The sequence below is a fragment of the Chenopodium album genome, chromosome 27, assembly GCF_948465745.1.
Source record: "Chenopodium album chromosome 27, dcCheAlbu1.1, whole genome shotgun sequence".
NCBI lineage: Eukaryota > Viridiplantae > Streptophyta > Magnoliopsida > Caryophyllales > Amaranthaceae > Chenopodium > Chenopodium album.
In genome coordinates, this window is record NC_137860.1 from 24,515,591 (window position 1) to 24,587,679 (window position 72,089).

Genomic DNA, 72,089 nt, shown 5'->3' on the forward strand with positions numbered 1-72,089 from the left:
TCCTTTTAGAACATCTTCAACCACTCTGTGGTCAACTTCATTTTTGCTTTTATATCTTTGCTCTTTCAAAGTTATAATAAAATGCCTTTTTCATCATTTCAAATAGACCCAAACATCTATATGAATCATCAAAGGTAGACATTGTCATGCAGAGCTATTTTGTAATACGTAGGGCTTCCCTCTTTTATTGAGAGTCCGCGAGTCTCCTTATCATTCTACAGACAATATTCAAACTTGCTGAGATATATTCTGTTTTATGACTTTTATCCACATACTTGTTTTATCCATGCTATTTGCCCACTAATGCATATATTTAAAGGTAATTAAATCACTATGTATATAGTTCCAACCTATGTAGGACTCGAATTTACATACATGTGTAATGGCACATTGTTCTACCATTTGAGCTAATAGGCAATAGACTTTTTAAAAACTTTAATAGACTCAACATAAATTATACCATAATACGACAGTGAATCATAGCAGAAATTTGAAAATTGAAAAATAAAACATTAAAACCTAATGCTAAGGTGAAGTCTAAGAATCATATTATAGAATTAATTACCGAAAATGAGTTAAATATGGCTTCATCCATCCACTCTTGTTGCTATGCACTATCACTCACACCCCCTTGTCATCTAACAACACAAGCCCAGCTCGCTACTACCGCCGCATTACAGCCCACCACAAAGCAGACACATGAATACATAGAAGCAACATCTATCTAGTCCACACACACAACATACTCTCACCTTTGCCGTACTAATTGTGGCAAAACACAAACCTCATGAACAAACACCAATCAAACCAAGTACATTACGAGGCAATATAATAGTAGGCTTCACATACACGAGATCACACACAACATGATAAGATAATTATTCTACGGCACAATCAATAGACATTAAAAACCAACTAAATAACATAATGGAGTACAATATAAGAAATATACTGAAGTGTTAGGATATTATTATAGAATATGCATCAGCATTGGCTTTTTGTTTCTATATCATTCTAAAAAGAGAAACATGCTTTGGGCTTAAAGGGTATTGCTACAGTAGTTTGTTTTCATATAATTCCCTCCATGTCCCAATTCTCATACTCTGTTTCCTTATTTTCTTTTTTAAAACTTTTTTTGCACTTTTTGTTTGATTTGGTGGGTGAGAAATAGAGACCACACACCGGCACATAGGGCTGTTCATCTGTCCAAGACCAGACCGAAAATCGAAAACTAGAATTTAAGAACCAAAGATCGGACCGATTAAGTTGGGCCGAACCCGGACCGGATCCAAAGAATCGGTCCAAAACCCGGATCGGACCGCTTTAGACCGATTTAAGATTTTTTTTTAAAAGAATTCTAAATTTTAACAAGAAAAAAGTAAGGAACAATTGAAAACAATACTCCCGCTTTTATCAATTCTGCTCGAAATAATCCCACCTTTGAATAATCTGGAAATAATCCCGCCTTTGAATAATCTGGAAATAATCCCACCTTTATACCCCATCTGCTCAAAACAATTCCGTTTACCTATTACCTGTTTATCAGGTCACTTTTTTTTTTTTTTTTTTGTTTCTCAAAAAAAAAAGGTCACTTTTTTTTTCACTTTCATCCTCCTCCATATCCACCACCTCATACAATAACCGCACCACCTCCTCCTCGAAACCATTGGAATTTTCATCAAATCTTCTTAGAACCTTGGATCATCCCTTGAATTAGCGGGAGTAGATCAACCTAGAAAGTACTCAGTCTCTCCATGCCTGAGTAAATAACTTATGAGTTCGAATTCTGCTCGATTAGACTCGCAGTCCAACACTTCAACCTGACAAAGGCTTGACAATAAACAGGCAGGCACATTGCTAGGTTGAGTCCATAAATATTAAAACCTTGCTGAATTCAGAATCTTTGCCCTTGAAATATAAACTCATATCAGGCAATCAGATCAATTATAAACTCTAATTAAATACTAGTATATAAAATTAAGATTAATAAACATATTCTTTCTCCACTGTCGATGATGTGAAATAAAAGATGAATATGAATGCATCACAACATTAATAAGTTATCAAACATAATGATGTCAGTTAAAAATTATTAGGCCATATGATATGATATGTATAGCTAATGGGCCGATGATAGGTTACGAGCCCTAATCTTTCTAGGTTGTATATATACTTGTGCATATGCTAATACAAACGACACACTATTCTCTCTAAACACTCTATTATTGACATGGTATCGGAGCCGAAACAACGCTAAAACCCTAAAATTCTAAAAAAAAAAATTCTCATCTTCTCTATTTTTTTTCTGACCTTTTCTCTTCTAATCAACAATGGTGGATGACACGAAAATTGACCCTACATCTCCCTATTACCTCGGTGCTGGTGACCAGTCGGGGAATCAGATCACTAATTAATGTTATCCTCAAGGGTGAAAACTTCCTTGCCTGGTCTCGTGCTATCTCCCTGTCATTGAAATTAAGGCGCAAGTTTGGGTTCATTGACGGTACTATCGCTAAACCTTCTGATTCTACTAAATTACTTGATTGGGACACTGTGAATTCTATGCTCATCTCTTGGATTATGCACACTATCGACCCCAAAATTGCGACTTCCGTCCCTTACTTTGAGGAGGTCAGGAAGTTGTGGGTCTATTTGGAGAAGAGGTATTGCGAGGCTAGTGGTCCTCGTCTCCAACAATTGCGAACATCCATTGCTAATTGCAAGCAATCGAAGGCTATGTCGGTTGAGGATTATTATACAACATTGATGGGTTATTTTGATGATTTGTTGCGTCTCAAGCCCCCTCATGGTTGTGAATGCGGAAAGTGTACGTGTAACGTTGCCGAGAAATATAAATCGGACAGGGAGGAAGAAAAATTACACCAATTCTTGATTGGTATTGATGATGATAAGTATGCTCTTGTCCGTACGAACCTCCTTTCTCAACAGCCCCCGACGACCTTAGACCGTGCTTATCAAGCGTTCCTTCAAGAGGAACGTTCTCGTGGGATTGCTCAAGGGAAGGCAACAATGGAGAGGGCCGAGACTCATGTATTTGCTCTTCAAGGGGATGGTCGTCGCTCCTTCCAACCTTCTCCACGCACTGACAAATCAAAGCTCTTTTGTACTCACTACAAGCGCTCGGGTCATGAAACTTCTGGTTGCTTTCTCCTCCACGGCTTCCCTGATTGGTGGCTCGAAAAATACGCCAAGAAGGGTGCTACTGCCCCTGCTTCACATGGCAGCAAACCTGCCCCTGCTTCCTATACTGTTACTGCCTCTGCTTCGCCACAAGGGGATGCTGCCGTGGAGTCCCCCAAGCCACGACCTCGAGCTAACTCCGTGGGCAGTATACTTGGGGCTTCTTTCGGGCCTTCCCAAGACACTCTCGCTTCTTTATCTGATCTCCAACCCGAACATGTTCGAATGCTCTTGAATATGGTGAATAACCAACAACAAGATAAGATGATCGGTGAGCCTCTTTCTTTGTCTTGGATAGTGGATACCGGAGCCTCTCATCATGTTACCGGTGATGATTCTTGTTTGATGGATGTGCAATCTATCTCTCCTTGTCCTTTGGGTCTCCCGGATGGTGCCCATGCTATGGCTACGAAGGAGGGGCGAGTATACTTGACGGATGGAATAATTCTTGAAAATGTTTTATTTGTGCCAACATTAACTTGCAATTTAATATCGGTGTCTAAATTGATTGATGATTCCCATTGTTTTGTCCAATTCACTGACTCTTTATGTGCTATACAGGACCAACACTCGGGGAGCCTGATTGGAGCCGGTGAATGGATAGATGTACTATACTACTTCCGGCGCATTCCAAAAGCATGTGCGGTGACAAATCAAGAGGTTTCTACGTTTGAGTTGTGGCATCGTCGTATGGGACATCCGTCGGACAACATTGTCAAGTTAGTGCCCGCTATTAGCGGTAGTTCTAGTAATTCTTTGAATAAAGCTTGTACTGTTTGCCCGCAAGCTAAACAATCACGGGATAGTTTTCCTATTAGTGATAGTAGAGCTACTCGTATTTTTGAATTGATACATTGTGATTTATGGGGGTCGTATAAGACACCTTCTACCTGTGGTGCACACTATTTTTTTTACTATTGTGGATGATTATTCGAGAGGTGTTTGGGTTTATTTATTGAATGCCAAAACTGAAGTTTATTCTTCTTTTTGCTCTTTCTTTGCTATGATTAAAAATCAATTTGATGTTTATGTGAAATGTGTGCGGAGTGATAATGGTACAAAATTCAAACCCATGTGTGAATATGCTTGACACTCATAGGAAGTGGGAAATTACATATACGATAAGGGACACGATTAGGGACAAAACAAAGTAGGGAGCCGCCAACAAGTTTTTTTAAGGAACTTGTAAACCGTTCACGGATCATAAAAGGCAACCACGAATAAGGGACAACGATAGGCAACAACGATTGACCCGTGAAGGTTACACCCCATTCATAATCCATGAGATTACTAACTCCATATGGTTCGGAACCACGAAAGGAGGATCGGGGATGATGGTACGAAGCGAGTCATGGAGTCACATTCGCCCGTATTGGCCTCTACTCGATTCTTATAGTGAAAAGTGATTCCTGCTATCTCAAAGGCATGCAAACAAAGATTCAATTTGCTCCAAACTATTATTATGCTAAATTGGTTTAATATTAATGCAACAAATAAATCTAAAACATCGTGATCAATTGATTAAACAACAAGATTAAAAGGATCCTAACCGGTTGTCCAAATTATCTTATTAGGAGTCATTTTCAATTACATATTCCCTTTAAACATGCAATATAGTGATCATAAAAATAAACATTAATATTGGAAGCAATTTAACCATAATTCCAACAATATAGAATCGTTAGAAAAACAATAGAAATAAAAGGAATATAATCCTTACTTTGATTCTGTTTGTTTGCAACTACAAAATAATAAACGAGTTAGTAACTTCAAGGGAACAATAATGAAACAACAATTAAATTAAATTAAATAAAGTAGAGTTGATTTGGGGCCAAACCCTCAAACAGTTCTACCTTTCACGCCTTGGCTTAAGGACAGAACCACGAGTAAAGTACGGACTCCTTTGAGCACTTGAAGATGGAATTTTGAAAAGAGAAGGGTAGGCTAGTGTTTAGGTTAAAGCATAGAAGAGAGAAAATCAACTAGAGAATTAATTCCTGCCCCGTACATCAGAAACGAGGGGGTATTTATAGAGAAAATGTGCTGAGGGAACACACGGAACCCTAAAATGATAAAAACCCTAAAAACATATCCCGCGACACGGCAAACTATACCGTGACACGGGAAATCCCACCGTCAGACGGGACGGATTCCCGTGACACGGTGGGTACCTGCCGTGGCGCGGGAAATTTTTCAGCAAACGGGGAATAAAACGCGTTAAGGGTTTACGCGGAACAGACACAGAAATTCCCGTGTCACGGCAGATTTCTCGTGTCACGGGAAATCCCACCGTCAGACGAGAAGGATTCCCGTGACACGGTGGGTTTGCCGTGTCGCGGGAACTCCCAGCCTGCTTTTCCGTCTAAATACATTTTAAACCCTAATTTCGTCCAGCATTTTAAGTGCCGATTGATAATTTCGGGCCATTTTCTGATTTATTATTTTTTGGGCTAAAATTAAAAATAAATAAATAAAATAAAAGGTTTGGGCCAAAAATAAATAATAAAACAATAAAATAAAAAGGTTTGGGCTAAAATTAAAACTATGCTTTTCCAAACATTAGGACTAATCCATGGACTGTTCAAAATATGAATTTAATCAAATACGATTTTTTAAGCACTCTCGGGATTAAATACTGAACCCGACCAATAGTGGCGGTGAAAGGTTGTTCATCATCAGGTTTGGTTTTGGGGAGACATTTTTAGGTGTCCACAGAAGCCCCCACTTTGACAGAGTTTGTAGAAACGTCAGTTTCGAAAACGATAGTCAAAGTAGTCGATAGGGACGGAGAATGATTTAAGACGTTCTGCGATCCTAAATCACTCTGTATACGCCGATACCTGCAGAAAAATGTTAATTCCAAAGATAAAAGAGTAAAAGGATAGAATATGTATCCGACACCAGTGTATCGGTGACAAACGAATTTGGAAGCTTCCTATGCTTGAAGGAATCCACCGGGTGACATTTGTTGAAACGCTTTCCATGCATGAGGAAAGCCGATTGAAGAGTTTGGTAGTTTTCTAAGCCTGAAGAAACCTACCGGATAATACTTTCCATGCTTGAGGAAAGTCGACGTATGAATTTGGTGTCATTCTATGCTTGAAGAAATCCACCGATAATGCCTTCCACGCTTGAGGAAAGCCGACTTGGCGGTTTGCTATACTTGAAGAAAAATCCACCGATAACGCTTTCCATGCTTGAGGAAAGCCGACTTGGCGGTTTTCTATACTTGAAGAAAAATCCACCGATAATGCTTTCCATGCTTGAGGAAAGTCGACTTGGCGGTTTTCTATACTTGAAGAAAAATCCACCGAATAACACTTTCCATACTTGAGGAAAGTTGACAGATGATATAATCGCTAATTTCTTCGCTTTGAGAGGTAGCAACGACCGACAATTTTCCATGCTTGAGGAAAAACTTGTCTGATAATGAAATTGCAAGTCTCTGTGTATCGAGAACCTTGCGTCGTGAATCGTCTTCGCTTGGGAGATGATCACTAAAATGATGATGGTTCGATTGTCCCCGAACGTGGGTTGTAGAGAGTTCGCTTGTCCCCGAACGTGGGTTGTAAATGGTCCGCTTGTCCCCGGACGTGGGCTGTAAATGGTCCGCTTGTCCCCGGACGTGGGCTGTAGATGGTTCGCTTGTCCCCGAACGTGGGCTGTAAATGGTCCGCTTGTCCCCGGACGTGGGCTGTAGATGGTTCGCTTGTCCCCGAACGTGGGCTGTAAATGAGACCTGCAAAATGAAATTTGCCAAAGGACCCGTATAGACTACGATTGACTTGACCAATTGACTTGACCAAGCTTGACTTGACTTGACATGACATGACATGTGTAAAACTTGTGGTTGTGTGTGTATATGTGTTGAGTGAGTATGTGCACAGTCACAAGCAACCGAAAATGCAAAAGCAAAAAATTTCCGTCATTTTTGTCATGAGATGACTGGAGGGTACCGACTTTCTCCCGGAAAAGAAAGACGTGAAAACTGAAGTTTTATTTTTGAACTTCTCTCGAAGAAAAAGTTTTCGAACTTCCTCAAAAGAAAAGACATGAAAAAAAAGGGAAGAAGTTTTGAACTTCCGCGTTGAGCAAGACGAAATGAAATCGCATAGATTGAATTGCTTTTCTTGAAGATAATGTATGCATGATACATGTTCTTAGGCCAGGAGGCTAAGCACAATTACATCATGTGACACGATAGATGAATGAACTTAGGTCATGGAGCTAAGCACCATATATGGTGTAAAGAAATGATCTTGAACGTCGCTTAGGTCTGGAAGCTAAGCATCATATATGGATGAAGTGGTTATTGCATAATGCACGTTGCTTAAGTCAAGGAGCTAAGCACGATATGCTTTGTATGATTACAGATCTTTGATAAATATCACTTAGGTTAGGAAGCTAAGCACAACATGCGATGCGTGAAACAAGGAATATTGCTCAGGTCAGGAAGCTAAGCAAGTATACCATGTTTTAACAAGATTTCATGATAAGGGGTTCCTAAAGGAAGGATGATATGGCTAGGTATGTGTGAGTGAAGTGTGTGAAAGTGACACTAAGGTTGGCAGCAAGGGTTGTGGTGATGGAAATAGATGTGAGAAGAGTCAAAGATGATGACTCTCATTAGGCTAGGTAAGCTAAGTGATGTAGGTTCAAGCCCCCAAGTCTAGCTCTATATGGGTAAGGATAAGCATTGGATCGATATGACTTGATCATGCATGGATATCAATATGGATGTGGTCGCACCTCGATGTGAGGTTGCCTACATATCCGTTAGGAATTAGGCCGAACGTAGCTCTAATCGAACTTTGCACAAGTGTATGTACACCTCAAAGAGGTCTTTCAAGGGTTATAATGTGGTTAAGCTGAAGAGTTAAAAAAAGAAGGGGATAAAAGGCTCAAGACCGGAGCGAAGCCCCAGAGATATGCAATTGTGTATTTGAAAATTTGGACTTTGCAAGTTTTATTTTTCATATATATTTTTTCGTTTTGAATTTTTTTTCTCTCTTTTATTTTTATTCTTTTGAATCAATGTAGACAATCTCGGATCATGCGGTCCATCACTCACTTAGCATTCATGTTTCTCAGGCACGGTACCCAGCACTCAATGAGAGACGCAATTTGAGACGTGTTCATATCGAAGACATAGGAACACTTGCCTTTAGACATTGTTTTTTTTTTTTTTTTTTTTTTGAACTTGTTTTCTGAAATGTTACACAAATTGTACATCTTCCCATCCCAAGGTTAGGTGAATGTGGGTTGAATAAATGAGGCCAAGCGTTAAACGAGGCTCAAAGTGCTTGATGAAGAAATGGATATGTGATTGAAAATGGTTAATAGGGAATGACAGGGTTGCAAAGGTGCCTCACGTCATTGGTGTACCTTGTGTTATTTTTTATTTTTTTTTTATTTTTTTTTTAATGAGTGAATGAAAAATGCTATGATGGAGATGTAAAGGAAATATGCTCATTTTATTAATGGAGAAGGTGAACGAAACACATGAAACGTATAGAAATCCGAGATGGAAAACCTATGCTAGACATGAATGGGGGAATGGAGATGAATGATAAAAAAAAAAAGAAATCATGAAATCTTGCACGAAGGATCTGTTGTGCGCCTTGTGTTCATTACTTCTTGCCGCCTGGAGGGACAGGAAGTTTGTTTGCATCCACCAAGTCTTGAATGACGTCCTTCAAATTCCAACATTGCTCGTTAGTGTGGCCCCTTCCTTGATGGTACTTGCAATGGGCATTGGGATTCCATTTGGCGCTCCTTTCTTTAGGTATTGGTTCTGGAAATGGCCCAATAGGTTTGATCAAGCCTTGACCATAAAGGCGATCAAAGGCCGCATCGTAAGTCATTCCTAAAGGAGTGTAAGTTCTCCTTTTCTTGGGCAATGGAGCATCAAGAGCTAACACTTCATTGAGATCAACTTGGCTTATATTGTTGGTAGTATTTTCGTGCTTAGAAGACGAAGAAGAAGGAAGGTCGTTCTTCTTGTTTTTCCAAGTGTTATTATTGTTATTACCAGCAATCTTTATTAGTTCGTCCTCGATATTGATGCCAATGTCATATACAGCTTCAAAAGTGTTCAAAGGCAAGAACCTAAGGTGTTGCTTGTACTTGTAAGTTAGGTTCTGGATAAAGAGGCGAACCATCTCTCTTTCTTTGGGAGGATCTACCAAGAGTGAAGCCGTTTCCCTCCACCTGTTCAGATAATCAGTGAAGCCTTCATTCTCTTTCTGTTTGAGAATGGAGAGTTCGCGTTCAGAAGTTTTAGTTTGAATGTTACACTTGTAACGATTCATGAAACTTTCGGTGACATCTTGCCAAGTCGTAGTACGTTTGGCATCTAAGGAATAAAACCATTGTTGGCATGCATGTTCTAAGGAGAGAGGGAACACCGTAGGGAAGAGTGTTACGTCCAATCCCTTAAGAGCCATAGTTGCAGAGAACGCCTTCAAATGGAATATTGGATTGTCAGTAGGCTTGAATTTGGGAATATCAGCAGTGGAAAACTTCTCAGGAAGCTTGTCCCTTATGGACAAAGAGGTGACGGGTTGTTCCACATAAGTGAATTCTTCAGAAATCTTGCTCATCTGTTCCTTCAATTTGTCAAGGGTAGCAACAGTGACCTTGTTTTGTTCCATGGCGGTGACCTTTGTAGTGAGGGTTTGCATCATGGCTGACAGTGCCTCGATGGATTTGTTGTTGTTCTCAATATCTTCCCTAGTGGCCATTGGAACGAACAAAAAGTAGTTTGAAGGTGATATGTGGTGTAGAGATGGCAAAGTTTTCTTTGAACGCCTCTTAGATCTGAGGGGTTGTTGCAGTAACTCAAACCGTTTTAATCTACCCTTGCTCCTTGACCAAGTACTGTGAAATAAAACAATTCACTTAATTGTTTGACTCATTGAATACACGTGAGAAAAAACAACTCCGCTCATTTTTTATTATAACGAAAAAGGGGGTGCATGAACCTAGTATACGATCATAAACGACATGGTGCTTGACTCGAGTCGGGAAATAAAGAAGGTATGTGGACTATACATGACTCGTGAGTGATTAAGTGAGGTTATGGACGCGTGTTTTGACCGTATAGCTAGACATGACACCAAACCGGACACAACATCCGCACAAAAATCAAAAAAAGACTGACAGGACGTTTTTCCTGGGCACCGTGTCACAGTGCTGACTGTCGTGACACGGTGCAGTATACCGTCAGACGGTAGAAAGCCCCGTGTCACGGCACTGTTCACCGTGACGCGGCAGAACATGCCGTGACACGGTGCACAGTTCCAGGTCATTTTTGTGATTTTTTCAGATTTTAATCGATTTTAAAGTTTGCGCTAATTACTTAGTGAGTACGGTCCATTGGAAATTGTTAGTTATAAAATAATCCACCATAGACAAAGAAAGATCGTTAAGGTTATGATCAAAACGATCAAATATACACACATAGGACACATAGGCACAATGATGCAAAGAAAAGTTCGCAACCTAAGGTCAAGTTCTATGTTCTACTATGGTTAGGTTTATTTTGGTGTCAAAAGGGTACCATGGTTAAGAGTTTGGACGCGTTAGCAAGGCAGCCTCCCTTGAGGGTGTATGCCAACACTACTAGAAAATCCGTGTTTTATGGACGCTTTTAAAGCCTATTTTCGACGCTAAAAAGCGTCGAAAATTTATTTCTCGACGCTTTTATAAAGCGTCCAAAATACGTGAGTCGATAAATTTAGGTGACATAAAAACGCGTCGCGAATCTCGACGCTATATTTTGTCCAGATTTTTCTTCGAAGCGTCAAAAATTTTGATAATTGGTACACTTTCTTTGTTTTAGCGACGCTTTTAGGTGCCCAAAATCTTAAAATTAGCGACGCTTTTCAATGTCCAAAGTTTTGTTTATTTGATGTTTAATATTTTCGTGATGCTTTTTTCCATCTATATTTTTATCAGTTAGGGACGCTTTTTCTTGTCCATTTTCATTAAAAAAAATATACTTTGTATATACAATACATTTACCCATGTAAACATTTCATTTACTACAAAATAATATTAGTACACTAGTTTTACCAAAATATAAATATACAGCAACTTAAAATTATGCCAAAATTTTTTTATTGCACATACTTAAATATATTATAGTACATGTACAATATGAGTTTTCTTTTACAACATATATAATTCTAGCTTGCACTTAATTCGTGACTAGTAGTGGAACAAATTTGAGACACCAATAGTTTATCTTTACATAGCTTAAAAATATCTTTCTTCCATCCTTGTAATCTTGCATTGCTCTGCAATCCAGGGAGAAATAAAAAATTAACAGTATAGCCATTAAACTTTAGTTCATATAGATCAACAAAAAAAAAAATTAACTCGAATAATAGCTTTACCATTTCTTCTACTATATATGATATAAAGAACCATTAACCTGAGACCAAATTTGAGTGAAGAACAACAATCTTCTCATATAGGACGAAAAAAACTGTTAAACTAGCCTTTCATATAAATATTCACCAAAATCTAATAATAGCATTTACAATCATGTCTAGAAATTATATAGTATTGGATAATCAGACTAAATAAAAGCAAGACTGCTCTATTTGATAACCAATATTGGAGATTAAAGTTTTAAAAATCAACGCTACTTGATTATTAGAAATCAATGAGACAAGCCAGGATGATATCCGGTGTAAAACAATAATCTACCTCGTAGTCGTGGATCTGTTGCATGCCGATTCTAGATACACGGTTTATAGCTGCTCCTAATCCAATACCAATAGTTGTTGTTCTGTACTCAAATCTAAGCTAACAGTATAGGATTTTAATTCAAGATCAATTGTAAACAAAGAAACTCAATCATGAATATTACTAGCAATGTATAAAAGCTAATAATGAATATTCAATAATGGAAGCAACAAGATACATTTGAAGCTAAATAGCTAATTGTCACATAAGCCAAAATTAAATAAACATGGTATATAATACCATGCCACGAATAAAAAACGAGATAATTGGCACAAGACTTGTAGGGTGGGAGCTCCAAAATTGAGCTCCTACTTAAATCACACCTTTTGGTACATATCCTTGACCTTCAATACACTAATAATTGAGGATTATTACTCCATATCTTATAATAACTCAAATGAAGAAAGTTTAGTTGTTGCTCATACTTTGCATATCTTTGTTTTACTATTAAATAACAGCCTTGCAGTTATACTTTCTGTTTTATCACTCTTATCAATCATATGCTATATTAGACAAGGACAAACCGTATACATGATTAATGACACACTAATAGTTTGATCCAATGAAAACATGGAAAGGTGATCAGAAAAAGGGTATTGTCGGTTCAAATTATGCAACAAAAGCAAGACATCACAACCATGATACATGTAGCCCATTTGTTTCATAGTGCACCTTTGCTTTTAATTAAAACAACTAGAAAAAAGGGTCATCAGCTTCATGGTGTTTTTGCAGTTTGTAAAACAAATAAAGCTTTATATAATTAACTTGAAAGTCTGAACAATATGTTTTTCACTGTGCATTTCAAACACAAATAGAAGTTAGAAACAAAGAATTAGTATATTTTAATTGCACGAGGGTAATAAATCTCATAAGGTTTTTATGCAAGTTAATCGCTAAGACGAACATGACAAATATTGCACCATTAGTTTAAGAGTCATTGTTTTAGACAAGACATATAAAATCAGTTAATTCCAATATAATACCCCATTTGTTCTAATATACCACTAAAAAATCATGTAAAATGGTACAGTAGTTCAATTCCACTTGATCAGTTAAATCCCATAAAATTCAAGCCTAATTTACACAATTTCAGATTAAATAATTAAGAAAATAGATTGATTCAGGTATGAAGGGTAAGTTTGTACCTGAATACTATCGGTAAAGACAGGGACGACATCAAATACAATTGGAGTGAGTAGAGAAATTATATCAATGTATGTTAAGATCATAGACCATAGTGTGAGAGGCCACCTGTGCCAGAGATACCATTTACGTTACAGAACAAAAAAAAATTAAAAAAATGTAGATTATTCCCCCAAAAAAACGCATTACATACAGAACCAAATATAAATTAACAAAATCAAAACTTAATCGAAAAAAGGCTATCAATCAACTCTAAACTCATAATAAACGTGCTTCAATTGCAGAACAAAAGGCCGATTTTGAAAAATTGAACTAAAATAGAAGCAGAATGAAACATAATAATACTTTGTATACAAACCTTGAAACATCTACTGTCTTATGAATCAAATATTTAAACATGCATAATTTTGTACCATTATTGAAAAATAAAAGTTAAAAACAATTTACAAGATTCAATTCGGAAAAAAAAAATCATAAGGAAAGGATGTACCTTGGTACTACCGATCGACACTAAGAAAGGCGACATAGATTAAAATTTTGGATCAAGATCTAGAAATTGATTTCTAAGATCTTAATTTTGAATTGATGTACCTAAATTCGAAATTGAATCAAAGAAAAACAAAGATATGAATTTAAACTGATGTTCCTCAATGCGACATAAATTCAAAGAGGGGCAAAAATCTGAATATGAAATTGATATACCTTACTTTGAAACTTGGAGAGAAATGAAGATATGAGTTTGGAATCAATGGTTCCATAAGTTTTTGTAGAATTCTGATGGAAAGACAGAAGAATAATTAGGGTTGATAAACTGAGTAGCAGAAACTTTTGTGTTTGTGTTCGGCGGTTTTGTTTTTCCCTAAATTCTGCACTAGGGGTATTTGCAGTCAAGTGTGGGGCACGTGCTCCAGTTTCTCGACGCTTTTTTATGCCGAAAACTAATTTCGAACAAAAAAGCGTCGAAAAAATGCGGATAGTATATTTGATGGCGGACACTCCCTGCCCAGCGTCGAGGGCCCTGCGTCGAGAAAAGACTCTTTTTGTAGTAGTGCAACGGGCGGCTCCGCAAGTTCATGATGAAATCGAACTCGACTCCATGGTTTGGGTGAATTTAATAACTCGGATGAACCCTTATTGCCATGAGCGTTTTTGGGTTGAAAGAGCTTAAATTCCCCGGGGCTAAGACGTATGTAGAACACATACGTTTTTTTTCAGAAAAATCGAAGGAAGTTGACTGTGAGAAGAGAAAATAAGCCACCGGACTGATTTTAGGACTGCCGTGACACGGCAAAAATTCCCGTGCCACGGTACTGTGCACCGTCAGACGGTGCACTGTACCGTGACACGACAGATTTTGCCGTGGCACGGCAGTCAGAAGATCTGACTGGTTCCCTGTTTTCCTTCGTGCGCAACCAAGTTATTCAATGTTAAAACGTCTATGCAGATGCAAAAAATGCCAAATTAATCACAGGAATATTTTTTCAAGAATCTTTCAAGTCTCATCCACTCATCTTAATTAAATACCGATCACTCAAATCGATAAATAATCAAGAATCCTCCCCAGCGGAGTCGCCAAATTGTAGGCGTCGCCCGAAGTGCGCCTAGTTAAAAGCATGTGTGAATATGCTTGACACTCATAGGAAGTGGGAAATTACATATACGATAAGGGACACGATTAGGGACAAAACAAAGTAGGGAGCCGCCAACAAGTTTTTTTAAGGAACTTGTAAACCGTTCACGGATCATAAAAGGCAACCACGAATAAGGGACAACGATAGGCAACAACGATTGACCCGTGAAGGTTACACCCCATTCATAATCCATGAGATTACTAACTCCATATGGTTCGGAACCACGAAAGGAGGATCGGGGATGATGGTACAAAGCGAGTCATGGAGTCACATTCGCCCGTATTGGCCTCTACTCGATTCTTATAGTGAAAAGTGATTCCTGCGATCTCAAAGGTATGCAAACAAAGATTCAATTTGCTCCAAACTATTATTATGCTAAATTGGTTTAATATTAATGCAACAAATAACTCTAAAACATCGTGATCACTTGATTAAACAACAAGATTAAAAGGATCCTAAACCGGTTGTCCAAATTATCTTATTAGGCATGATTTTCAATTACATATTCCCTTTAAACATGCAATATAGTGATCATAAAAATAAACATTAATATTGGAAGCAATTTAACCATAATTCCAACAATATAGAATCGTTAGAAAAACAATATAAATAAAAGGAACATAATCCTTACTTTGATTCTGTTTGTTTGCAACTACAAAATAATAAACGAGTTAGTAACTTCAAGGGTACAATAATGAAACAACAATTAAATTAAATTAAATAAAGTAGAGTTGATTTGGGGCCAAACCCTCAAACAGCTCTACCTTTCACGCCTTGGCTTAAGGACAGAACCACGAATAAAGTACGGACTCCTTTGAGCACTTGAAGACGGAATTTTGAAAAGAGAAGGGTAGGCTAGTGTTTAGGTTAAAGCATAGAAGAGAGAAAAATCAACTAGAGAATTAATTCCTGCCCCGTACATTAGAAACAAGGGGGTATTTATAGAGAAAATGTGCTGAGGGAACACACGGAACCCTAAAATGATAAAAACCCTAAAAACATATCCCATGACACGGCAAACTGTACCGTGACACGGGAAATCCTACCGTCAGACGGGACGGATTCCCGTGACACGGTGGGTACCTGCCGTGGCGCGGGAAATTTTTCAGCAAACGGGGAATAAAACGCGTTAAGGGTTTACGCGGAACAGACACAGAAATTCCTGTGTCACGGCAGATTTCCCGTGTCACGGGAAATCCCACCGTCAGACGGGAAGGATTCCCGTGACACGGTGGGTTTGCCGTGTCGCGGGAACTCCCAGCCTGCTTTTCCGTCTAAATACATTTTAAACCCTAATTTCGTCCAGCATTTTAAGTGCCGATTGATAATTTCGGGCCATATTCTGATTTACTATTTTTTGGGCCAAAAATAAATAATAAAACAATAAAATAAAAAGGTTTGGGCTAAAATTAAAACTATGCTTTTCCAAACATTAGGACTAATCCATGGACTGTTCAAAATATGAATTTAATCAAATACGATTTTTTAAGCACTCTCGGGATTAAATACTGAACCCGACCAATAGTGGCGGTGAAAGGTTGTTCATCATCAGGTTTGGTTTTGGGGAGACATTTTTAGGTGTCTACACATGGCATACTCTTTCAAACCTCTTGTGTTGGTACTCCACAACAAAATGGGAGGGTAGAGCGCAAACACCAACATATCCTAAATGTTAGCCGGGCTTTGATGTTTCAAGGTAATTTGCCAATATCTTTTTGGGGAGAGTGTGTTCTTGGGGCGGTTTATTTAATTAACCGTACTCCATCCTGTTTGTTACATAATACAATCCCATATGAACTTTTTTTTGGTAAACAACCTAACTTTGATGTTTTAAAGGTGTTTGGTTGTCTTTGTTTTGCTCACAATAAAAAAGCCAAAGGTGATAAATTTGCACCTATGAGTAGACGGTGTGTTTTCTTGGGATATCCTCATGGGAAAAAGGGTTGGAAGGTGTATGATTTAGAGACGGGTGAAATTTTTGTGTCACGCGATGTTAAGTTTCATGAAAATGAATTCCCATTTATGCTTAATGACGCCTCGAATGATTCTCATGTTGGTACCGAAAGAGATTTTGCCTTTTTGGATGATCTTGAGCATGTTCTCGCACTTGGTGACACATCGCTTCAGCATGGCACGCACGACAGCAGCCCCGAGCAGCCTTCTACCACTGCTCCAGCTGCCTCGGGGACTGCCACTTCTGGTATGGCTGCTGCCAGCAGCAGCGTGGGCTCTTCTGCTGCCTCGGGGTCTGCTGGCAGTGAGGTCCGCAACCCCCCACCCCCCTCCCCCCCCCCCCCCCCCCCCCCCCCCCGCGGCTGGCAGTGAAGACCACAGCCACACCGTGGAGAATTTTGTCGAGGGGGGCAGTCCTTTGGCAACTACGGATTCTTCTCCTCTTGATTTAGGACGTGATCAACTCCTAGGCATCTTCCGAATTGGCACAAGAATTATGTCGCACATGCTATTTCTAGTCCATCTATCTCCTCCCGTTCATCGCCTACTCCATGCTCCTCAGGTACTCCCTATCCTTTAGCACATTTTGTGAATTGTGATAAATTTTCTATGCGACATCGTGTTTTAATTGCAGCTGTGGATACTGTGGTAGAGCCACGTAATTTCAAGGAGGCTATGAAGGATGTAGGGTAGAAAGAGGCAATGCAAAAAGAAATATCTGCGTTAGAAAATAATCAAACATCGGTAATGGAGAAACTACCTCCGGGAAAGAAAGCTCTTGGGTGCCGATGGGTTTACAAGGTCAAGCTCAATTTTGATGGATCTATTGAGAGGTTAAAAGCTTGTCTTGTTATTTTTGGTAACCATCAGGTCGAGGGTATTGATTATAATGAGACGTTTGCTCTCGTTGCTAAAATGACCACTGTTCGGGTTGTTCTTGCTGTTGCTGCTGCGAAAAATTGGGAATTACACCAAATGGATGTTCACAATGCTTTCCTCCACGGTGATCTTGATGAGGAGGTCTATATGACACCCCCGCCCGGTTTTCATGGTTCTCAACCAGGTTTGGTGTGTCGTCTTTGCAAGTCTTTGTATGGTCTTCGGCAGGCACCTTGTTGTTGGTTCTCTAAATTGGCTACCTCTCTGAAAAGGTACGGTTCTGTACAATCGTACTCTGATTACTCTCTATTTACTCTGCACTCTAGGTCTATTCAACTTACTGTTCTGGTGTATGTTGATGATTTGATAATTTCTGGAAATAATTCTTCTGCAATTTCTTCATTCAAGTCATATTTGAGTGACTACTTTCACATGAAAGATCTGGGTGTTTTGAAGTATTTTCTTAGTATTGAGGTTGCACGAAGTCCGGAGGGCATATTCTTATGCCAACGGAAATATACACTTGATATTATTGCAGAGTCTGGTCTACTTGGGGCACGCCCGACAGGTACTCCAATTGAGCAGAATCATACTCTGGCAAAATAAGCATCTCCTTTTATCTCTGATCCAGAAATGTATCAGCGGCTTGTGGGTCGTTTGATTTATTTGGCTTTTACTAGACCTGATCTGGCTTATGCGGTGCATATTTTATCTCAATTTATGCAACAACCGCGACAGGACCATTGGGAGGCGTCTCTTTGTACAGTGCGATACTTGAAGGGATGTCCGGGTCAGGGAATCCTTTTGAGTTCCGATTGTGATTTGCATATTACAGGCTGGTGTGATTCGGACTGGGTAGGTTGTCCCCTGTCGCGCCGATCAATCTCTGGCTGGTTGGTGTTTCTTGGTGCTTCTCCCATATCTTGGAAGATCAAGAAGTAGGACACTGTGGCCAATTCTTCTTCAGAGGCCGAATTCCGCTCAATGTCTAAAACTACTGATGAGTTGAAATGGTTGAAAGCTCTTCTTCTGAGTTTGGGTGTCTCACATCCCCACGCAATGAGTTTGTTTTGTGATAATCAATCTGCTTTGTATATTGCGCAGAATCCGGTTTTCCATGAGCGTACCAAGCATATTGAGGTGGATTGTTATTATCTTCGTGATGCGATTTAGGACGGTATCATTAGTCCGTCTTATGTGAAGACAACGGACCAATTAGCGGATATATTCACCAAGGCTTTGAGTAAAAGTCAATTCATGTATTTACTTGGCAAGTTGGGCATTTGTGATTTGCATGCTCCAACTTGAGGGGGGGTATTAGGCCATATGATATGATATGTATAGCTAATGGGCTAATGATAGGTTACGAGCCCCAATCTTTCTAGGTTGTATATATACTTGTGCATATGCTAATACAAACGACACACTATTCTCTCTAAACACTGAGTAAATAACTTATGAGTTCGAATTTTGCTCGATTAGACTCGCAGTCCAACACTTCAACCTGACAAAGGCTTGACAATAAACAGGCAGGCACATTGCTAGGTTGAATCCATAAATATTAAAACCTTGCTGAATTCAGAATCTTTGCCCTTGAAATATAAACTCACATCAGGCAATCAGATCAATTATAAACTCCAATTAAATACTAGTATATAAAATTAAGATTAATAAACATATTCTTGCTCCACTGTCGATGGTGTGAAATAAAAGATGAATATGAATGCATCACAACATTAATAAGTTATCAAACATAATGATGTCAGTTAACAATCCACAACATTACGCAAATGATTTAATTTAAACACCATTAAGAATGATGTCTTGATTGTTGTTAACTTGCTGTTGTAGGTGGGGCTGCTCCGGGATGGGTGGGACGGTGGGTGAGCTCCGTTAGTCCATTCGGGTGGGAGATCGGGAAGAGGAAAGGGAAACTGAGACGCTGCTCTTTTTTTAATTAATTTTTTTTGGTTTTTTTAATATTTAAAAAATTAAAATTAGACCAATTAGAAGGTGACACATGGCAAGTCACCTTCTTTAACAGGTTACCAAATAAACAAACCAGTCAAAGGACTGTTTTGAGCAAATGGGAGTAAAGGTGGAATAATTTTCAGAATATTCGAAAGTGAGATTATTTTGAGCAGAAGTGACAAAGGTGAGATTATTCTTTTCAATGTTTCCAAAAAGTAAAGGAAAAACTATATTTTAAGTTTTTAATGTCTTTTTTTATGTTTAGTACAAAAAAGCTTATAAAATTAAAGTTTTCTAATCTTATTAACGATAATCTTAACAATTATTTAAGGTTACACGCATATTTTTAATCAAAAAATCGGTCTGATCCAAGACCGATTTTATAGGGTTTTGGACCAGACTGAAAATCGAAAAAATTAATTTAAGACCCGAAGACCAGACCGATTAATTCGGTCCGGTTCGTTTCGGGGTGGTCCTGTCCATTTTTTCGGTCCAGACCGATTTATGAACACCCCTACCGACACACCCCATGTCAATTATGCTTTGTTTTGGATTTTTATTTACGTAGTATTTTAACTACATCAACTCAAGAAGGTTCATACTTTCTCTCTCTAGTGAACCCTCACCGCTTTCCACCGCTTCCCTTTCTCAAATCCCTGCTCACCGGCGATCAGCACATTGTTCATAGCCATCGCCGGCGAGCCGAGCCCTTCAGTTTCTATTAGTTTTTTTCCTTTTTACAATGGTCGTTTTGTGAAGAAACATGGGAATTTTGCTAAATCGTTTGTTCCTCTTCCTCTTCGATGGTTGTCTTTTTTTGTGTATCGTCTAGTACAGTGATTTCTGATCAACGAAACAAGGATCGCAGCTATTTTTAACGCCGCCGTCGAAAGGAATTTCGTTAATTATTTTCCGACGGTAAAGGTGAAGTTAAAGCTAGGGTTTCTCGCTTGGTCCAATGTTGTGTTCAAGAACGCGGTTCTTGCGTTGGCCGTGACGATAGTTCTGGGTTTTGGGATGGTTCTGCTGGTGAGGTTTATTTCGGATTCTCGCTTCTTCCGGTTGTTTCACGTTTCTTTTTTGTGTGCTTTTGTTCTAGTTAGAAGTGGTTCGTTGTTGGTCTTGGTCATTCTTAGTTTTTATGTTGCTCTTATGTAGGTTTCTTATTTTGTTGTTTTGGTTGTTGTTTTTTATTCTCTTTCTCTGCTTGGTCTTGAGTTAGAGTTCTATAGGATAGTCCTAGTTATGGAGGTCTTCGAAGAGTTATCTTTATCTTTGTCCCCTGGTTGGTCAGTTTTAGGGGTTGTATGGTTAAGCAACCCCTTGCTAGTTAGTTTGGTGGTCCTTTGGGTTGTCTATTGGGGGTGTGACTATGTTTCCCTCGGAGTAATAAGGTTTTGGGTGAAGGGGAGTTTTCAATTTGGTTTTGCGTTCCCCTTTTTCGGGAGTATGGGTGGTTTTCCTTGCTCTGTAGTCCAGGGGGTTGAGTTATATTTGCAGTTGGATGGTTTACCCTGCATTTGGAGTTTACAGGATAATAGTGGTGATGAGGGAAGAACTTTGTTTGTTGTTCTTGTTGCTAGGTTGTGGGATGATATGGGAATTCATACAATTGCTATCATCCCTTTGTTGTTGGTATTGGTGATGACAAAGTCCGTTATTGCTGTTAATTAAAATCTTGAAGGAGGCTCCCTATCTTTAGAGTTTGGGGTAAACAAAGTACTCCATTTTCTTGCACTCTTTGTTGGTAGAGTAGCAAGAAGAGAACCTACATTTGGATGCACGATTTCTCATGGTAGAGTTGTTAAAGTATACAACTTTATTGGGTTTGTTCCTAGACTCCTACGATCCTGCTTTGCTTTTCATGTCCTGGGAGTGGAATGGTGTCAATGATCCTTTTTCAGCAACAAGGTGCAATTAATTCTCGATTTTTTTGTCTCTCAACTACTATCATCTTGATCGAAGGTCCATCTGTGTCAGTTCCAAGGCCAGTTTCAGGTCTCTTTACTGGGTTTACTCTGTGCTCTCTGTCCATCTCAAATATTTCAGACAGTTTGACTTCTCTTGGTTCACTTCTTGGTTGTGGTACGATTCTCTTTGTTTACCAGGCTTTGCAGTAATAGGTTTGCTGCAAGACTTTTCAGGTATTTTTTGTTAGTTCGATTGTCCTCCAATGGTAAGTGGAAGGCCCTGTGCAGGGCTTGGTTTAAGTGTGTTTTTAGCATGCTTCCACAAGGCTGTCCTTTTGTTGTGTTGTTTTTCTAGTTTTTTAGCTCTCTTAGGTTGTAATATTGCTTTATTTATATAGTTCTCTTTGTAAAAAAAATACCTACATTAACTTATTTTTACTTTTTTTTTTTTACTTTATCCTTTTTGCCATTTTTTATATATTAACCTTTTGTTTTTTAGTAAGGCTACCAAAAATTTGTGACATGTTGTATTTGGTCTCGTGTCAATTTCGTAGTGCTCTCTAATTTTATCAAAAACTACGTAATTTTTTTAATATTTTTTATGAGAAAAAAATTAACCTTTTTCTTTTGAGTACGAGACAAAAAATTGTGTCATGTTCTCGTTTAGTCTCATGTCGATCAATTTCTTGTTGGCCACTAAATCTATAAAAACTAAGTACATACGTAGTATAAGATAAGCATAAGTTGACTACTTTATCTAAATAAGTCGCTTTCTGATTAGTTTCGTGTCGCCGCTTTTGACTGATAGAAAGCATCTCTCTTTTGTCCCTTCTGACCAAACCCGAAAATAGTCGTGTCTACTCACAATTATTTTCCCATTTACATTTATTGATGTAAATATCTTTAATTTCACAGCAACAAACATAATAAAAATTGGATATAGATAGGGAGATAAATACTACTTCCCTTATTTCATAATTATTTTGTCATTTACGTTTAATGGATGCAAATATCTTTTATTTAACATCAGAAAAATTATATTACCATTTTTAATTTATCAATATCAATTATACATGTTGTCGAAAGTATATTCCGTGTTTAAAATTGGATGTGTGCAACATCTTAGGATAATATCTTTCTTCCATATCCTTTCCTTTTTTTTTTTACTCTTCATCTCTATCTTTTAAAAAAAAAATTCCAAAAATTTTAATTTGTGACCATGTCCTCCCCCATCTTAGTACAATGATATGTATTGCGTAATATTTTATAAAATAGATCGAAGTTAGTGATACACGTTTTCTTATATATGTATGTATGAGGTAAGAAAGTTTTGTACTTTCTCTGCTCTCTTTGATGCGATTTTAGATACTAAGTATTTCACACATGGTAATTAATATTTTATACTGTTTATGTTCTACTTCCCCCGTTTCTTTTTAGTTGACACATTTCTTTAGTCATGTTTGCCAATGCAAAAATTCAACCACTAATATCTTTAATTATCGATAAGTAAAAATTATAAAAAGTTGATATTTTGAAAATATTTATCATGACGAATCTAACAAGATCCCACACGACTATATTTTTCATTACGCATAAAGCACAAAACACGGTCAAAGGAGAGTGAGTGAATAGTGCTAAAGTCAAAACGTGTCAACTATTAAAAAACGGATCGGATGTAGTATAATTTTTGATACATTTTGACTTTACACGGTCTGTAAAACTTACCCTTATTTGTCTATTAATATATATAATTATGTATTAACAAAAGCTATAAAAATTTGATTTTATAAAATTATACATTAGGACAAATCTAATAATAGCTCAGATAGTCAAATATATTAACCTATACTAAATCCCGAAGGTGAAACAGTTTATTTGGCATGCCTGCACTAAAACTCTGGCCACTCGAGAGTTTCTACACTATAGACACATGAGTGAGACTGATTCCTGTCCTTGGTGTGATGCCGAGTGTGAATCCTTGGTCGTACTTCTTTCTATTGCAATGTTGTGCGTGACTTATGGCGCAAATTGGAGTGTGACGATTTAATTCCTTCTGAACAGGACTTTGATTTCAGGGAGCTTATTGTGCGTTGGCAGAAATTACACTCGAAGAAGTGCCTCTAAGGGTTTGCCCTGTTGTGGAATAAATGGAGCAGGCGTATTGATAAAGTGTTCAATGGGAAGGATGTTCCCCACTTGGTTGTGCGAGATAGAGTGCAGAATTTGGTTATTGATTGCTGCAAGTATGCTGCCAAGATATATGTGGAATTGGGGTGAAGGAAAAGAAAAGCCCCAAGGTGTGGTCTCCTTCTGCTGAGTTTGTTAAAGTTAACTATGATGCGTGTTTACGTGATGAGGGATAGGTGGGACTTGGGGCTGTGTTGCGCAATGTGGAGGGTGAGGTGCTCTATGCAGGTACTCGTAGAACCAGGGGCTGCTGGCACGAAAGTATGGCTTTAAAAGTGTTGATGCTTAAGAGTTTTGATGATGATGAACACAAAGAGCAAACTTCAACTATTCTCTAAGTGTTGTGATTAGAACAGGTGAAGTAGACTTGGGAAGTGGAAGATTAACCTAACTATGAAGACTCAAGGAGATTCCAAGGAAAGTTAAAAAAGATAGAAGAAGAGTTCTCTTAACTTACAAGAACTAACTGAGTTCCCTAACAGGAACTTGAAGACAGCAAGTTGAGATGCTTAACTTAGTCTGCGTTGAAGATAGCAAGTTTCACAAGAACTTGGCCTGCGAAGTTCCTGTTGAGAGCTGGAGATCAAGTGATAGAAGGAACTTAGTCCTGGACTACGTGAAGCCCATGCAAGTATCCTGGAAATGCAGTAACTGACGAGGCAATTTAGTTTTGTTAAGTTTTTATTCTTTAGAATTGCTGTAAATATGATTGATAAGTTTACATATGAGATTTATTAGAAACGTGACAAAAAGCTTGACAAGCTTAAATTATGAAAGTTTAAAGAAGATAATTTTTATGAAAAGATTTACCTAAACGATTTTATTTCAAAAAATCCGGATTTACTAAAAGATATTATTCTTTTCACAATTTATCTTTGATAAGTTTTCTAAAAAGATTTTCTTCTAAAAAGATTTACATAAACCGTGTTTTGTGAATTATGGTAGTTTTACAATTTTATCTTTTGAAAACCCTACTTTCTATATGAGATAGTCTTGTACAAATAGTAGAATTTACATTTCACATTTTCTTGTAAGTTTATGTGTGAAGAATTCAAAGAGTGCTTAACTGTGTAAGTTTGCCAAGTCCATACTTTGTCATATTAGTTTCGGATTTCATGTGTAGCTTTCCTTTCAAGAGGCAATTGTTTGTATTGGTTGGGTTCTTGGGTGAGTGAATTATATCTTTGCATACAGTTTTTTTGTGTGACAGTACTCAGGGACTATGAGTGGATCTAAGTTAAGGACTTAGGTTGGGTAGAATAGGGTTCTATTATGTAGCAAGTTCAGTCTAGAACTTGTAAGTAAAGGTCTGAGTATAATAGGTTGTAACTTGTATGTTTGCCCTATTATAGTGGATTGGTTTGGTGTTGGAAATCCCTTAGAGGGTTGAGGTTTTACTTCCAGTTGGGCCCTGGAAGGTTTCCTCGTAAAATCTTGTGTGCATTGCAAGTTCCTTTTATATTCTATTTTTAAGTAGCTAAATAAAAACTCACATACAATCCACCCTCTTCTTGTAGTGTTCGTCTCAACTAAAAATTGGTATCAGAGCACGGTTCTCACATGTATGCAAATAACTTTGTTGAGTAAGTTCTTGAGGAGAGATGAATTACAAAGAGAAACTTGAAGAAGGGTACTCTACCCAACGTCTAACTATGTTCAATGGTAAGTTTTACATCTATTGGAAGAACAGGATGGAGATATTCATTAAGGCAGAAAATTACCAGGTTTGGCGCGTAATTGAGTCTGGTGATTTTGAGGTAACCACAACCGATGAGAAAAATGAGGTAGTTCCTAAACTTGTATCTGATTTTGACAAAGAAGATTATTAGAAACTTAAATTGAATGCTTTAGCTATAAAGTACTTGCACTATGGACTTGGACCCCATGAGCATAACCGAATCATGGGATGCAAGTCTGCTAAGCATATATGGGATCTACTTGAAGTTACTCATGAAGGTACTAATGAGGTAAAATGTTCTAAAATAGATTTACTGATGTCTAGATATGAGATATTCGAAATGCTATCCAAGGAAACCATAAAGGAAATGTTTACTAGATTTAATGATATAATTAAGGAACTGAGTTCCCTTGGCAGACATATTCCTATAGATGAACATGCCATAAAGATCTTAAGGAGCCTTCCATAAGATGAACGTTGAAAAGCTAAGGTTACTGCAATGCAGGAATCCAAGGACTTCACAAAGTTCAATATGAGGAACAGCTGGCAGGATCAATGATGACTCGTGAACTTCACCTAAGTTCCAATACTAAAAGTTCCAGGAACAAGAGTCTTGCCCTAAGAGCACAAGACTCTGAGGAATTTGAAGTTGATGAGGAAGAGATGACAATGTTGGTGAGAAGATTTAAGAAGATGATGAACAACAGGAAGTTTGATAGGAACAAGAAATTTACAAGTTCCAAAGACACTACCTGTTTCAAGTGTGGCTCTAAAGATCATTCATAAGAGATTGTCCTCTTAAGGAGAATGATAAAGGGAAGTTCAAGGGAAAGGATCAATCCAAGGAGTCAAAGCCTATAAGCCATACTTCTCAAAGGAGAATGTAAAGAAGGCTATGATGGCTGCCTGGGAGACTCAAAATCTGAAGAGGAAGAAGACCAACCATCAGAAGATACAACACATCTATGTCTTATGGCCAAAACTGATGAAAAGGCTAAACTTAAGGCATGTGAAGATGAGGAAACTTTATACATGCATTGTTAGATATTCAGGAAGATTTAAAAGAATTGCATGTTGCTAAAGCTCAAAGTGACAAGGCACTTGACACTTACAAAGAACGCAGTGAATGGATGGACAATATGAAATTTGATATTCAATATAGATTCTTTAGTCTTTTTGATGATAATGTCACTCTGAAAGAAAATCATGAAAGACTAAAACATGACAACATTTTTTTAAATGTGGAAATCTCTTTGTTAAAAAAATAAGTGGAGCAACTCCTAGCTCTGAAGTTCCTCTTCTTGATCAGTATCCAAATTTTGAAAAGTTAAAATCTGATTTAGAAGAATTGAAAGTGGAGAAAGCAAATCTTGAGGGGGAACTTGAAAGAGTTAGGAAAGGTAAACAACTCATAGAGTACAATGTACCTGAATGGACTGCAAATACCCAAGCCAAAAGAACTGAAGGTTTAGGATAGAAGAAGTTCCAGAAAGAAAAGAAGTATGTTAACCTACCTAGTAGTATTGTCTGTTATTTTTGTGGTAAGACAGGACATAGGCAAGTTAAGTGTCCTAAGAAAGAAAAGAGCACTTTGAAGAATGAAAATCATGTTAAACAGATATGGATTAGGAAATCTGATTCTACATCTATTACACAATAACCCAAGGAAACCTGGGTTCTTGACACTAACATTTGATTCTTCATGCAGGTTCCAGTGAGGGGGAACAACACTTGGTACCTCGACAGTGGTTAATCTAAGCACATGAATGGAGATAAATCTAGATTTCTCTCATTGGATGCCTACTATGGTGGAACTGTGACCTTTGGAGATAATATGAAAGGCGATATAATGCAATTGGAAATGTAGGAAGGTCAAGTTCCCATGCTATTAATAATGTATTTTTGGTCGAGGGTCTCAAACACAACTTGTTAAGTATTTCACAATTTTGTGACAAAGGTAACTCTGTTAACTTTACTTCTAATAAGTGTAAAATCATCCACAATGACACTGGAAACATTATATTAGAAGGAACTCGTAAAGGGAACACATATATTGTGGATCTCAACGAGGTTCCAAATAACAGTCTGACCTATCTTAGTGTTATTGAGGATGATACTCTACTGTGGCATAAAAGATTTGGTCATGCAAGTTTTACACTGCTTGATAAGCTTGGATCCAAGGAACTAGTGGGAGGACTTCCTTGTATTAAGTTCTTATATGATAAGGTATGTCATGCATGTGTTAAAGGTAAGAAGACTCGTGTTTTTAAATCTAAGAAGATGATAAGCACCAAAAGACCTTTGGAACTTATTCATATGGATCTTTGTGGTCCAATGAGAATCCAAAGTAGGATTGGTAAGAAATATGTAATGGTTATAGTTGATGACTCAAGGTTTACTTGGGTATTCTTTCTTGTTAGCAAAGATGAAACGTTTGATGAATTTGTTGCATTTGTGAAGAAATTAAAGAATAGAGAAGAACGGGTAACCAGTTGGTACATCTAAGTTTAGACCATGGAACAGAATTTGAAAACTCTAAGTTTGATGTATTCTACACAGAACATGGAATGGATCACAACTTCTTAGCCCCAAGAACACCACAACAGAATGGTGTGGTAGAACGCAAGAACAGAAGCCTTGAGCACATGGCCAGGACAATGCTGATCTCAAGTGATCTGCCTAAAAACTTTTGGGTAGAAGCAGTGAATACAACCTATTACATTTTAAATAGAGTATCTGTTAGAGCCATCACCAACAAGACTCCCTATGAGCTCATCAAAAGGAGAAAGCCTAATATTTCTTACTTTAGATCCTTTGGTTGTAGATGTTTTGTTCATAACAATGGTAAAAGAAACTTGGAAAAGTTTGATAAACGTAGTGATGAGGCAGAATTCTTAGGATATGCCTCAAACAGTAAAGCTTATAGAGTTTATAATAAAAGAACAGTGTATGTTGAAGAGTCTGTACATGTAATTTTTTATGAAACTGAACAGTTAAGTGATGTACAGGATGATGATGATGATGATGATTTCGAAATTGGACTTATACGAAAGTATGATCCAGATGAGGAAACAGCTTCATTGTAGGAGCAACACTCTCAAAAGGAAGGTGAGTTGAATAATGATGCAAATGAAGAGCAAGCCACAGAGGATGCACAAGGAACTCCAGCTCAAAATCAAGATCAAGAGCAAACGGAAGTTCCAAAAGAAGTTCAAGATGAATCATAAGATGAAGTTCTGATAGCATGCTATTTTGTATGATTATATAGTGGTTTTTAACGTTGAATATATGAGGATTTGATGCCTTTGTTCATTATTCACTCATTTTTTATGCATTTTTGTGTATTACGTGCTTCACGGGGTTGTTATTGTTTTTGATGATATTTTAGATCCAAAGAATGCACTACGAAGCATCCCGGGAAGTATGCAAGGAATTTTAAGCAAGAATATGATGGAAAGAAGCCAAGGCAAGGGAGCCAAGTCAAGAAAAAGGAGAGAACTGTAGTGGAGCGGCCTCTCCAAAGAGTAGTGCAACCTCTCCTAAGTTGCGGCCTCTCCAAGTCAGTGGAGAGGCCTCTCCACCTCGCCGCTGTAGCTACTCCCTCCTTGGCAGAATGTAGGAATTTTGTGAGGAGAGGCCTCTCCAACATAGGTCACGGCCTCTCCAACTGGAGTGCCCTCTCCATCTACTTGGAGAGCCCTCTCCACCTCAATGTTGAACTTCCTGCCTCCCTTGGCAGATTTGAAAGAAGAAATGTGGAGAGGCCTCTCCAACATAGGTGCGCGGCCTCTTCACTTGAGGAGCGGCCTCTCCACCTTTTTGGAGAGCCCTCTCCACCCTGCTACGGAACATTCTGCTCCAATTTCTCCCAGTTTGGAGCTGCCTCTCCAGGCCTTGGAGAGGCCGCACGCGATAGGTACTGCGAGCTTTCTATTGCGGAGTTTACTATGTAATTGGGGGTTATAAATAGTTTTTGGGGGGCTCATTTGGACAGATCTTCTTCTCTCTTCTTCCCTTTAGACTTCTTAGGCCCTTAGTTTCTTAGAGCTCTTATTAATTAGCTTAGATCTTCTCAAACTCAATCATTGTAATAGTTAATTGAAGATTATTCTCTTGAATTCAACATTTCCTCAACTTTGAAGCATTTTAAGTAATCTCTTTCCTCTATCTCTTGTTCTTTATTTTTTGTTTTTATTTACTTTGAATTGTTAATTTTTTCCTTAATCTTGTTTAATTGTTGTTGCATTTTCTATCTACCTTGTTCTTATTACTTTTCTATAGGGAATATTTCAAGCATCCCAAACTTGAACCCCACTGTGATCATACACTTAAGTATGGTGGCGTCCAAAGGAAAGGAAGATAGAGCAAAAGAGTCGCCAACAAGTTTTAGGAACTTGTAAACCGTTCACAGGGTGAAGGTTACACCCCTTCACGATCCATGAGATCGCTAACTCCATAGTGGTCTGGAACCATGACTGGATATTCGGGGATGAAGGTACGAGTCCAATCTAAAAGAAAAAGAACTCGCCCTAAAATAGGCCTCTACTTTATTCTTCTCATATTCATGTGCGCTTTCTGACTAACATACAATCAATAGGTTAATCCTAAACCTGTTTAATCTATGTTGGTTGAATATTAATGCATAAATAAAACTATTATTGGCGATCACTTGAATTAAAATCATATTAGCCTAAACAAGATTATTAATATTAAGCATGATTTCAAGTACAAATTTCATTGAACATGCATAAAAGGCGTGATCAAGCAATAACAATAATATGTATCAAGCAACATAATAACAACAATCATCATAACCATAATCTCAATCATAAAGCTTAATAATAGCAAGATCCTAGGCATGATACTAACATGATTAATACACAAATCCTAGCATGTCACTAAACATTAAAGATCAAAGCTTTAGCCCTAACATGATACTATCATGATAGAAGAAAGAAATAGGAAGCAACCAAAACATGATACTAAAAAGAAATCAAAGCATCCTAACATGATATTAGGAATTAAAATAATATAAACATGCTTTTTATATCAAAAGAAGAATAAAGAAGTAATTAGATTACATACTTTGTTGCCTCGTATCTCTTTCTAATAACAAAATACATTCGTTAGTAACTTCAAGGAAAATATTAAATCAAACAATTAAATTAAATAATTCAAATAGAGATTTGGGACCAAACCCTCAGAAATTATCAACCTTTCACGTCTAGGGTGAAGGCAACTTCGAACTTGGCTAGGTGTATCTAGAACTTGTGAATGCGGAATTGTGTTTAGTAAAAAGGCTAGTTTAGAAAGCAAGAGGGAGAAAGAATAAGTTATTGCTTAAGAGAGAGAAGAGAGAGAATTAGATGATTGTCGATGATTGTGACTGATTTGAAAACGGGGAATAAGGACCCTATTTATAAGAAAATAGTCCGGAAGCGATAGAAAAGAGATCAAATTCAAATCGGAATAAAACTGGCTTTTGTCGCCAGCGACAAGATCCAGCGCCATGCGACAAGAATCACGCATGGCGACATATTAAAAGATAAACGCGCTTTTGTACGGAATCCTTTTCTTAATATAATTAAGCAATTTGACTCCACGTTTATCAGTTTTAAAATCAGTTTATCATAATAAAACACTTGTTTTATTCGAAATCAAATTCTTTATTTTTCAAAGATATAATTGTCAATCTCAACTCTATTAGAATTTAAAAGAACCTTCTAGATTATTCTAGAGGATTAAAGTCAATTCTAATAACTTTAGGAATAACAATTAATAGGCCCTCCACTAGAACATTGGGCCGCATATAAAATTCATTTCGGGCCCAACTTAGTGTTTTGGCAATAACTTCCTCATTATTCATCGAATTGGACTTATAATATATCGTTGGAAAGCTCTTTGCGAACCCAACCCAACTACACTAATATTGGACCCTTATCATGGACCAAACTAAATTAGACTAGCTATTTTCATAAATATAGTACATTTTCAAAAACAGAAAGAAGTATATTTTAATAAAAACAACCGTATCACTAGACTTTTCACACTTTCACTTTATTCGATAATCATTGACGTGAAAGATATTCATCACTGGGTTTGGTTTTTGGGGAGACACATTTGGGTGTCTACATTTTCCCAACTTGTTAATTTAATGCTAGAATTAGAACTTGTTGTTATGATGTTTTTCACCATGATTTGTGAGTAGTTAATTAGCTAGGGGTTGAGTGAAGACCCAACCAAGCCATGGGTTGATTGATGTTTGTGCTTGCATGTTCATTTTGGGTTGATGAATGATTGTTAAAGAATTGATTAATTGCATGTGTAATTGGATCGCCACTTATTGCTCATGCATGTATTCACTTTTATGCTTCCATTGAGAGATGGAGTCTAGTTGTGAGCCTTTTCTTATATGATTATGCTAAATTCCTCTTGATTATGGTTCCTTGTTTGAATGATGTAGTAGTCTTAGTTGCAACAACTAGGTGAGAAATCCCAATTGCTTGTGCCTTAATGCTTTCTTGGACCGATCGAAAGACAAACCCGAGTTAGTAGTCTACTTCCCATCGTTGAGACTTGGTTGGCCTATCTTGTTAGTTGAGTTTTGTTTAGGAATGCTTAGTGTTGTGGCTTCGAAAGAAGGCAATGTTGAGTGCCCTCTCTATCACCCAATTTGTGCTCACTCTTGCCTATTGTTTTGATCCATTGGTTTGGTTGGTGTCGATTCCCATTTCCCCCTAGTGCTTGTCTCCATAGTAGTTATCTAATCAAAACCCCCAATTTGTGACCGAACTAGATTGCAACCATTTCATACTCTTGGTGTCCTTACCCATTCCCTATGGATACAATCCTATACTTACTCTAAACTTGTCTTAGGTTGGTTTAGGTATAGTGAAATATTGTTTGGTTTTAAGATGATTGTCCAACGATCGATTATTCCTCTATCAAGTTCCAACAAAAGTACCAGTCAACAATAATAAAGAAATATTGTATCCAATCAAGGACTTTACACCTAAGTCTTGGAAGCATGCATCAAAGCTCGCATCCAATTGATGCAACCATGAGCGATATCACCAAAGGAACCCAAACCAGATCTCAGCTTAGGAACTTCTGTGCATTCTATGCATTCCTATCCTCCATGGAACCTAAGAACTATGTTGAAGCTTTAACTGACGCTGACTGGATTAATGTTATGCAAGCAAAGTTAAATGAGTTTGAAAGAAATGAAGTTTGGCATCTGGAACCTAGACCAATTGCTCAAAAGACAATTGGACTAAAATGGGTGTTCAGGAACAAACTAGATGAGCATGGTATTATTGTCAGGAACAAAGCAAGACTGGTAATACAAGATTTCAATCAACAGGAAAGAATTGACTATGAATAAACATTTATACCAGTAGCCAGGTTAAAGGCAGGGTTACCTAAAAGGTTGACATTCAACCCAAATGCCATGTCAACAGGATTACTTGGTGTAGCAGGTCATAAGTGAAGAGGGTCCAATTTAAACTGATATGTGTTGAAGTTGGGATTATTATGAGTTAATTGAAAGGTAGGAGGTGGGACTAATATGAGCAGACTACTAAAAGGTGGGATTATTTATGTCAAATTTATATTATTTATTTTATTTTATTTTATTTAACTATAATGTAAAATACATGGCGGGAATTTACATATACTTTCACTGTCCATCCGTTCCTCAACCAAGCGCCATTTCCCAATTTCCCTCCTTCAAAACCCTAAATCCCGCCAATTTCTCCAATTCGTCTTCAATATATTTCATCAATTGAACTCAACAAAACCCTAACACACCATAAATTCTCTCAATTTCCTACATTTTGGCCTCATTTCATTGACATTCATAGAATTCAAATTTAGGGTTTACAATCGGAAAATTACAGTATGAATTGCAAGATCAAAGATGAAGTCATAGAAACAATTCGGTCAGTAGTAGGGCAAGATTACGCTGAAATGGACATAATCAGAGCTCTTCACATGGCGAACAATGATGCAACAGGTGCAATTAACATTATTTTCGATACCCCCAATTTCATTTCTCAAAGTCGGCAAAACCCTAGAATTAATTCGAGTCAGAGGGTGAAGATTCCCAGCTCAAATTTGATCACGATTGAGGATACAAATGAGGATTCTAAATCAAATGGGGAAGTAATTTGTAAGGAAATGGTTGTAGCTGATGTGCAGGAGAGGGAAAAGGCGATTACTTGTTCGAGTTCGAAGCCGGTAGGTGAAGAGTGGTGTTTTGTTGGGTATGGTGAGATTTCCGCAATGTCGACGAGTAAAGGGAGGAGGATTAAGATTGGAGATGAGGTTGATTTTGCGTTTCCTGTGAAGAACCAGCTGAATTCGAATTCGCCTTTACCAGGAAAGGTTTTTGGTAGAGGAAAACAGGCTGGGGCTTGTTCTGAGATTGTTAGATTTTCTACAAAGAGCGGCGGCGAGGTAGGTGTACTTAATTGTTTGGAAGTTTTTTACTTGGTGAAGTTTGTATTGATATTGTTGTCTTCATTATAGAGTTTGATGTTGTTGTTTGTAGATTGGCCGGATTCCGAATGAGTGGTCAAGGTGTTTGTTGCCCCTTGTGAGAGATAAGAAGATTAAAATTGAGGGATTTTGTAAATATGCTCCTGAAAATTTGGGTATTATGGACACCATTGCGTTAAATGTGAGGTGAGTATTGGTTATGTTTGGAAAATAAAATGTTTTAGTTTTGATGTGTTTGTCTAATATCGAGGTATGTCATGATACGCTTAATCAATGAGGATTGTGTTGGTAGGATTTCGTGGAATTGATTGCAGGATAGTCGAATTTTAATAGTTCAATGGATTATATTATGGGTATTAAGTACTTTTGTTGTTTATATACTGCCTAAAATGTGTGCACTTTGCTTTCTATCCAGTGTATACATCAACAGTTCAATGTTCCAGAAGCATCATCAAAATTCATTGAAAACAGCTGCTAATTCAAATGAGGAAACAGTTGTCCATCCGTTGCCAAATTTATTCAGGTTGCTTGGGATAGCTCCTTTTAAAAAGGTAGTTCAATGATTTTCAAACCTTTCTGCATTTGGAGTACTGCATTACACTTTTAAATGCTTAGCAAATATATTAACATTCGGCTTTCTCTTGCAATGTAGGCTGAGTTCACTCCTGATAATTTGTACACAAGGAAGCGGTCTTTGGATTCTACGGTATAGCTCATGTTTACTAGGTGACCCAATTATGTGGTACATAACCTTGTGTTTAATTTGAAATTTGTATGAACAGGAAGGTCTACGCACCTCATTGTTGAATGCTAAGAATGTAAAGAACTTGACATCAGACGTAGATAATGTTGAAGGTGAGGAAGGTGTATCCGATGCTGATGTTGATAGCATTGTTGGAGTTGGAGACAGCTCTACGCTGGAGGTATCATGTTTTTCCACAATCTCTAATTGTGCCATATAAGCTTGTATTAGTTATCCACTAAACTTTCATGTAAAATATTACAGGAAATGGATCCACCAAGCACCCTTCTTTGCAAACTCCGTCCCTATCAGAAGCAGGCACTTCATTGGATGGTCCAGTTGGAGAGGGGACAAACCACTGACGAGGCTGCTTCTACTCTTCACCCATGTTGGGAAGCATATCGCCTGGCTGACAAGTATGTTTGGTTCAAATCTACTTTATTACAGAGAATTAGTATATAGGAGTCGGTAGTGTTTTGTGAAATAAGATATATATTTGAGCTAGAATCTTGTGCTCTGCAGGAGAGACCTTGTTGTCTACTTGAATTCATTTTCTGGTGAAGCAACTATGGAATTTCCGAGTACACTTCAAATGGCTAGGGGTGGAGTATGTCTCTTGTGCTATTAATGGATAAACACTAATCTTTTTTACTATATAAATGCTCTATCTTGATTCTGGTTTGTGCTTTTAGATTCTGGCAGATGCAATGGGTCTTGGAAAGACAGTCATGACCATATCCCTTCTCCTGTCTAATTCAGAGAGAGTTGGATCACCTAGTAGCCAGTTGAGCCTTTCTTGCGGTGAAAGTACGGAGCTCAGTAAAGCCACTGATGCATCTCCTGATCCAACTAAGAAGGTTGCAAAATTTCAGGGCATTGACAAGCATATGAGAAATGAGAATGTTCTTATGGATGGTGGCAGTCTTATTGTCTGTCCCATGACACTCCTTAGCCAATGGAAGGTATTTGCTTATTAATGTTTTTTCAGATTCTTAAAGGTATTGGTCTTCATATTATGCAAATCACCAGGCTGTTGCTCACTTTTGTTTTTGACAGGCAGAGATAGAAACTCATGCTCTGCCTGGTTCCCTCTCCGTTTATGTTCATTATGGACAAGGTAGATCAAAGGATGCTAAACTCTTGACTCAAAATGATGTTGTTCTCACCACCTATGGAGTTCTAGCTTCAGAATTTTCATCTGAGGTAGATTGGAGCCTGCTATGATATTAGAGTTTTTGCCACATTGTCCCTTTACCTGATTTTCTATATCTTCCTCTTTGGTACAGAACACTGAAGGCTGTGGTGCTCTTCATTCTATACGTTGGTTAAGAGTGGTGCTTGATGAGGCACACACAATTAAGTCCTCAAAAAGCCAAATTTCTGTGGCAGCTAATGCTTTAACAGCTTATTCGAGATGGTGTCTCACTGGCACTCCTATCCAGGTGACATCTCTTTTTTAATATATATGTAATTTCTTATTAATATATTGCCCTTTTGTTTTACCATTTTATTTACTATCCTTTGTTTTAGTAATCCTGTCTGTGTAGTGTACCACCCTTTCTTTAATAGTATTTATCATATTTTTGTTTGGTTAAATATCTAGAATGTTTATTTACTGCCTGTTAAAATTATGGTGGTGGATAGACAGAGAAATAGTTAGAAATGTTGTCAAGTGGATAAAAAAGGGGTTGATGTGATGAAGAGAGGAAAGAGAAAGTAAACTTGAGATAGAAACATGTTATATTTTTGAGACAACCCAAAAGAGGGGTGAAATTAAGAATCGAGTTAGTATTTCTTGATTCTTTTTATCAACTCTGCAAGTGTTTTGGAATCACTCAAGGATTCTGTATATGGGTGTTCTAATGTGTCAAAGATCTTTTTATTTTTTTGTTTATTTATTTTATTTTTTTTTTTTTTTTTTTTGAACTTAAAGAATATTATGCCCAGAAGAAAATTGGTATCTGAAAGCTTAATATTCTACTATATTTGTTGGTTTATCCAGGCATTTTTTTTGGGTAATTTGCTGCTTTATAATTCTTTGCAGATAGAGTGTAACGCATACCTTCAGCTGTTGTGCAATACTTTCTCAGCTGTTAGAATTTAATACATACCTTCTGTTGTGTAGTGCTTTATCTGCAGTTAGAATGTAATGCATACTATCTTCTGTTGTATAAAGCTTGGTGTAGTATTTTGAATTCATCTACAAGAACTATACTTTGTTCAATTTATGATGACTTACATCTACTCTTTTGGTTTTCAGAACAATCTTGAGGACATATTTAGTCTTCTTCGATTTTTAAAGGTGGAGCCATGGGGAAATTGGGCATGGTAATCTTCTGCTCCGGATTTTTTTCATCTTGGGAAGATTGTTATATGCAAGATAGCAACTATTTGCTCACTAGTTTAGTGAAGTTTCTTAGCGGAAGATTAAAACTTATGCCTGCATAACATTTTTTTCTTTAATTTTTATTTTCCCTTATTTACTTATTTTTTTAAGTAAGTTTGGATTATGAGCTTCTGACACTAGGCTTTTAAATATTAGTTGGCTTGGGCTGTATGGTTAATGAGTTTCTGTGATTCGGGGTAAATGTGATATGATACCTTGAAGTAGAATGGGGAGGAATCCTTAATCCTATGCAGTTGTGGTGATCCATTAGTTCTAGTATCTAACACTAAGGAGATTTAAGTTTGGTTGTCCTTATTACATGTTTGTCAGTTGGAATGATTTTCAAGTCGTCTAATGAATTTCTTCTACAGGTGGAATAAACTTGTTCAAAAGCCATTTGACGAAGGTGATGAAAGAGGATTGAAACTAGTTCACTCCATTTTAAGGCCAATAATGCTACGAAGAACAAAGTACAGTGTTGATCGAGATGGAAGGTGAGCTAGTTAGACTAATATACGTATATCACCCCATTTTTGAGAGAAATGTGATGTCTATTCAATTGTTTAGTTTAATTTGCCATTTTTCTGTTCATTCAGGCCTATTTTAGTCCTGCCTCCAGCTAATATCCAGGTGGTTTATTGTGAGCTGACAGAAGCTGAAAAGGACTTTTATGAGGCTTTGTTTAAAAAATCTAAGGTATTTTTCTTAGCATTGGTTTATCCTGAAGATTTTGTCTTGGCATACTCCATCTTTGTATATCTCATTTCTCAAGTATATTGCAGGTGAAATTTGATCGATTTGTGGAGCAAGGGCGGGTTTTGCATAATTATGCTTCCATATTAGAATTACTGTTACGACTTCGGCAATGCTGTGACCATCCATTTCTTGTCATGAGGTGAGAATTTCTCATCTCTTTTTTGGCATCTTCATATGTGATTTTTGTTGACATACTACCTCAGTGGCTGGCCTTGTTGATAGCTTGATGCTGTTTGTGGCTGCATTATATTTGCTTATACCTCATCTTGGTAACATGCATTACAGTGTAATAACAATGTTTTGTAACAACAATGTTTTCTGAAGCCCTCTAATGATTTTGTAGTTATAGCAGGACCTTTTCAATTGGAAACTTAGATTCTCTTAAGGTCTTCTAGTTTAATCATCCTAATGTACTTTGGTTGATAGGAAAATTTGGGTGTCAAATAATTTTATTATGCTAGTTACAGAATTTTCTCAAAAAATCTGTTGCTTCATTGTATGTTCAATGCTGAATTATTCATTTCTTATCATGTTCCATACCCTATTGCCCATACTTCTGTTTTTGTGGACATCTTTTCTGAAATTAGCTTAATGTGTGCAGTCGTGGTGATACACAAGATTATGCTGACCTGGATAAGCTTGCCAAACGATTTCTTAGAGGTGGTCGCGGTACTGCTGAAGGTGAAGCAAAAGTTGTGCCATCGAAAGCTTATATTCAAGAGGTTGTAGATGAGCTCAAGAATGGTGAGCAAGGAGAGTGTCCAATATGTCTTGAAGCTTTTGAAGATGCAGTTTTGACTCCTTGTGCTCATCGCTTATGTCGGGAGTGCCTTTTGGCAAGTTGGCGGAATTCTGCTTCGGGTTTATGTCCGGTCTGCAGGTATGTTCAAGTTTCTTCAGCAGCTTACCAAAGTTTATCCTGTTTCTCTTTTGTATTGTTACTATTGTACTTCTCCTGGCTCCTCTCCCCTGTTTTATATTCATCCAGTACAATCTAATACTGCCACTCTTTTGATGTCCTTGCTTATCTGCCCTCTAGATTTTCCTATTTGTTTGTGCTGTAAGATCAATATTTTTCAGGCTCAAAAGATTTGAAGTTTTTTTTTCAGAAAATCGGTGAACAAGCACGATCTCATCACAGCTCCAACTGACAGTAGATTTCAAATAGATGTCGAGAAAAATTGGGTTGAATCTACGAAAATTTCATCATTGTTGTGTGAATTGGAAAATCTACGAACTTCTGGATCCAAAAGCATTGTCTTTAGCCAATGGACTGCCTTTCTGGACCTGTTAGAGATTCCTCTTACTCGGTAATTTTCTTGATTCTGGTTGTTAGGTTATTAGCTTTGATATATGCATCGCATGATAGACTGTCCAGAAACAAACTTGTTTTGAGACTTGTCGGTTTATCAGCGGTTTCTCTATGTTATCAACTACACTATTGAGTGCTTTTTCTGGAATACTTGTTGCCTATTTAAGTATTCATTGAAAACATTTCTAGTACTTGCAGGATAACATTAAATCATACAAAATCAAGTTCACTGTTATTAGGGCTGCCTGTTAATTTGTGTCACATTATATATCTGTGCAGCCCTTGCATTGTCTAAACACAAGTACTGTTCAGATTTCAGATGGTAGAGATCTTGGCATTTTTTTTTTTTTTTTTTTTTTTTTTAGTAGCTTGTCTTTAAGTGGAAAGGCTTCCTGAAAGACCTTGTCTATTGTGCTTGGATGTCGCTGCAGTTTGATATGAAGGTGTTTACATCAACATCGTTTTCCAAATAATATTTTATTTTATTTTATTTTGTATCTGAAGCTGTGTACTTATGATTGACTTTTATAATCTGACATTGCTATCTTAAGTGATTGAAATTGTGTAATGTTACATAGCTTTCTCTGGATTGATATTTTTTTTTGTACTCAGGAGTTACTTTGGCGTTTTTTTTTTTGTACGCAGGAATAACATATCTTTTCTTCGCCTTGATGGAACCTTAAATCAACAGCAACGTGAGAGAGTATTAAAAAAATTTTCTGAAGATAGTGATGTCATGGTTTGTCAAATTTACTTTGGACTTTCTATTTATGCTCTTTACAATGCTCAACATTTTCTTAGTATAAACTGTTGTCTTCTAGGTGCTATTTTCTTATATTAAACTTGTATGTGGATAATAGGTTTTGCTCATGTCATTAAAGGCTGGCGGAGTGGGAATAAACCTAACAGCTGCTTCTAATGCTTTTGTCTTGGTAGGTGCTGAATCAGTATCTGTGTTTTGGTTGTTTGATGATTTTCTCGAACACAACAGTGGTTATTTTTGTGTGATTGATACCAATTTATATTTACTTAGTTTCTGAATGTGCATTAATCTGAGAATACTATTGGATTTTTATAATACTCCGTAGCATTTTTTAATCTAATTGGCAAAATGCCATTGCAGTAGTTGCTACTTGCTAGTTCACATTACTATGCTTTGGTGCCAATAGACATTTTTTAACTTGTATATCTGTTAAATCTTTGATTCTACCTGAAAAAATGCATCTACATTAGCCGCTAGTGGGTTTTATTTTCCCTTTGATATATATGTCAGTAACTTCTTGATTAGGTTGGCGAAAGAGTAGCTCTTTCTTTGCTCATCACATTTTATTTCAAATACATTTTATGAAACAGTGAAAGAACTTGGAGTTCTAAGAATTCTGTGTTTGATAGTTATTATTACTTTCGTACTGCTAAGACATCATTTTTAGCGGGATAGTACATTTTAAAATCGATTCTAATGTGCTGCCACGTGCATTTTATAAGCTGTTACTTACAAGACATGTCATCATTTATATCGCCGTGGAGATTATTTGAAGCTTGGATAAGTTGGATAAATTTGCTTTCATTTAAAGTCTTTTGCCTTATTTACCAACATGGTTTTCACATGAACATTTAGAAGTCAATTTAATTGCATATGGAGGGTTCAGTATATTGATCAGATTCTAGTTTGTTGGTTTTTTGTGATTATGAGGATAGTACAGGAAGGGAATAAGTTATCTTATAAATGTTTGGACTAGAAGCCTCTTTAATTTTTCGAAATGTATAATGTATGATTGCACGGTAGGTCTGGTACATGCATTATGGATTCTGCAACTTGCTGCAGCTACCTGATGCGAGAAAGCATTGAATATGAGACTATTTTCAATATATAAAAAACTGAAATCACAAGTTCTGCTGGCCTTGTAAATTTGCATTTTCAATGTTACGAAAAGTCATGGACAATGGCTGCTCGTGAAACTTGTGAATTATGTTTGCTTTTGCATTTTTTACTGGATTGTCCTTGCTGTTATTCAGTCATGTGATCCACATCTTTACTGTTGGTGTTACGTATATAGGATCCATGGTGGAATCCGGCTGTTGAAGAACAAGCAGTCATGCGCATTCATCGGATTGGCCAAACTAAGCCTGTATCAATTAAAAGATTCATTATCAAGGTAATTTTTTTTTTTTTTTTTTAATTTTGGACCTATTTTTTCCTTGAAACAAATGGGTTTTTCCACCAATCTACTGGCATTAGAAGTCATGTTTCACAAGCTGCCCATTTCCTATAGAGCATTTCTATGTTGTAACTACTAGAAAATTTAATTATGGGATTTGCACTTCCCAAGTGTTCTACAGGACCATTTACAGGGTTTGTTTATTGCTTTTACGTGGTCCAAACACTTTATCTTTGAATATGTTATTCAACATGAACGTTCGATTGACTTTCAGTATATGGGTTGATTTTGAATGACCACTAACAATAAACTGCATCAGGGAACGGTGGAGGAAAGAATGGAGGCTGTACAGGCTAGAAAACAGAGGATGATTTCTGGTGCACTGACTGATCAAGAAGTCCGAAGTGCACGTATAGAGGAGTTGAAGATGCTTTTCACTTAGAGACAAAAGCAAGATTATGGAGTGGCTGCACATGCACTCAGTGCTCTTCAGGTTCCAGTTTTGGTGATCTTGTGTGGATGCACGAAACATGCCCCTAAATCTTATAACCTTGACTCTTCCTGGGTACCTTAAATTGGTGTTTTGGTCAGACATTGTTATCAATGTAGGAAATTGAGGCTATAGCTCTAACTGACACCTGCAGGCGAGGGAATTTGTGCCGTTAATGGTTCGATATTGGGGTCTGATTGTGGTTGTTAGATGTAAATTATATTGGCGGGGGAATTTGTGGCTTGTTTGGTGAGTCATAGGGAAGGCTTTTTGGAAGCTGATTTTTGTTGCATATGAGAATGAATCAGATCATTGCTTTAGTGGCTCGCACATATGATGTATATTTCTGATGTAAGATTATTAGAAGTCAATGAAATTCACTGTCATATTTATTCTGTAATATCTCCTCTTGCTATTTTTTCTTTTTCTTTTTAATTTTGTAAGAGTCCTTGATAGTTTATACAAATTCAAACTTGTAAAACAATTGCTAGGAAAATACCGAGTACTTTTTTTTGAAAGAAAGAAGGAAAATACTCTGTACTTGAAATCATCATAAGCGTATGCTAGGACTTGGATCAGAACAGAGTATTCTAGAAAGGTACAGAAAAGGAAATTAGCTAAAGTAACTGATTTGTATTGAATAGTAGTGTAATCAGCAATACAATCACCCTTCTTTTGACAGGAAGAGAATCTCTCCAAGATGTTTATCAAAATATAATGTTTGCATACCTCCTCACCAAGCAAACCTCTATTTAATACAAAATTCCTCATAACAAACTAACTGACTTAGGGAAATAACAAACTAAGAATGAATTACAAAATTGCCCCCAAAGGCTAACAAACTCCATAACTGCTTATTTCAGCTCAATCCATCAAGTTGATGCTGAGGCTGATTTAGCTATCCTGTAGTATATGTAAATTGTATAGTAGGTCTGTGCTGATTATTGGGCTGGTTCCTTGCAGCGTATACAAATGTAAACATCAATCCGAATAACCCTAAAACTGTAAAAATTTCTGAAAGAATACTCCTAAACTCTAGAACTATGCATTAACACTTGATAGTATACTACTGTACTTACAACTATGATTGGACAACTAATACCTCCAACTGAGATGAAAGCTGAATATACTGAACGAACTCCAGAACCTCCTTCATACAATGACTGCCCATAAGTATGGTGATTGACTTCAATCGGCTCACCAAACAGTCAGGTAAACTTGACTTGTCATCCCAAAAAAAATCAGTGGCTGCTGTCATATCAACAGTGAGTTTGAGGGTATCATTTTCAAAGATTTTTCCTTTAATTTTTAGGCCATTGAATGCCATGATAACCTTCGGATGTAAGGTAATATCACTTGCAAACTTGAATAGATTCAACAATTCCAAAATCCTTAACAAGGGGCATAAGATTTGTACTTCCCACAAATTGAACGACTTTCTCAGGACCTTAATCAGAATCTCCAGTTTTGCATTAAAAAAGAATTGCTTTAATTGAGGCGCATCAATAATGACATTTTTGGGCCGACTGCGCAATGAAATATATAAGACCTCAAGGCTGGTGCTTGCAAAATTAAGCTCCGTATTGACGTCTTTCGCCTCATCAAAATCATGAACAAAGAGAAAATTTAATGACTCGCAATTCTTGAGTAATTTTTCCACAATACCAAATTGTGAAAGAAAAATGTCTACTTCAAGATTAAGTAGATTCGGCAAAGAAATTGCTGCAGCATCATCCATTAGCAAATCAATCAATCAATCAATCAATCAATCAAAGCCTTAATCCCAAAAGTGGGGTCGGCTAACATGAACCAAATTTGATTATTCCGTGTAGTCATCAACATAAATCTTTCTCCTCCATCCCTTACGATCCAAAACTTCATCCTCACGTAAATCCATGCACTTCATATCCTTCCTCACTCCTTCCAACCAAGTCATCTTTGGTCTCCCTCTTCCTCGTTTAATCCCTCCATGGTCCCACTCTTCCACTCTTCGCACCGGTGCACCCTCGGGTCTCCGTCTTACATGTCCAAACCAACGCAGACGATTTTCCCTTAATTTATCTACAATGCCCGCCACACCTACTTTCTTGCGAATAACCTCATTTCTGATTCTATCTCTTAAAGTGTTTCCACACATCCACCTTAACATGCGCATTTCCGTAACCTCCATCTTTACATCAAAATTGTAGAGTCCCAAACACATCGAAGTCAAAGTATTGCTGTTAAACATTCTTGTTGGAAGCTTTAATCGTGCGGGCCCCAAGTCAATTAAATGTATCACTTTAATTCCTTTTGGCATTATTATTGCAAAATAATCATCAAGGTAATTATCATCATTTGATGAATTCAAAACAAGCCCAAAAGTCTCTAAGCGATTGATCATTTGCTGAAGAATCCTGTTGACAGTGGTTTCAAACTCTACATCCAGAAATTCATCATAAAAGAATTGAACAATATGTAATCCCTTCCAAACATTTTTCCAACGCTTTGACAAAACTTCAGTTCGCACCGCTTCTTTAATGGGAATACGGCTCAAGATAGAATATATCAACTCTTGAGGTAATTCAGACAATCGATCACGACCTTCCTCCATTGATGAACTTTCCGGCAACTTAATTGATTGATTACCACCTTCCGCCATACTTTCCGGCAAAAGAACAAGATGAATTGTTGCTATTAAAGACTGCAATTTTGATGGCCTTGACTCAATCGATTTAATGGGTTTCAAACTCTTAAAGCTTTTTGAAATTCAAAAAGTGAAACAATCATCAAAATTCAAGGAATTATGTTGAGCAAAATAACAAGACCCAGTGCGAGAAGTTTAAGTTGGTACTAGGATTTTGAATTCTTACCGTTAACTAAACCAAGATTTGTTTTATAAGTCTAAACCACGGTTTTTAAAATTACTTACAAGTATTTTTGTTTTGGCTTACTTGCGAGTTTTTTTGTTTAAATTTATGGGTTATTAGTTTTTAAAATTTATGGGTTGTTAGTGCCTGTTTTGATTGATTGACAGGACCGTTCCTGATATTTTATGCGCCCTTGGCAAAATCATAAACAAGGGCCCTTAGAAAAAAAAAATCATTCTAAAATAATACTACCTCCGGTTCAATTTACTCGCAACAATTTCCTTTTTTGGGTGGTTCAATTTACTCGCAACAAACTTGTTTCTTTCTTTTTTTAGTATGTTTTTGGGTGGTAATTGACCAATATGCCCTTACTTTTTTTTTTAAACAACCTTATTAAATTACAAATCTGATTTTGTTATATTAAACCCCAAGCTTAATTATTTAAACCCTCATCCCCTTTAATTTTCTCTCTCCTCCTCCAACCCCATTTTCATGGTGGCTTCGTAGTGTTAGGAGCGGCGGGGGTTGTAGATCGGCGGCGTCGTGGGTCGAGTTTCGTGGTTTCAGATCGGCGGGATTTTTGGGTCGGGTTTCCTGGGTTTGGTTTCGTGGGTAGTTTTCCGTTGGTTTGGTGGATCGGCGATTTTGGGTTCGTGGTTGCATATTGTGGGGTGGCTGGGGTGTGTGGGTTGGCTGGGTTAGTGGTTGCAGATCGTGGGGTGGCTGGTTTAGTGGTTGCAGATCGTGGTGTGGCTGGGTTCGTGGTTGCAGATCGGGGGGTTGCTGGTTTCGTTAGGGTGGCTGGGTTCGTGGGTTGCTGGTGGTGGGTCGGCGGGTTGCTGAGTGCGTGGGGTGGTGGTGGTGCGTCGGCGGTTTGCTGGGGCTGTGGGGTGGTGGTGGTGCGTCGACGGTGGTAAGGTTTGGTACTGGGTGGTGGTTGTGGTTTGGGTGATGCTTGGTGGTGGTGGGTTATTTAATTTAATTAAGGTTGAATTTGTTTATGTTTTTTTTTTTGGTTGGATTAATAGTTAAGCATATACCCTTATTTTTCTATAATCATGTTTTCCATCTTTTGCCTAGGTATGCGTAAAGTTGTACTTTGTTGCGAGTAAATCGAACCGGAAGTAGTATAACATATACACTTTGTATCTAGTACGGAGTACAAAATATACAATATACTGCATACCCCATGTACGTGTACTACAGAGTAAATAAGAACAATGTTTCATTGTAACTTTATACTTTTATAGTATGATCTACTGCTATACTACGTAGTATATTTTAAGAGTATCAACAACCCAAATATTCTTCAATTACAAAGATTTAAAATAAAGTTGAATACTTGATCATAAGTTTGTTAATTTAAAAGTTAAAACTAGAGTATCTAAATTAAACATTAATCCCCAATATTTATCCATGGATAAAAATAGAGAAAGGAGAGAGAAACTTTACCTGAATGCGAAAGAGAATAAACACAATTATTAGTGGACACAAATACACGCAAAAAACTCGATGAGATGATTAAATCAATGATTTTGTTATTTTCATTCATAGTAGGATAATTATAATGTACTCCGTACCGTACAACATACGAGACTTACGAATATAATTGAAACTAATGAGTAATAGTTTTCTTTTTTTTTTTTTTTTTTTTTTGACGGGATGAGTAATAATTTTAAGGATATTTTACGTGCTTATAACATTTTCATAATTTCATTTACACTATCAAAATATTTAAGGAATTGATAAGAGTGAAAGGTAAGAACCCATTAATTTACTTGGTGGGAAATGAAGTTTTTTACTTGTATTTTTTTTTTTTTTTTGAAAGAAAGTTTTTTACTTGTATTTAATGCTCAGGGAATTGGAAAACGGGAATTGCAACAATTTTATAGTGAAGCGAAGCGTAGAAATACTTAATGGCAAAGAATTAAAGAGTGTTCTCATGCATTAGAGTTTTCCTTTTTTTTTTAATTTTAACAAAACTGGAGTAATATATTTTTTCAGGCCCCCACTGGCCATGGGCCCTAGGCCACAGCACTCCCCGCCTACCCTCAGTGCCGGGTTGTTGTGAACTGAGTGAACTGAGCTGAACTGAATTGAATTTATTAGAGCTGAACTGAATTGAATATTTTATGAGAAAATGAAATCAAGATAAGAACTGAACTGAACTGAACTTATTGGAGCTGAGCTGAACTGAACTGAAAATAAGCTGAAGAGAACATACCCTTAATTTTTTTTATTTTTTTTTGAAGGGATTTTTTTTTTTTAATAAAGTTTTAATTTTTTTTTATAAAGTTTTAATTTTTAATTTTGTACAACCTTGCTGTAATTATTGGTTTAATATATCTATAGTACGAAGTATTTTTTAACGATAAAGAGAAATATAAAAAGAAAGAGCTTTTTGGGTGATAAATTTGCTTTTTCCTAAAATGCCCTTCTCAATTTGCAAAATTACCTCTCTTATTTGTAATTAAAAATTTAAAATTATTAATCTCTCCCTTGAAAGAAAGGGTTTCCCTCCTTCGCAAGAAAAGCCGTTCTCCATTCGCCGACTTGGACGCCTGATCTCCGGCAATATGGCCGAGGAACTTGCTTCAAAATGCTCTGTTCTTCGTTTAGAGGACGATGAGGGAGACTTAGTTGACCTTGGATGCATAGAGGAACCTGCGACAAAATAACCTAGAATTGCTATTGGTAGGGGAATTAATCACCAAACGCTCGTACAATGTTGAGGCCTCTAAAAGAACAATGATGAAGGTTTGGAATCCGGCACACGAATCATATAACTAATATATAAAGCTAAACTTTAGCCAGGTCACGAGACAACGACACTTGGCATTCAAACTTTTCGCCAAGTGTCGCGCCACCTTGGACAGATTTAAATAGACTTCATAAGATAAAAAAGACAGTTGAGAATTTCTTTCAATCAAATTAGGATAGAAATTAGGATAGAATTTTAGAATAAGATCGTTAATTTAGAGTTTTATTTTCGATAAAATACCAAATAATAAACTTATAATTAGGCCACAAGACAACATTTAGCGTTTCAACATCTTGTCAAGTGTCGTACCACGTTGGATAGATATAGATAGATTTTGTAGCATAAAAAGTTAATTTAAAAATTCTATTTTTAACAAATTTGGTATATTGTTATTTAGAGTTTTATTTCAATAAAATACCAATATTTCATTTATACAAATTGAACTATAATTTTATCTTAAAAGTCCATAAACAACCCGGGCATCGCACGGGCACAAAACTAGTTGGTGATTAAAGCAATTGGCCTTAATCTGTTTGCTTTCCAATTCTTTCACGTGCGATGCACGATAGTAATAATTATTTGGAATTATTTTCCCATAATTAATTGTGATATAATATTAAAAATGAGGAGCTCATGTGTAATAAAAAAAAAATGCAATGCATTTAGAAAAATAAAATAATAACATAAAATTATAAAAACTACGATCAAGAATTTTTTATTGTTAATTAGTTGTGTTGAAAATCTTTAAATGTAGTACACATTATATTATATTAATGATGCATGTCATTCCCAATAAAACTGTACAATCTAGTGACTATATGACTAAATACTTATCTATATATGCCTTTTAATAAACATGAATTAATCAAACAACATAATAAAATCTACAGTAAAACTATTAGCACAACATACATATAAAAACGGAGGATATGAGTTACAAATAAATCACCTTTATATCCAATAAAATAATTTCAATGGAAATAAAAAGTGCTCGGACTATTAAAGACAATTATAATCAACAGTTAGGCAACATTTGTTTGATACACAAGAAGATGTCACTTGTCACTATGCTCGATGTTTCTTTTACTATACATCTTTTTATGATGTCGAATGTAATAAATTTATCATCTCAATCACTTGTTTCAGCAAACGATAATAACGTTTTTTGTATTTACCGAGATATAAATTTATTTAATTACATAATAACAAAAAATTGAAGGATCTTTCACATTTTCCTAGAATTAGACATATGATATAGTTGTCGAACACAACATCTATCTATCTATCTATCTATCTATCTATCTATCTATCTATCTCTATCTATCTATAACTTTATACTAAAGGGGAAACCAGGAATGACACATGTCATCTCCTGGTTGAAAAATTTCCCTCCAAAACCTTTTTTTTGCCAAAGCTTCTTAGAGAAGTTTTTAATACAAACTAATGAACTTCTATATAATACTAAAAGCGAAATCAGGAATGACACATGTCATCTCCTGGTTGAAAAATTTCCCTCTAAAACTTTTTTTTTGCCAAAGCTTCTTAGAGAAGTTTTTAATACAAACTAATGAACTATACAATTATATTTCACTTCCTATTTGATAAGTATATTCCATTTATACACATTCAACAAATATATTACTTTTTATACAATATTATGCAATAATAGTTTTCTATCTATAACTTTGTGATGTAATCCATAATTATTTTTATTAGTCATGCATATATTATTCCCTCTATTTTCTTTAGTGTGATAAATTTTTTTAATTTTTTTTTTGTAATTACATAACTTTCTTCCTATTTTGTAATTAGGTATAATTTTTAATAATTAAATAATAGTGTTAAATTAATGATAAGTATTAAGTATTAAAAATTACCGTGTATGACACGGGACTTAACCTAGTCAATTACATAATACTAAAAGCGAATCTGACATGACACTTGTCATGTTCTGATTAAAAATTTTCCCGCCACTTTTTTCTTTCCTTTTTTTTTTCTTTTTGTACAAAATCTTCATTAATATCAATTTATATAATATATAATATTTGACCTTCAATTTGGCATTCATATTCTTAATATATTATATATGCATATTTTTTATAATTTTTTATAATAGGTATTTTTCTATAATAAACAAACATATAAGTTAATATATCAAATTAGAATAATGTACTAATCCCGTACTTCGTATCATTCTATAATTTATTTTTTCCTTGAAAGTTTTTTTTTTTTTTTTCTCCAACCAGGATTAGACACTTTAGCTTTTACTATAATTTTTTTGATTTATTCATATTAATAACGCTACAATTCAATAACTATAAACATAAATATAAAACAAAAATTAAAAAGCCTTAATTATTAATTGTCATAAAAGTTAAGTCAATTAAATTTGTATAAAATATTTTTCCGGTTATAGTATACTATAAAATATTATGCCGGTCAAAACATGCCAACAAAATAGGGAAATATGGGGTATATAATTACATTGCACGGGTTATAATTAACATAAATTTAATTCTCATATAAAACAGTATAATCATTAAATTTGAGTGTTTTTTTTTAATGTTCAATAATCAATAACTTTTGATTCAAGTTAATTTTTCTTTGAAGAGAAATTCAAGTATTTGTTTTAAATTTTTTTTTTATATATACAAATATATTAATGTTATAGTAACATTGTAATTCATAATTTGATTAAGTAAAACCGTGCATTGCACGGGACCTTAAACTAGTTTATTATATAGTCATATATAATAATCCATTAGTTTAAGAAAGAAAAGATTAGAGGTAGTTTTTAAAAAATAGATTAAAGTGATGTTTTAAAGTAATTTCTTTAATATCAATTATATGAATCAATTTTATTATTACTTTAAGGGAAAATTTTCAATAGACGGTAATGATAGTATCTTTTATCTGAACAGCGGCTCACTTATACTATATTAACGGTAATTAAAAAGAGTTAGATTATATTTTAGGTAAATGTGTATGGAATAATTACGAACGCGAAATAAAAAGAAAAACTTTTTTTTTTGGTGTTTAGAGAGTCACAAGTGCATGTGATGAAATACATTTGATCCAAAGATAATATATAAGCTTTAGAATATTACAAATTTTCTAAAAATAAAAGATTTTTTTGCTAAAAGGGGAGGGGGATTTTGGAGGGAAAAAACAACACCAGGAAGTGACATGTGTCATTCCTGTTGTCTGTTTTAGTATTATGTGTGTTATTGATAATGTCGAATATAATAAATTTATTATCTCAATCACATGTTTCAGCAAAAGACTATTTTTTTTTTTGTATTTACCAAGGTTTAAATTTATTTAATTACATAATAACAAAATATTGAAGGATCTTTCACATTTTCCTAGAATTAGACATATGATATAGTTGTCAAACACAACATTTATTATATAGTCATATATAATACTCCATTAGTTTAAGAAAGAAAAATATTAGAGGTAGTTTAAAAACCATTAGTTTAAGAAAGAAAATATTAGAGGCAGTTTTTTAAAAAATAGATTAAAGTGATGTTATAAAGTAATTTCTTTAATATCAATTATATTAATCAATTTTATTATTACTTTTAGGGAAAATTTTCAATAGACGGTAATGATAGTATCTTTTATCTGAACGGTGGCTCACTTATATTATATTAACTGTAATAAAAAAGATTTAGAATTATATTTTAGGTAAATGTGTATGGAAGAATTAAGAACACGAAATAAAAAGAAATACATTTTACGCAAAGATAATACATAAACTTTAGAATATTACAAATTTTCTAAAATTAAAAGATTTTTTGCTAAAAGGGGAGGGAGATTTTGATGGGAAAACTAAATACTAGGGAGTGACACGTGTCATATCTATTGTCTTTTTAGACTTTTAGTATTATGTTACTAGATTAGTCCCGTGCGATGCACGGATTTCTTTAAAATATAGAGTATATATTTTATGTATTCTTACGTATCAAAAAAAATTATTGAGACATAATCATTAGTTGTAAATGCTAATTTTATAAAATTAATTCTGAAGAAGAACAAACCGAATATGAAAATTTAAGCATATACATAAAAGTGAGTTAATAATATACGATTTTAATTAAGCAAATAAAAAATGATTTTAAACTTGTAATATATAAAGGAAAATAAAAAAATTTACACATCAAAGTATTATGTTCGATGAAGCATAAGGGAAAAGATATATTAGATACCAATGGTTGATGATAGTAGAAAAACAAATAAATTAAAGAGTATAGCTAAATAAATTGAAAGGAGGAAAAATCTATATCTATATATATCTATACTTAGTATTTAAAAACTATAACCAAGAAATTAAGAAAGACACATGTCCCTATCCATTCTATTACACTTCTCTAACCATAGTACTACATGTCATCTTACACTATTAATTTTTTATTACACTATTTTTTTTTTAATTCTTTCATTAAACTTATACTTCATCTCTTCATCTTCATCTCTCCCCTTTAATTCAACCTTTTTCCTATTCTTTCTTTAATTTTAGCCCTTCCACCTTCTATTTAAGCCTCTTTTTCAATTAAAGTTCCAAAATCTTAATCATGTTTTCGATTACTTATTATACCCTATAATGGCTTACTGATATTTCCTCACTTATCTCTTAATACAATTTTATATGAATAATCCGTGCATTGCACGGGCTAGAAGGCTAGTTAAATTTGAAATTTGAAACCAAATATAATGACGTCAGATTTTTATTCAGGCGGGAAAATCTTTCTTATAAAGCTGCCACGTGGACAATATGATGTCAGCGGTTATTCCTTTAGTTTATTTATAGATTGTTTAAAATAGCTAACATTTTCTTAAAAAAAAAGGGGCTGACACGCAATGCACGGTTTGTTTAAACAGTGGGTTTCTGGTGCAGATGGCCGCACCATGCGGCAGGTTGTCAAATCAGCAAATGACAAAGTAACCCCCAGACAAAGTAACCCCAACACAAAGTAACCCTGACTGACTTAGTAATAACCCTTGACCAAGTAACCCTGACTGACCTAGTAACCCCTGACCTAGTAACCCCTAACCGACCTGGTAACCCCCGACCTAGTAACCCCAAGTAATCCCTAACCGACCTGGTAACCCCCGACCTAGTAACCCCTAGTAACCTCTAGTAACCCCTAACCGACCTAGTAACCCCCGACCTAGTAACCGCAAGTAACCCCTAACCGACCTAGTAACCCCCGACCTAGTAACCCCAAGTAACCCCTGACCGCCGACCTAGTAACCCGAAGTAACCCCTAACCGTCCTAGTAACCCCCGACCTAGTAACCCCAAGTAACCCCTGACCGAAGACCTAGTAACCCCTAACCGGACCACCTAGTAACCCCGGATCTAGTAACCCCTTACCCACCACCAACAAAAAACTACCACCAACAACCACCACCAACGAACCACTACCAACCTAAACGCCTTGCCACTAGCCCCTAACCCACAAACAAACTCCGATCCAACCAAACCATTAAAAAAAATCAAATCAAACAAATACCTTTAAATTTAACAATGGTTTCGAAAATCACTTCAAATATGGCTAAAAAGGCCAAATTCGACCATGAAAATTTTAGATCTAGAGTTTTCATGGCCGAATTTGGCCTTAAAAACTTTGAACTTGTTTTCCGACGACGGAGTCACCAAACCACCACTACCCTCCCAGTGAAACCACTATTTCCGACGAACGAATCACCGACGAACGAACCATGAAGACGACTATTGGTGACGATTGCGAAATTTGTGGTACGTTCTCTGAGAAAATGAGATGAATGTTCTAGCTTGAAGAAGAAGAAAAGAGGAGAGAGAAAGAGAATGGAGAGGAGAGAGAAAGAATTTTAAAAAATAAAAAAAATTGTGGCTGGCCACCGTGTGGCCAGCCACATATGAAACTTTGTGTTGTTTAAATTATTTTTTAAAAACTTATGTGTTAATGTTAGTTATATATTTAGATAAAATTCCTACTCGTAATATGTAAAGATAATAATTTTTTTTTTGAAACCATCTAAAGATAATAATTTATATTTAATTAATTTAAATTTAAAAATATAATTCGTTAATTTTGCTTACGTGGCAGTTGAATTATCAATAACTATATACTAAAAGACACACCAGCAATGACACGTGTCATCTCCTGGTGTGTCCTTAGTAATTTTTTTTTTTTAATATTTAGTTTTTTTATTTAAAGAAGTTATTTAAAAGAAAAGGTTTTTTGTCAACCAAATAAACAAACAATAATATTTACCTTTCTTATGTTATCATCCAATTAAGTACTATACGGATTAATAAGGAAATCAATAATCTTTTTACAGAAGTGTAATTATGATGGAATATAATTTATTCTACAAATATATTAACTTTTTATTTTGTATGCCATAAAGGCGTAAATTAATTTATATAAAGAAAAAAATGGAGAAATTAAAATAACCGTGCATGACACGGGACCTAACCTAGTTTAATTATAAAAGTAATACCTAAGAAAATTAGATCTTATATGACTCTCTAAACTCGAGAAAATCCTCCCCTGTATATTAGATTGAAGAACGTTACTGTTCTTTGTGTTATCAATCTAAATTGTCTGTTGAATCGTCTTGCGAAGTTGCGAGCATTAGCGACTTTTGAGAATCTGAGGTAAGATGTTTTATCAAAAAAAATTCAAGAACTCAGTGAAAACCCTAGATCTGGGAATATCCTCACTCATCTCTCCTGCTTGAATTTGTTAACAAATCCACCAACTCTCTTGTCTTTGAATTAATTTCTTAATCTCATCCCTTGATCTCGCCTAATTCGTGTACAGTGCTTGTTATGTGCTCTATTTGTTCAAGTAATTTTTTTTTGTAATTAATCGACTCCGTTTTTGGGGGTTTTATCGAATTACTGTCGAATTTTGTGGGTTAATACGTTCTATTATTTTTTGTTTGTTGTGGGTTTGTTTATTGTTGTGTCGATTTTTGTGGGTTTGTATGTTCAATTTTGAGTCGATTTTTGTGGGTTATTTGTTCAATTTTGTGTCAAGTTTTGTGGGTTTGTTTGTTCAATTAAGTGTCGATTTTTTGGTTTGTTTGTTAAATTAAGTATCGATGTTGTGGTTTGTTTGTTCAATTAAGTGTCGGTTTTTGTAGGTTTGTTTAGTTTTATGTTCGAGTGTTAATCTTCAATTTAATTCGCGTTCGGACTGTTTATGGAACTATTTGTTATTATTAATTATTCCGCTCTGCTATCATATCTAAAGCGAGATGAATTATATTTGATGATTGAGTCAAATTTAATCGAATTATGTTCTTGATTTAGGGTTTTGGGATATTTGATCAATTTGTTTATTTTCTCAATTCTATTTATTTGTTCATACTCTATAATTTATTGGGATAATTGTGTATCGTTTTACAGAAATTGTTGGGTTTTGATGTGAAATTTGTTAAATGTACTTGTATCTGTTTGTGTTTTGAAGATGGAATCGTCGAATTCAAATGAAAAGAAACAAGTAGAAGAACGAGTGGGTTCGAAACAGGTGCAAGAACGGGTGGGTTTGAAACAATCACAAGAACGACTGATTATGATTGACGCTATGGGGTTAAGGTATCATACCGGAGAGTTGCCACCTAGTGATGTATTACACAGAAGATTTGCAAAAGCTTTTAAAGAGCATATTAGAAAAATAAATATGGATCAAGCTCCTAAACAAGACTCATTGTAACTTCCTAGTCTTTTTTGAATAATTTCATATTTAGGAAAACAATTTACTAATTTATTGCACATAATAATTGGATTTTGTTCTTCATCCGGATTTAATCTCTGTTCTATGCTTATTTGAAGATTATTGCATTTTTGGTTCTTTTCTCTCTGAATCTATATGTGACAAAATTTTGGCAATTTGATCTAAGTAAGTTGTAGTCCCTCTTTAATTGAATTTTAATTTGTCAATCGTAATCTAATGGATTCTCCTCAATGTCAGTGTGTAAAAGGGTTTGTGCCTAAATCTCCAAACGATTGGGATGGGAGAGTTTGGTCAGACGGGTGTGTTTTGAATACCCCTTTAAATTGTAGCATAATTTCTCTTGTGTTGCTTATTCAAATTTGGATGTCACTGATGGAGGAAGGGGCTGCTTGCTTTGGTTTGTAAAGTGTGGGGCCACATGGCGTCATGTGATGGAGAAGGTGGTAACTTTTGATATTTTTAAAAATAGATGGTGGTAATTTTCAGAAAAAAAAAAAAAAAAACAAGGTGGTAATTGCTAAAATGGACATAATAGAAGGTGGTAATTGTCAAAATTTCCATCTTATTATTATTATTTGATCAAAGATGAACCATGGATTGTGAAATTGATATGATGATTACTAAGAGAAACAACAACTTACCTGATGGAGAACGTGAAGTAAGATGTTGAATGCGCTTCAATTGAGAACTCAGAGAGAGAGAGAGAGAGGGGAGCAAGAGGAGGAGGCACTACACTAGGCAGGGCTAACCCGACTATGTTCATCTGTTTTTTTTTTCCTTTATTGATGAGCAATTCAAAGGTCATTTATAAGTGGGCCAGATCCGCCAATAGATATTGGGTTGAGTTTGATACGCGCAAATTTTAAGGTGCACCATGCGTATATTTATTTGAACATTTAGGAAAAAAATTTGAACAATTATAAATTTTCAATCTTTTGTAAAAAAATCAGAACGTCGTAAATTTCGAATATTTAGTAAAAAAATCTGAACAATCGCAATGTACCACGCCTAAATTTTTGAATATTTAATAAAAAAAAATCCGAACAATCGCAAATTTGAACATTTAGTAAAAAAAATATTTAAACATCACAAATTTTGAACATTTGGTTGAAAAATATGAACAATTGCAATGCACCATACCTATACTTTTGAACATTTAGTAAATATATGAACAATTGCAAATTTTAAACAATTGGTGAAAAAAATCTGAACAATCGCAATTTTGAACATGTAGTATATTAAAATACAACATTATATTGTTTCACAAAAAAAAAAAAATACAACACTATATAATAAACATCAATTTTTTGAAAGAAGTTTGTCTGACTCGTAATAATTCAATAATTTTATATATAAACAGAATATTTATTGTATATAAAATGATCATTTCTTTATAAATATATGAACATAAAAATTTTCATGTTTATGTCCAGGTTTGTAACGTGTTCATATTTTTTTACTAAACTAGGGTAGCTAACGCGCGCGATGCGCGCACATAGCTAGTCAAATCTAGAGACTCTTTCGGCTTGATCTTAAAATCATAAATTTAGTTGTTGACAGATTTAATGACAAAAAAAAAAATATATGTAAACAACTATGTTTATGAGTATATAAATATCCAAGACAACTAACATTAAAGCATGAGAACAAATAAGTACATAATTAAATATTTTAGAGGGTATAATTGTCCAAACACTATTCATTAAAAAAAACTTGTATACATTAATGAGGGTATATATGTAAATACACATTTTAAAGGGTATACTTGACATTACACTATTTATAAGATCAGGGGGTGGCTGGGTTCGTGGTTGCAGATCGGGGGGTTGCTGGTTTCGTTAGGGTGGCTGGGTTCGTGGGTTGCTGGTGGTGGGTCGGCGGGTTGCTGAGTGCGTGGGGTGGTGGTGGTGCGTCGGCGGTTTGCTGGGGCTGTGGGGTGGTGGTGGTGCGTCGACGGTGGTAAGGTTTGGTACTGGGTGGTGGTTGTGGTTTGGGTGATGCTTGGTGGTGGTGGGTTATTTAATTTAATTAAGGTTGAATTTGTTTATGTTTTTTTTTTTTTTTGGTTGGATTAATAGTTAAGCATATACCCTTATTTTTCCATAATCATGTTTTCCATCTTTTGCCTAGGTATGCGTAAAGTTGTACTTTGTTGCGAGTAAATCGAACCGGAGGTAGTATAACATATACACTTTGTATCTAGTACGGAGTACAAAATATACAATATACTGCATACCCCATGTACGTGTACTACAGAGTAAATAAGAACAATGTTTCATTGTAACTTTATACTTTTATAGTATGATCTACTGCTATACTACGTAGTATATTTTAAGAGTATCAACAACCCAAATATTCTTCAATTACAAAGATTTAAAATAAAGTTGAATACTTGATCATAAGTTTGTTAATTTAAAAGTTAAAACTAGAGTATCTAAATTAAACATTAATCCCCAATATTTATCTATGGATAAAAATAGAGAAAGGAGAGAGAAACTTTACCTGAATGCGAAAGAGAATAAACACAATTATTAGTGGACACAAATACACGCAAAAAACTCGATGAGATGATTAAATCAATGATTTTGTTATTTTCATTCATAGTAGGATAATTATAATGTACTCCGTACTGTACAACATACGAGACTTACGAATATAATTGAAACTAATGAGTAATAGTTTTCTTTTTTTTTTTTTTTTTTTTTTTTTAACGGGATGAGTAATAATTTTAAGGATATTTTACGTACTTATAACATTTTCATAATTTCATTTACACTATCAAAATATTTAAGGAATTGATAAGAGTGAAAGGTAAGAACCCATTAATTTACTTGGTGGGAAATGAAGTTTTTTACTTGTATTTTTTTTTTTTTTTGAAAGAAAGTTTTTTACTTGTATTTAATGCTCAGGGAATTGGAAAACGGGAATTGCAACAATTTTATAGTGAAGCGAAGCGTAGAAATACTTAATGGCAAAGAATTAAAGAGTGTTCTCATGCATTAGAGTTTTCCTTTTTTTTTTAATTTTAACAAAACTGGAGTAATATATTTTTTCAGGCCCCCACTGGCCATGGGCCCTAGGCCACAGCACTCCCCGCCTACCCTCAGTGCCGGGTTGTTGTGAACTGAGTGAACTGAGCTGAACTGAATTGAATTTATTAGAGCTGAACTGAATTGAATATTTTATGAGAAAATGAAATCAAGATAAGAACTGAACTGAACTGAACTGAACTTATTGGAGCTGAGCTGAACTGAACTGAAAATAAGCTGAAGAGAACATACCCTTAATTTTTTTTATTTTTTTTTGAAGGGATTTTTTTTTTTTAATAAAGTTTTAATTTTTTTTTATAAAGTTTTAATTTTTAATTTTGTACAACCTTGCTGTAATTATTGGTTTAATATATCTATAGTACGAAGTATTTTTTAACGATAAAGAGAAATATAAAAAGAAAGAGCTTTTTGGGTGATAAATTTGCTTTTTCCTAAAATGCCCTTCTCAATTTGCAAAATTACCTCTCTTATTTGTAATTAAAAATTTAAAATTATTAATCTCTCCCTTGAAAGAAAGGGTTTCCCTCCTTCGCAAGAAAAGCCGTTCTCCATTCGCCGACTTGGACGCCTGATCTCCGGCAATATGGCCGAGGAACTTGCTTCAAAATGCTCTGTTCTTCGTTTAGAGGACGATGAGGGAGACTTAGTTGACCTTGGATGCATAGAGGAACCTGCGACAAAAAATAACCTAGAATTGCTATTGGTAGGGGAATTAATCACCAAACGCTCGTACAATGTTGAGGCCTCTAAAAGAACAATGATGAAGGTTTGGAATCCGGCACACGAATCATATAACTAATATATAAAGCTAAACTTTAGCCAGGTCACGAGACAGCGACACTTGGCATTCAAACTTTTCGCCAAGTGTCGCGCCACCTTGGACAGATTTAAATAGACTTCATAAGATAAAAAAGACAGTTGAGAATTTCTTTCAATCAAATTAGGATAGAAATTAGGATAGAATTTTAGAATAAGATCGTTAATTTAGAGTTTTATTTTCGATAAAATATCAAATAATAAACTTATAATTAGGCCACAAGACAACATTTAGCGTTTCAACATCTTGTCAAGTGTCGTACCACGTTGGATAGATATAGATAGATTTTGTAGCATAAAAAGTTAATTTAAAAATTCTATTTTTAACAAATTTGGTATATTGTTATTTAGAGTTTTATTTCAATAAAATACCAATATTTCATTTATACAAATTGAACTATAATTTTATCTTAAAAGTCCATAAACAACCCGGGCATCGCACGGGCACAAAACTAGTTGGTGATTAAAGCAATTGGCCTTAATCTGTTTGCTTTCCAATTCTTTCACGTGCGATGCACGATAGTAATAATTATTTGGAATTATTTTCCCATAATTAATTGTGATATAATATTAAAAATGAGGAGCTCATGTGTAATAAAAAAAAATGCAATGCATTTAGAAAAATAATAATAACATAAAATTATAAAAACTACGATCAAGAATTTTTTATTGTTAATTAGTTGTGTTGAAAATCTTTAAAAGTAGTACACATTATATTACATTAATGATGCATGTCATTCCCAATAAAACTGTACAATCTAGTGACTATATGACTAAATACTTATCTATATATGCCTTTTAATAAACATGAATTAATCAAACAACATAATAAAATCTACAGTAAAACTAGTAGCACAACATACATATAAAAACGGAGGATATGAGTTACAAATAAATCACCTTTATATCCAATAAAATAATTTCAATGGAAATAAAAAGTGCTCGGACTATTAAAGACAATTATAATCAACAGTTAGGCAACATTTGTTTGATACACAAGAAGATGTCACTTGTCACTATGCTCGATGTTTCTTTTACTATACATCTTTTTATGATGTCGAATGTAATAAATTTATCATCTCAATCACTTGTTTCAGCAAACGATAATAACGTTTTTTGTATTTACCGAGATATAAATTTATTTAATTACATAATAACAAAAAATTGAAGGATCTTTCACATTTTCCTAGAATTAGACATATGATATAGTTGTCGAACACAACATCTATCTATCTATCTATCTATCTATCTATCTATCTATCTATCTATCTATCTATCTATCTATCTATCTATCCATCTATAACTTTATACTAAAGGCGAAACCAGGAATGACACATGTCATCTCCTAGTTGAAAAATTTCCCTCCAAAACCTTTTTTTTTGCCAAAGCTTCTTAGAGAAGTTTTTAATACAAACTAATGAACTTCTATATAATCTACACAAAACATGGTAAAAGTTTAATTATATCTATAGTACGAAATATTATTTAAAGATAAAAAGAAATATAAAAAGAAAGAGCTTTTTGGGTGATAAATTTGCTTGTTTCTAAAATGCCCTTCTTAATTTGCAAACTTACCTTTCTTATCTATAATTAAAAATAAAAAATTATTTAGCCCTCCCTTGAAAGAAAGGGTTTCCCTCCTTTGCAAGAAAAGCCGTTCCCTGTTCGCCGACTTGGACGCCTGATCTCCGGCAATATGGCCGAGGAACTTGCTTCAAAATGCTCTGCTCTTCGTTTAGAGGACGATGAGGGAGACTTAGTTGACCTTGGATGCATAGAGGAACCTGAGACAAAAAATAACCTAGAATTGCTATTGGTAGGGAAATTAATCACCGAACGCTCGTAAAATGTTGAGGCCTTTAAAAGAACAATGATGAAGGTTTTGAATCCGGCACACGGATTGGTGATTAAAGCAATTGGCCTTAATCTGTTTGCTTTCTAATTCTTTCATTGGAAGGATCGGACAAAGAGAAAATTTTGAGTGGTAGGCCATGGTGCTGGGAGAACCTATTGCTCGTCCTTAAGGAAATCAGGGGAGATGAGGTCGTGCTTGACCACTCGCCGTTCTGGATTAGGGTATGTAAACTCCCTTTCATTGCAGATCGAATGAAAGTATAAAGTCCCTAACATCTGGACTTGGCGAATTCATGGAATTATAAAAATTTACTTGCGAGTTTTTTTGTTTAAATTTATGGGTTTTTTCTTTTTTTTTTTTTTTTTTTTTTTTTTTTTTTTTTTTTTAAAAAAAAGTTTAAATTTTTATTTTTTACAACGTTGCTCGATTTCTCAATCTCACCAGCTGACTACGAAAGGTGTCTATACCCCTCGCCATCGCAGTCACCACCTCACGAGAAAACTGTCAAGAGACAAGGTCAGTAATTAATAATCCAAGATAAGTACAAGTAAACAGTAAACAGATAAATCACCCAAGTTTGATGACAAGGAATTGACCGCTCGACAAAGCGCTCATCCTCTGGAGCCAGAGGAATCACCTCCTCAACCGGACCGTACATCCCCTGGTACCTGATAGATACCCAAAGAGGAACAAACTTTGCAGGTGCAGCCTGGCAAAATAAACCCAGGTGGCCAAAATCCACTTGGGGGCTATCTAGAAAAGCAAATACAAAAAAGTAAAAGGTATACCTCCGCCTCCTCCGACAAAGCAGGTGTCGGAGCCAAAAGTGGCAGTAGGTCCTCCCCATAACTCTGCTCTGGACGGGCACGAGATCGCCAAGGAGTACCAACGGGCAACCTACTCGCCAAATCTATCACTCTCGCTCGATCGAACATATGTCGAGGTGGGCGAGCAGGGAGAATGAAGACATCGGAGGAATGCTGGATAGCCACTCCCTCACCTAAGTACACCACAACCTCGTACGTCCCCTGGAAGTAACGACGCTCAGTAGTGTACTGCGCAACAAGTGCAGGGATAGCCAGATCGGCCCATGGCCGAAACACCACATGAGGCTCCTACAAAACATGTTTATGAGACAAAACCCTACTAAAAGGTAACATAAAGAGACGAGCATCTAAAGAACATACCGGGATCGAATCTCGGACGCGAGCAGTAGTAGCATGGGCGCTGATGCGACCTCCCTAACAGGCGCCGATGGGGAACTTGCGAAGCGAAGGTCTTACCGGTGCGAGAGACGAAAAATACTCGTAGAACCAAATCTTGCGAAGCGATGGCTATCCTTGTTATGCCAGTTAGCCCCTATAAGCAATTTGACATGATTCAGTAATCAGCTTAATTACAATCACAGAAAGTGATCTACCTATTAAATGATCGTTTCACTTCACTTAAAGTGCCTAAGCATTGGCTCACCGTAGGCACCGACATAGTAGTTCACAAACAGCAAAATGCGCCGACGTACTGGCATAGCGGCAAATATCACAACAGCAAAATTCAAGGAAGCATTAAAGATCAACAAGCAGTGGTCTTCAGTAATTTTCTTCGGAATATTATCACAATAAGATTGATCATCGTTACAAGCAAATTGTTTTCGACAACGTTCCCTAGCTTGTGGAGAATTGTCACAAACAACTGAGGGTGGCTTCGAGCGGAGTTATCTTCGATCATGTTCCCTAGCTTGCGGAAAATGGTCACAAAACAGTAGAATATCACTTCAAGCGGAGCAATCTTAAATAGCATTCCTTAGCTTGCGGAAGATTATCACAGCGGAAATTGGAGGCAGTTACAAGCGTAGCAGTCTTCAGGCGGTATTCCCTAGGTTGAGGAAGATCGTCACAACAAATCGGTTACTCCAGAGACTTGTGCTCGACGGTGCAAGATACGCGTTTCTTAACTCTCTTATCTGTTTAACTAATGCTAGTTTGCAGGTATCGGCGTTACAAGAATGATTTAGGGTCGCAGAACGCTCTGAATCATTCTCCGTCCCTATCGCTATTTTGACTTTTGTTTTCGAAACCTAAGTTTCTCCAAATTCAGTCAAAGTGAGGGCTTCTGTGGACACCCAATTGTATCTCCCCAAAACCAAACCCAGTAATGAATACCTTTTGCGCCGAATGATAATCGAATGAATTGAAAGTATTAAAAAGTCTAGTGTTGTGGTTAGGTTTTATTAAAAAAACTCTTCTTTCTGTTTTCGAAAACCTGCTCTATTTATGAAAATAAGCAGTTCATTTTAGTTTGGTTCATGATAAGGGTCCAATAAAAGTGTAATTGGATAGGGCTTGAAAAGAGCTTTCCAACGATATATTATAAGCCCAACTCCGATGAATAATGAGGAAGTTATAGCCAAATTACTAAATTAGGCCCGATTTGGTTCTTACAAGCGGCCCAATGATCTAGAGGAGGGCCTATTATTAATTATCATTCCTAAAGCTATTAGGATTGATTATAGTCTTCTAGAATTATCTAGAAGGTTCTCTTAAATCCTAATAGAATTAGAAATTGATAATTATGTTTTAAGAGTTTTACTTGGAATAAAATAGTTTTTTTTTTTTTTAATTTTTTTTAATTTTTTTTTTATGAAAATACGATTTTAACCATATTGAGAAGTGAATTCCAGAAGTAGCGCTTGACGCCAGTTCTGTCGCCTAGCGCTGCAGTGCAGCGCCTGGCGCTGGGCCCGTCACCTGGCGAGCCTGGTGACGAGCCCTGTTGCCTTGCGACGGGATGTGTTTTACTCATTTTCAAACTCGATCTCTTTTCTATTGATTTCCGGACTATGTTCCTATAAATAGGGGACCTGTGTTTTCAATCACCAACTATCATCAAGAATTTCTTGATTTTCTCTCTCTCTCTTTCTAAATCAACCCTTTTGCAAACACAATTCCGCACTCACGATATCTAGACACACCTAGCTAAGTTCGAAGTTGCCTTCGCCCTAGACGTGAAAGGTTGATAATTTATGAGGGTTTGGTCCCAAATCCAGTCTAAACATTTTAACTCTTTCTTTCAATTATTTAATTTAGTTCTTTGATTTATTATTTTCATTGAAGTTCACTAACGTATGTGTTTTGTTATTAGAAAGGGGTACAAGGCTTCAAAGTAAGTAATTAGCTTACCTCCCTATTATTTTGATGTATAAAGCATTTTTAAACTTGATTAATTCCTAGTATCATGTTAGGATGTTATTATTGCTTTCTAGTATCATGTTTAGGGTGCTTTTATTCTTTTTTTAATATTATTTTAGTATCATGTTATAGTTAAAGCTTTGATCTTTAATGTTTAGTGACATGCAAATCTTGCTATTATTATTATGCTTTAGCGTTAATATGATTATGATTATGATTGTTATTATGTTGATTGTTATGATATCATGTTGCTTGATGTATATATTATTGTTATTGCTTGATCACGCCTTTTATGCAGGTTTAAAGGGAATTTGTACTTGAAATCACGCCTAATAAGATAATAAATAATTTGATTTAGGCTAATATGATTTTAATTCAAGTGATCGCTAATAATAGTTTATTTGTGCATTAAGATTCAACCAACATAGGTTAAACAGGTTTAGGGTTAACCTAATGGTTGCATGTTAGTCAAAAAGTGCATATGAATACGAATAGAATAAAATAGAGGCCTATTTTATTGGGCGAGTTCTTTCTCTTTTAGATTGGATTCGTACCCTCATCTTCTAACACCAGTCATGGTTCCAGACCTATTGTCGTTGACGATCTCATGGATTGTTAATGAGTGTAACCTTCACCATGTGAATGGTTTACAAGTTCCTAAAACTTGTAGGTGACTCTTTTGCTCTTGATTCCTTCCCTTTGGATACCACCATGTTTTAGTGTATGATCATAGTGGGGTTCAAGTTTGGGGATAATGCTTGAAATATTCCCTAAACCTAGTCTAATTATAATATGATTATAATTGGACTAGGTGCCTAGGTTATTCTATTGAACATTTTTAATGTTAAGTTGAAACCCTAATTAGCAAACATGAAACCAGCTTCTCTCAAAATCCACTCTCTCTCTCTCGACACTCTCCTCCTCCCTAGGCGCCGGTTGTGGTGGTTCGTGGTGGTGGTGGTTCGTGGTAGTCGGTTAGTCCATTAAAGATAGTGATCGCGGTTTTCCTCTTTCACTCAACCAATCTAGTATTGGTGGACGGCTTGTTCGAATCTCGTGGACTTAGTAGAGGAGCAACGCTTGGGGCTCTATTCTCTCGTTGATTTGCCTATCAAATTGCTACGTGGAATTCACGTTTCAAAGGTATGATTATGTGTCTTGTGTGTTATGCATGCGATTCTTGGGATTAGGTGCCTTATGAATACGATTCATGTTTTTCCGCATTATAGTACCTATAAACTCCTACAGTTGATTCATAAGATTCAACAACTTGTATCCCTTTTGATTCTGAGCATACCCTAGAAACTTAACACACAAGGAACACCTCTGGCAGCAAACTTATCTTTATTCAAGGTTGGATTATAGTAGGCCATGGCAAGGCACCTAAACACTTTCATATGAGAATGAACACGTTTCTCACCAAATATTTTTTCATATGGTGATTTGTTTTTATCAATTCTGTTTGGGATACTATTGATGATGTATGTTACTATTAACACACAATCACCCCAGAATTGGAGAGGCAGACCTGCTTGAAATCTCAAGGCTCTTGCCATTTCAAGAATATTTCTATGTTTTCTCTCCCCTCTTCCATTTTGTTATGGTCTACACACATGATGTTTGATGAACTACCCCAAGATCACTGAAGTATTTCCTGCATTTTTCATTATCAAATAAATTCTAAAGCATTATCAGACCTTTCTACCTTTATAGTTGCTTGGAATTGAGTTTGAGCAAATTGTATAAATGCCCAATAGCAGTGTAAGCTTCTGATTTCAATTTCACCAATTGAACCCATGTGGCTTTAGAACAGTCATCAACTATTGTCAGGAAATGCATGTAATTTCCCTTTATATTCACCATGTAGGGACCCCATATATCAATATGTATCATTTCAAACAAATTTGAGCATGAGAATTACTAACAGGGAATGGTAACATGGTAAATTTAGCCATAAGATCTAACATACAACATCATCAACAAATTTAGAGTTAGATACATTACCAGTTTTCACAATTTTGCTCATAGGAGCATATCCTATCCTATTATGCCATAGACTGCATAATTCTACACTACCATTATTACAGATAAAGTTGTTTGCATCTCCAAGCATCTCCTTCTCATCTACACTTTTCTGCAGTTGCTTATTCTTGTCACCATTCTCCAAGTAGAACAGGTCACCTCTAGCTCTACTTGTTGCTCTTACTTTCTGAGTTGCATAGTCTCGAATAATGCACAATTTAGAGTAGAATTTAACTTCACAGTCATAGTCTTTCATCAGTCTTCCAACTGACATCAAGTAATGCTTGAATTTAGGCACACACAACACATTCAAAAATTTCAAGCCATTTATCAACACAATGTCACCTCTACAGGTTATAGCTGCAGTATTACCAGTTGGCAGATTTATTTTAGCTTTACCATTCATAGGTGTACATGAGTTTAAGTGTTTAGCATTACAAATCATATGATGTATTGCTCCTGAATCAATTATTCACTCATTCTTAGAACTACAAACATTATAGCAAGCAATCATACCTGCAAAGTTCACATCCATCTCATCCACAGTGTCATAGCCTGTTTTGCCTTGCTTTGAGCTTGAAGGAACAAGTTTTAGGAGCTGCTCCAGTTGTTGAGTGGTTATAGACACTAATTCTTCAATATTCCTAGCAAACTTGCCTGTTTTCTACTTGTTCCATTTTCCTTTTGCACCGGATTCACCATTTCCTTGCTGCTTCTTGTACATATGATGCCATTTAGGGTATCCAACTACCTTCCAGCATCTTTCATCAATGTGAGACTTCCTTCCATAGACTGAGCATCCTGTTCCTGGTCTCTTTCTCTATTGTTTGACTAACCAGGTCTCTTTCCCCCTACTAAATTGAATGCAGTTAGCTCCCCCTCTCCCTTGGTTTCATTGAGAGTCTTTCTCTGAGACTCCTCTTGTTGCAAATTTGCACACGCAGTGTAGAAATGTGTAAATCTCCTTGAGGAGAGTATTCTCGTTAAGTCATATATATAGGTGATTACAAGACTTAAAACAAGGAGAATATTCCTTTACATCAATACACAAAATATCTACCGAGAATGCGTAAGGTCATTCATTAACACACCCTTGCAGTCGAGCGGGAGAAGGTCGGACGCTGAGACTGGACGGGGTTACTCGACAAATATAACGCGGAAATGTTGTCACAGTAGACAAGAGAAGCACGGCGGAGAGGGAAATGGAGCTCTAACAGCAGATTGCGGAGCCAGCATATTTCGGCAACAACGTTTGCCACGGCTCGGTACTCGGCCTCGGCACTAGACTTAGATAAGGTGGCCTGTCGCTTTGCCGACCAAGACACAAGATTGTAGCCCAAAAATACGCAGTAGCCGGAAGTAGAGCGACGGGTGTCGGGACACCCACCCCAGTCCGCATCCGTGTAAGACACCAAACGAGTGGGCGGCGATTGGTAAAGATAAAGACCATGATCAGCAGTGCCCTTGAGGTAGCGAATGATTCGTTTTAAAGCATTGAAGTGTGGATCACGGGGCGCATGCATAAATAAGCATATCTGCTGGACAGCATATGCGATATCGGGACGAGTGAAGGTGAGGGATTGAAGGGCACCCGCAAGGCTGCGGTAAAGAGAGGGATCATCGACCGGATACCCATCAAAGGCACTTAGCTTTGACTTGCAGTCAACGGGTGTCGGAACCGGCTTGCAATTAGACATCTTAGCCCTGTCAATAATTTCTTCGGCATATTTCCGCTGACAAAGGAACATACGATCACGCGTCCGGGTCACAAAAATGCCAAGGAAATAGCTTAGTTTCCCTAATTCAGTCATGTCAAACTCGGACTTGAGCAAAGAAATTATATCAGAAGTGAGAGCCGCAGAAGAGGCGGTTAACACAATGTCATCGACATATAGCAGAAGATAAGCCGTGGCCGAACCCGGACGGAAGATGAATAAAGAGTTATCACTCTTGCTACACACAAAGCCAATCTGCAACTGAAAATTAGCAAACCGATAATACCAAGCCCGAGGTGCCTGTTTAAGACCGTAGAGAGACCATTGAAGGCGACATACATAAGTAGGAGCAGACGGATCAACGAACCCGGGAGGCTGGTGCATGTAAACAGTTTCTTTAAGATCACCGTGAAGAAAAGCATTCTTCACATCAAGCTAATGAATAGGCCAGTCAAACCCCAAAGCAATGCCCAACACAGTACGAATAGTAGCTGTAGGCGTCGCTCGAAGTGCGCCTACGTTAAGCATGTTGTGAATATGCTTGGCACTCATAGGAAGTGGGAATTGACGTATACGATTAGGGACACGATTAGGGACAAGGAAAGTAGGGAGCCGCCAACAAGTTTTTAAGGAACTTGTAAACCGTTCACGGATCATTATAAGGCAACCACGAAAAGGGACAACGATAGGCAACAACGATTGACCCGTGAAGGTTACACCCCATTCATAATCCATGAGATTACTAACTCCTTGTGGTTCGGAACCACGAAAGGAGGATCGGGGATGATGGTACAAAGTGAGTCATGGAGTCACATTCTCCCGTATTGGCCTCTACTCAATTCTTATTGTGAAAAGTATTCCTGCGATCTCAAAGGCATGCAAACAAAGATTCAATTCGCTCCAAACTATTATTATGCTGAATTAGTTGAATATTAATGCAACACATAATTCTAAAATATTAGTGACCACTTGATTAAACAACAAGATTAAAAAGGAACCTAAACCGGTTGTCCAAATTATCTTATTAGTCGTGATTTTCAATTACATATTCCCTTTAAACATGCAATATCGTGATCAATAAAATATAGAATAAATAAACATTAATATTGAAAGCAATTAGCAATAGATTTTCTAAAATCGTTAGAAAAATAATAGAAATAAAAGGAACATGATTCCTTACTTTGATTTTGTTTGCTTGCTACTATAAAAACAATAAACGCGTCAGTAACTTCAAGGAAAATTAGTAAAATAATAATTAAATTAAATTAAATAGAGTTGATTTGGGGCCAAACCCTCAAACAGTTCTACCTTTCACGCCGTGGTTTAAGGATAGAACCTCGGGTAAAGTACGGACTCCTTGGAGTGCTTAAGGAAGGTATATTGAATGATAGAAGGGTAGGCTAGTGTTTAGGCTAGAGCATAGAAGAGAAATGAGAGAGTTAATTGATGCCCCGTACATTAGAAATGAGGGGGTATTTATAGAAAAAAAAAGTGCTGAGGGAACACACGGAACCCTAAAATGATAAAAACCCTAAAAAAGTATCCCGCGACACGGTAAACCGTACCGTGACACGGGAAGTTCCACTGTCAGACGGGAACCATTCCCGTGACACGGTGTAATTTTTGAGTGACGCGGGATGTTTTTAGCAAACGGGGAAGAAAACGCGTTAGGGTTTACGCGAAAAGGACACGTAATGCCCCCGTGTCACAGCAGGTGTCCTGTGACACGGGAAATCCCACCGTCAGACGGGAGATTTTCTCGTGTCACGGTTAACTGTTGCCGTGACGCGGGAGGTTTTTTTGTCCGTTTTTACGTCTAAATTCATTTTTTTAACCCTAATTTTGTTCAGCATTTTAAGTGCCAATTGATAATTTCGGGCCATTTTCTGATTTATTATTATTTGGGCTAAAATAAGAAAATAAGTAAAAGAAATAAATAAAAGGTTTGGGCCTAAATTAAATAATAAGACAAAGAGGTTTGGGCTGACATTAAAACTATGCTTTTAGCAATCATCAAGACTAATCCATGGACTGTTCGAAAATACGAATTTAATCAAATACGATTTTTTAAGCACTCTCGGGATTAAATACTGAACCTGACCAATAATGGCGATGAAAGGTCGTACATCATCGGGTTTGGTTTTGGGGAGACATTTTTAGGTGTCTACAGTAGCCAGTTTCACCACCGGGCTAAATGTCTCATCACAATCCACTCCCACCTGTTGTGACTTGCCATTAACAACCAGACGAGCCTTGTACCGCTCAAGATCACCATTTTCCCTGAATTTATGTTTAAAGAGCCACATACAACGAATAACATTTACCCCATCTGGTTTGGGAACAAAATCCCAAGTGTGCTGTTTAGTAAGAGCAAGAAATTCCTCATTCATAGCGGCATTCCCATTCAGGTCAAGTAAGGCAAGTTTCAGGCTACGTGGTATGGGTGATATATGCTGGGCCGAAAGGTTAAAAGGAACCTTGGGCTTGAAAATACCATGTTGGGCCCGGGTTGCCATTGGATGAGTTGGAATAGGTGCAGGCCGAGTGGAATTTATGGGAAGGGGTGGTGGAACTGGGCTGGAGTGGTCCGTGTTTAGGCATGGGCCGGACTGGTGAGTAGTCCACGGTTCAGATGTGGCTGGTTGAGCAGGCCCACACCCGTCCCGTGGGCTATTATGCCCACTGTCAGGCGAGAGAGAGAGAGAGGAGGGGTTGGTTGGGGGATTGGGGAAGTAGGGGGATTGGGCTCGGTTGGAGTGGGCTACGCATGAGGCCCATGTTGAAGTAGAAGCGGATTAAAGAGAGGAGAAGGGAATGAGTCCATGAACTCATATTCAGAATTTCTGAATTTTTGTATATCTGAGAAGGGGAAAATTTGTTCCTCAAAAATCACATGATGAGACACTATGATTTTATTAGTAGAAAGATTGTAGCAAAGATAGCCCCTATAAGAGGTAGGATATCCCAAAAGGAAGGAGAGAGAGAGGCGTGAAATAACATTGTGCGTGCCATGTTATTAATGGTTCTAATGGAACGTTCGACCTTTCCATTTTGGGGGAAAGTGTGGGGGCATGAAAGCCGAAACACAATGCTATTGGTAGCACAAGTTTCTTTGAAAGGGGAGGTATCGAATTCACGACCATTGTCACTTTGGAATGTTTTTACTTGTCTCTCAAATTGTGTGTGAACATAGGATCGAAATTGATTGAGGGTAGAGAACACTTGAGATTTTAATTTAAGGGGAAATAACCACAAAAAGTGAGAATAATCATCGAGAAGTAACAAGTTGTACTTGTGACCCAATATGCTAGTAATGGGAGAAGTCCATAAATCCATGTGAATCAAGTCAAAAGGAGAAAAAGTAACACTAGAAGAAGACTTAAAAGGGAGTCTAACATGTTTCCCCAAAGGACAAGAGTAGCGAAATTGGGTATTGACCCCTTTATTACATTTAATCAAATTGGAATTTATGAGAAAATAATAAATTGGAGCTCCGGGATGTCCCAAACGGTTATGCCAAATTGAAGGAGAGAGAGCAGCGAAGGAAATTGGATGATGAGAGCCTGAAGCGGAAGTTGGAGAGAAAGGATAGAGAACCCCCACACTATTGCATCTCGCTAGAGTTGTCCCCTTACATAGATCCTTCACAGAAAAACCAAAAGGATCAAACTCAATGAAAACAGAATTATCAGAGGTAAACTTTCTAATAGAGACCAAATTTTTGATGGGGCATAGAACACATTATTGAGTTAAAAGGGAGAGTGTGGGGGTGATGTAGTGGATGAGCCGCAACCTCAAATTGGAATGCGATTGTTGTCACCAACTAAAATAAATTAAGGATTGCTCATATTAAACAGTTTAGAGAGATTACCCGAGTTACGAGTGAGGTGGGAGGATGTGCCCTTGTCCATATACCAACCACTATCCGGGGGTTGGATGCTCATGGTGCTATATACTTGACCAAGATCAGTGGGCGACATAAGGGGGCCATAAGACTGTTGTTGCTGCATAGGAGCAAAGAAGGCTTGCTGAGATGGTCTAGAGCCCAAAATACCTTGCTGAGGGCGTGGGCTTGAGGTGTTGGATGTTCTAGTAGGATATGGGCAAGGGGGGCCCATTGCTGAGGTTGTTGATAATTTGGTTGCTGCCAATATTGTGGGCCAGCCCATTGAGGAGCTTGTTCGCCTTTGGCATTTTGTTGCTGATTATTGTACCCTTGAGAGTTAGAGCGACCACCACGGCCTCGACCCTTACCCCCTTTCCAATTGCTGCGACCCTTGCCACAACCACCACGACCCTCACCGCGGGATTGGAAATCCGGTTGCTGCTGGGGCGGCGAGTGGTGTGATGAGGTGGCTGGAGGTTGTTGGGAAACCAAAGCTTGTGGGTTGGACTCCTCTTGTTTTGCCCGCCTTGTTTCCTCAAGCAAAAATTGCGATCGGACTTTGTTGAA

General features: G+C 36.4%; 2 protein-coding genes and 1 long non-coding RNA gene across 4 annotated transcripts; 2 read left to right on the forward strand and 1 right to left on the reverse strand.

Annotated features, from left to right (window-relative positions):
* The first annotated feature begins 33,003 nt into the window (after positions 1-33,003).
* On the forward strand, positions 33,004-42,051 carry LOC145619223 (DNA repair protein RAD5A-like). Of its 2 annotated transcripts, XM_081673869.1 has the most exons (20): positions 33,004-33,764; positions 33,859-33,992; positions 34,222-34,357; positions 34,459-34,512; positions 34,589-34,729; positions 34,813-34,964; positions 35,071-35,155; positions 35,241-35,510; positions 35,605-35,751; positions 35,835-35,990; positions 36,809-36,876; positions 37,306-37,428; positions 37,531-37,630; positions 37,717-37,829; positions 38,292-38,570; positions 38,800-39,000; positions 39,648-39,741; positions 39,863-39,934; positions 41,060-41,158; positions 41,481-42,051. In XM_081673869.1, the coding sequence occupies exons 1-20, from the start codon at positions 33,207-33,209 to the stop codon at positions 41,601-41,603; spliced, it is 3,105 nt and encodes a 1,034-aa protein (XP_081529995.1). In that variant the 5' UTR covers positions 33,004-33,206; the 3' UTR covers positions 41,604-42,051. The 2 variants fall into 2 exon arrangements, with proteins under 2 accessions (XP_081529995.1, XP_081529996.1); XM_081673870.1 differs by lacking the exons at positions 39,648-39,741; positions 39,863-39,934; positions 41,060-41,158; positions 41,481-42,051 and having other exon boundaries at positions 38,771-38,941.
* A 681-nt stretch (positions 42,052-42,732) lies between these two features.
* Positions 42,733-44,292, reverse strand: LOC145619821 (putative F-box/FBD/LRR-repeat protein At1g78760). Its single transcript, XM_081674513.1, has 2 exons — positions 43,851-44,292; positions 42,733-43,373 (listed from the first exon to the last, which is right to left on the reverse strand). Exons 1-2 carry the CDS (start codon positions 44,290-44,292, stop codon positions 42,733-42,735), a joined length of 1,083 nt encoding a protein of 360 aa, XP_081530639.1.
* A 9,493-nt stretch (positions 44,293-53,785) lies between these two features.
* Positions 53,786-55,056, forward strand: LOC145621404 (uncharacterized). Its single transcript, XR_014108410.1, has 2 exons — positions 53,786-53,909; positions 54,727-55,056. It is a non-coding gene; the product is annotated as an uncharacterized LOC145621404 (long non-coding RNA).
* Positions 55,057-72,089: the final 17,033 nt, after the last annotated feature.

Coding starts and splice junctions, on each gene's coding strand:
- LOC145619223 (XM_081673869.1), top strand. CDS start 33,207: ATGAATTGCAAGATCAAAGATGAAGTCATAGAAACAATTCGGTCAGTA. Junction 35,991..36,808: donor TCACTGGCACTCCTATCCAG/GTGACATCTCTT, acceptor TTTGGTTTTCAG/AACAATCTTGAGGACATATT. Junction 36,877..37,305: donor CCATGGGGAAATTGGGCATG/GTAATCTTCTGC, acceptor TTTCTTCTACAG/GTGGAATAAACTTGTTCAAA.
- LOC145619821 (XM_081674513.1), bottom strand. CDS start 44,292: ATGGCGGAAGGTGGTAATCAATCAATTAAGTTGCCGGAAAGTTCATCA. Junction 43,374..43,850: donor CAATACTTTGACTTCGATGT/GTTTGGGACTCT, acceptor ATGATGCTGCAG/CAATTTCTTTGCCGAATCTA.